This window comes from Lactuca serriola, chromosome 2 (assembly GCF_051521515.1).
Source record: "Lactuca serriola cultivar US96UC23 chromosome 2, Lser_US96UC23_V15, whole genome shotgun sequence".
In the NCBI taxonomy this organism is placed as follows: domain Eukaryota; kingdom Viridiplantae; phylum Streptophyta; class Magnoliopsida; order Asterales; family Asteraceae; genus Lactuca; species Lactuca serriola.
In genome coordinates, this window is record NC_136409.1 from 29,488,109 (window position 1) to 29,560,197 (window position 72,089).

The 72,089-nt window shown below is 38.4% G+C and overlaps 3 protein-coding genes, 1 long non-coding RNA gene and 1 pseudogene across 4 annotated transcripts; all 5 read left to right on the forward strand.

The window, feature by feature from the left end:
- Nucleotides 1-2,833: 2,833 nt before the first annotated feature.
- On the forward strand, nt 2,834-4,045 carry LOC145089122 (putative F-box protein At3g16210). Its single transcript, XM_079027608.1, has one exon. The coding sequence runs from the start codon at nt 2,861-2,863 to the stop codon at nt 4,043-4,045; it is 1,185 nt and encodes a 394-aa protein (XP_078883734.1). The 5' UTR covers nt 2,834-2,860.
- Nucleotides 4,046-5,426: 1,381 nt separating this feature from the next.
- Nucleotides 5,427-6,263, forward strand: LOC145089123 (uncharacterized). The gene has a single exon (XM_079027609.1). It carries the CDS (start codon nt 5,427-5,429, stop codon nt 6,261-6,263), a length of 837 nt encoding a protein of 278 aa, XP_078883735.1.
- Nucleotides 6,264-8,908: 2,645 nt separating this feature from the next.
- Nucleotides 8,909-9,652, forward strand: LOC145089125 (secreted RxLR effector protein 161 pseudogene; annotated as a pseudogene).
- A 13,320-nt stretch (nt 9,653-22,972) lies between these two features.
- Nucleotides 22,973-25,383, forward strand: LOC145086104 (uncharacterized). The gene is made up of 2 exons (XR_013700299.1): nt 22,973-24,146; nt 24,800-25,383. It is a non-coding gene; the product is annotated as an uncharacterized LOC145086104 (long non-coding RNA).
- Nucleotides 25,384-47,284: 21,901 nt separating this feature from the next.
- Nucleotides 47,285-52,699, forward strand: LOC145089126 (putative F-box/kelch-repeat protein At1g12870). Its single transcript, XM_079027610.1, has 6 exons — nt 47,285-47,585; nt 47,807-48,112; nt 48,708-48,769; nt 48,812-49,025; nt 49,125-49,271; nt 52,254-52,699. Exons 1-6 carry the CDS (start codon nt 47,285-47,287, stop codon nt 52,697-52,699), a joined length of 1,476 nt encoding a protein of 491 aa, XP_078883736.1.
- The last annotated feature ends 19,390 nt before the right edge of the window (nt 52,700-72,089 follow it).

The window sequence follows — 72,089 nt, forward strand, 5'->3', positions numbered from 1 at the left end:
AGAGGGGTTACACGGGGCGTACCCCTTTGGTACGCTTAGCGTACTCCAGCATGCATGAATCTGATCAGGGAACTCAACCCGGTACGTGGGGCGTACTAAAATTACGCGAGGCGTACTCACAGACATGCTTAATCCATTTTCTGGGTCTTAACCCGTTAAGACGTTAGCTCAACTCTTGGATCTGGACTTCCTAACACGTCTTACTCCATAAAGTTAACAACTTTAAGCCTTTGCATGACTGATAAGGTCACAACACATAAAAACTCTTACTTTCTTAACCCAAAATGCTCATAACTCATGCATGGGTAGATTCACACGATCAAGGCCTTATTTTTATGGTTCTCAACCACTAGAAACACTTAAAAGCGCAGTTTATTAAGCTCTGGAGTGCATCAAGTCATAAAGCCTCAAGCTTGGGACCAAAAACTCTAAAATGGACCCTAATATGCACAAAAGAAAAAGAGAGGGAAAACTTGGAGCTTTATACCTTCAAATGGTGCTCTAGCCCCAAGAAAGCTCAGATCCACAGCCAGTTCTTCAACTTCACTTCCTTCCATGCTTCTTCTTAAATCCCAAAAGCCCACAAGAACATAAACAACCTCATCATGGCCACTCACAAGCTCAAGAACGGATATTAGGGTTTGAGAGGTTTTATTAACTGAGGAAGGTGGCCAGAAATGAGACCCTCTCTTTCTTTATATAGGGACACTTCACTTAATTAGGGTTTCCTTATGTGCCTAGTACGCCCAGCGTACCCCCTGGTACGACCAGCGTACTAGGTGGCTCTTGCTTAAGAAACACGCGCATATGTATGCTAAGCGTACACATACGTACGCCTAGCGTACTTCGCTGCCAAAATCCTCACTTAGGGACTTATCTTAACAACTCTCCCAAACTTCCATAGCATCTTCAAAATGACTCGAATTCCAAAAATCCTCATACCTACGAAACGGTAATGAGATGCCCTACGTTTCTAGCAACTCGCCTCAACCCGAGACCTCCTAGCCCCCAACTCGCGGCCCATGAACCTTAATCATGGATAATTAGAAACCGAATGTTACATTCTCCTTCCTGTATCTTTAGATACATTACTTGGACAAAACATAGGAAGACATTCATCTAGAACACGCTCTTTCGTTTTGTAGTGGACGAGTTTAAGTTGGTAGACATCAGTTAAAGTAAAGTTTCATTTTATTTAGTTTGTATAATCCTTAAAAAATATTATACATATCAAAATTATTTAGTTAAGGCTAATACTCATATTTCACTTCAAGATGTGATGAGTGATGTTGTAATCACACCAAGAAGATATTTAGGTAGGCAATATTGTTTGTCAATTTAAGTCTCTATGAAATTCCTAGATTTTTCGAGATTTATTGACTTCTCTTGCATACTCCTAATTTCTCATGATGTGGATGGGGTGGATCATGAGTTTGGATGGTAAATTGATCATGCAAAAACCATGTGATGTATGAACCAAGTTACATCACTTTTTATCACAAGTATCACATCACTTTTGACTAAAACTTATCGATGCATTAGCTCAAGCACTTCCCTATGTTGAAAGACTAATGTAAAGTGTGTTTTAAAGTGAATATACTGAGGTGAAGGATTGAGCAAAACAAGATTCCAAAACACATGGACCTGGACAACCTATTGTGCCCCTTATGTGTGGAAGATGTTGACCTTATCGATCATGATTTTTTCTTCTGCCCAGTCGTTATATCATTATATAGTAAGATGATGAGGTGGTGGGATATCTAGTTTTGAGAGATTAATAACTCCGAAGAGTTTAGCTTGGAAGCTTGGAAATAGGGTGATGTTCAAGGGGAAGAAAAAGAACCCTTAGTGCCAAGCTAAAGAAAAGGATCGCATTGATAAGAGAAAAAGCAAATACGACTAATGCCAAATATCTTCAAAACAAGCTACCTTGAACATTAGTAAAATCATTATCCATAAGAGGTCGGACGGGCGGAGAAGGAAGCTTGACTTTCAACCTTTCAAGGAGGTTGTCTTGGTAAACCATCCTAAGTAGAATCTTGATGGTTGATTAGAATTAATGCTACAGATGTAAAACTAGACCGGATGTCATTGATTAATTGTCACCCTGTAATTATGTGTTTTTGATTGGTAAAGTTTTTAGATGTTTCTATAAAATTTGTTTTTTTTAAAGTAATTGAAAACTATTAATGGGTTGTCTGCTTATTTAACTCCATAAAATTTTTTGATAAAAATGTTTATTAGCTTAGTTATTGTATAGTTCTTTTTGCCGAATATGTCATGAATACTTTTGAAAAGTGAGAATTTCTAACTAATTCTAAGTGGCTTTCTACTGTCGGAAATGGCCTAAGTAATTTGTGAACAAATACCAAACATAATACACTTAGAATATTTAAAACTAATTTTTATCTTTATATGTAATGTAATGTTATTTATAAGAAACACATGATTTTTAATATATTATAAATAAATAATCTATTTAGAGAAAATTTCACAATTTACATAAAGAATTATGACCAATATATAAAAGTAAAATTATATACATATATAAACTTTCTTAAGCATAGAAACCGCCTCACGTCTTTACCATATAAAGACGAGCTTGAATACGAAAAACAATTACACCATTCATTTAACCATTTTACAAAAATAACGCCCACTTTCCAAGTAAACGGTGGTTTCGGAAGGAAAGAAATCTCAATTCCAGACAATTCATATAGTCATCACTCCCGCCACCTGGAAAACGTTGCCGCGCTCTATTATTCAAAAAAACGATATCTTTAAATCATCCATTCCTGCTTGTCTCTCCATTCATATAAACCCTAGCAACTCATCTCCCGAACCATCTCCCAAAATCAAAATGTCAGACAACATACCTTACGAAATTCAAGCAGAAATCATCAAAAGACTTCCTGTGAAGTCACTGGTTCAATTCAGATCCGTCTCCAAACAATGGAAGTCTTTAATCGATAGCCGCGAGTTTCTTGCTGCTTACAATATCTACCACAATCAGCCTCAGCGATTAATTGTATGGTATGAATATCCAGTAGACACCGAGGAAAAGTATGTTTCATTTGTTGATGATGAAACTTTCGCCAAACAAGGGTTCGCTGTGACTATTCCTGTGCTCGCTAAAGTACTTAACGACTCACGTGTGGTTGGTAGCTCTCAAGGATTGTTATGCTTGCATGGCTATTATCGAGTTCCACGTCATTCTCGTCACAATTCTGTAAGAGAGATGGCTGTTCTTTGGAATCCTTCGATTAGAAAGTCAGTTGGTGTAGCTGTGCCTGGTGTGTTACGTTGGGGTCTTGAAACCATTCTTGGATTCGGGGTTTGTCCTATCAGAAGCGACCCTATGATTGTGAAGATTACACAGGTTAATCTAAACTGGGAAATGAGAAGTAGAGCTAGCGTCCCTTGGGTGGTTGAAGTTTTCACATTGAGTAAAGGTAGTTGGAGAATTCTTTCTAGTAATCTGCCTAATAAATCGATTAAACTTACATGGTCTCAGGTAGCTATAGATAGGTTTATTTTTTGGTTTGCTTTTGACAAGATGGTTGCTGACGATGGTGGTTTTTCCACAAAAAATATGATAATGTCATTTGATATGACTACTGAAGAATTTAGAGTGGTAGATCTAACTGAGAATTTAGTAAACCAGTCTTACATGAATTTGTCCATCTCTAAGGTATGGGAGTCTCTAGCTGTTCTTGAATACGCTACAAACATGATGAATCAAGTTTGTAATGTATGGGTGAAGGATCATGGTGTTCAGAATTTGTTTAAAAAGCTATTTACAATTAGTGCACCATATGCATCAATAAGGGCATTGGGATTTACGAAAAGTGGTGAACCTATGATGGAAGTGAAAGATTATTACAAAGAAGTAGCTGCACTTGTTGTCTATGAACCCAGCTTGGGATACATCAATAATATTGGGATTAGTGGAAATTATGGTTCATTCTTCGTCGGCTCCTATATGGAAACACTACTTCTTCTTGATCAGGCAGATTGTAGTGTTTATTCTAACATTGACAACTGATCCTGGTGGCTAGATCGCTAGATGTGTAGTTTACAAGAGATGAATTATCGATCGTGGTAAGACAAGATGATATGAGATCTTAGAATTGAGGGGCCATTTTTGTAAGGAGAGAACTAAACCAATTTCATTATAACAATAGAATATCCATGTGAAAGTAGAACATATTTTGAATTCATTAAAGTAAGCAACTTGTTTTTAATATATAAACTTTGTAGCAAGTTTTGCGCAATCTTTCCTTTTAGTGGTAGGAATTCAATTATTGTTTGGTTGTCAAGGGCTTGAGTGGAGATCCAAAAATTCCCTTGACGGAGATCTCAATTTGCTGTTCATTTAACTGGAAGACAATCAAGTATTACAAATAGTATTGCTTCTCTCTATAGTGTTGGATGCATATTCTAGATCTACCTTCTATATATACATATGTTTTGCCTCTAGAGCTGCTGCTATTTTAATGACCCCTAATTATGTGGCACTTCAATAAGTATCTTTTATAGTATCTAGACTTATAGTTTAGATATGTTCTAGTGTGGTGGGATTTATTCATCAAAGCTTGTTGTGGCAGATGACAGCCCTAGCGTTTGGGTTCTCGGATTCAATTCAAACTCATTCATACATTGTCAGGTTGGGATGTATCATAATAATGCATTTTCACATATTCAAATGTATAGCTTTGTAAAATATTCAATAGAATAATCCGTGTGAAAGTAAAAACATGTTTTGTATATAGCTAGCCAAATTACCTCTATTCTCTTTACTTGAAAAAAATTCAAAGATGAACTTCTTCCGTGAACATATTAAAATCCTTTCTGAAACAATCTTTAATGCTTATAAGCTTGTCAATACAATTCACAAGTTTGTCAACTTGATCTACATGATTAGTGTTGATACCTTGCATTCTCATTTCATAAACTTTTTTTCATGTAATTTTCAAATATCCTAAGATAATCTTATGTCATGTTCTATTCAAATTTACCTTAAAAGATATAACTTCGAGTTAAACCAAACTAATTGGTTTCTCTGTTGATTAATGTTGATTTTAATGTTGATGAGTTATTATGGATGGGTAACAGTCGACAGTTATCCATGATACTAAGGTGGTGGACCAATTTTTCAGCATTTTATTTACTCTATTGTAAGAATAAATAGGCCTGTTACAGCAGCCTTTCAAGTAGCTCCATTTTAGTTTCTGCTCTGTTTTTTGTACATGTTTTTTTCCCTGTCAAGAAGTATTCAATAAAGCTTTGGTTGTGAAGCATTACAATAGTGACTCATCCTCTTTGTTATCACCAGTTTAGTTTTAAGGCTTTGAATCCATCACTTGGTATCAGAGCACAAGCCTGGTGTTTAATTGTACATGCCAAAAATCATTCGATCCTCAGAAATGTCTCTCGTAAGAAACACCTCAAACCCTCCCAAAGAAAACCCAGTTATATTTCAGTGCCCGGTTCTCACTTCTACGAATTATACGATATGGGCCATTAAGATGGAAGCCATAATGGATGCACAAGGGTTATGGGAATCCATCGAGCCGGCAACAGATGTGGTTGTAGATGAGAAGAAAAGCAAATTGGCTCGTGCGTTCATCTTCCAAGCAATACCGGAAGATATTTTGATGCAGGTGGCTAAAAAGAAAGCAGCTCGTGAAGTGTGGGAGTCACTGAAAACTCGGTTCGTTGGAGCAGAACGAGTTCAGAAGGCCAGGTTACACACGTTAAAGAGTGAGTTTGAGGCACTTCGGATGAAGGACGGTGAGTCTATGGACGAGTATGCGGGGAAGTTATCCGGGATGATCTCAAAGTATAATAGTGTCGGTTCAACACTGGATGATGAAGAATTGGTTCGAAAACTCTTTGATACAGTAACAGAGAAATACATTCATCTTATTGCTTCCATGGAGCAATATTCAGATTTAGAAGAAATGCCTTTTGAGGAAGCAATAGGTCGATTGAAAGCCTATGAAGACAGGTTGAAGCTTCGACAAGGAGGATCGACAAGTGAAAGTTCATTGTTGTTTACAAAGACGGAGGGTCAAACAGTGAGTAAACAGAAGAACAAGGAACTAGTGGTCGGGGTAGAGGCTGGAATGGTGATAGAGGCGGTAGAGGGAGCACACGAGGGGGTCGTGGGGCAGGTCGTGGTCGGGGTGATCAACATGACAGGAAATCGTCTCAAGAAGCTGGAAGATCTAATCGAAATACACGTGAAAAAAGTCATATAAGGTGCTTTGAGTGTCAACAATACAGACATTACGCATCGGAATGCCCGAACAAGAAGAAACAAGAACAAGAAGTGAATCTAACGAAGGGAATGGAGGATGAACCAACTCTCTTATTGTGTGTTGAAGGGGAGGACATACCATCAATGGTAATGTTGAATGAAGAAAAAGTGTTCCCTAAACTGCATGAAAGTCGAAACGATAGCAATCGTGACATGTGGTACTTCAACAACGGAGCAAGTAATCACATGACCGGGGAAAGAAACTTCTTTGCAGATTTAAACGAAAGCGTCACGGGTCAGGTTCGGTTCGGTGATGCCTCTACGGTTGAAATCAAAGGAAAAGGTACACTATTGTTCCAATGTAAAAATGGTGACCAGTTAGTAATATCGGATGTGTATTTTATCCCGACTTTGACTAGCAACATCCTTAGTCTGGGCCAGTTAACTGAAGTGGGTTATGATGCCTGGTTACATAATGAACACCTATGGGTCTATAATGAGCAAGGAAAGCTTGTGTTGAAGGTCCAAAGGTCGGTGAATAGGCTGTATAAAATCACACTACAGGTTGTAAAACCAACGTGTTTGGCAGCTTCCTTGGATGATGATGCATGGGTTTGGCATGCCCGCTTGGGACATGCTAACTTCCACACTTTAGAAATAATAGGAAAGAAAGGAATGGTGACCGGAATGCCTTGTGTCTCACACCCCAAACAGCTGTGCAATGGGTGTGTTGTGGCAAAACAAACAAGGCAAAGCTTCCCTAATGAAGCTCAGTAGAGAGCCTCCAAACCGTTGGAACTCGTGCACGCTGATCTTTGTGGGCCAATAACACCACAATCAATGGGAGGTAACAAATATTTTTTATTGATTGTTGATGATTGGTGTAGATATATGTGGGTTTATCTACTCAGATCAAAAGAAGAAGCGTTAGCAAATTTCAAGATCTTCAAATCTCAAGTTGAGATGGAAACCGGGCATAAAGTGAAGATACTAAGGACAGATCGGGGAGGCGAGTTCAACTCACAAGCCTTCATCAATTTCTGTCGGGAAGGAGGAATCCAAAGGCAAACCACAACGCCGTATACCCCGCAACAGAACGGTGTTGTGGAGCGGAGAAACAGAACAGTAGTCGAGATGACACGATCGTTGTTGAAAAGCATGAACATACCAGATCCAATGTGGGGGGAAGCAGTATGCCATGCAGTTTACTTGCTTAATAGAATTCCCACTAAGGCCGTGAGAGACTTTACTCCGTACGAAGGCTTGAAGAAAAGAAAACCAAATATGCAATATTTAAAAATATTTGGCTGTTTGGCTTTTGTAAAAAAGATGGGAGGTCATCTCACTAAACTTGAAGATAGAAGCATACCTATGGTTCATTTAGGTATAGAACCTGGGAGCAAGGCTTACAGACTATACAATCCTAAAGCTAAAAAGATTGTTGTGGCATGTGATGTCTTGTTTGATGAAGCAAAATCATGGGTTTGGGAGACTACACATGAAAGGTTGTCAGGAAGCACATGCATGGTACAACCCATATTCATGGGTAACATGGAAAATTCAAGGCCCACCAACGAAAATCATGGGGAGGGACCACATACCCCATTAACCCCAAATTATAATAATATTTTCTCTTCTTCTTTAAATTCACCAGGTACTGCAGATACAGAAGGCTCAAGCAGTGGGTTGACCAATCAAACTATACCATCTGATGCTTTCGATGACACCCCTGTACGGGGTACTCGCTCCATTCATGAAGTAAGCCAACGAGCCCTTGTGTTGACAGAAGCAGAGATGCGAGATTTGTATGAACAAGCCGGTTTGTTGTTGTTAAATGAAGAACCTGCTTCGTTTCTTGAAGCAACAAAGGAGACCCATTGGATGATAGCTATGCGTGCAGAGATAGATTCGATAGAGAAAAACCAGACGTGGACTTTAACCCGATTACTGCCCAATCGAAAGGTGATAGGGTTAAAGTGGGTGTTTAAGTTGAAGAGAGACGCATCGGGTACGATTACAAAACACAAGGAACGTCTTGTGGCCAAGGGTTATGTACAACAGAAGGGTGTAGACTTCGAAGATGCGTTTGCCCCGGTGGCTCGGTTGGAATCAATACGGTTGTTATTGGCTTTGGCAGCAAAAGAAGACTAGCTTGTACATCACTTAGATGTCAAGTCAGCCTTCTTAAATGGGGAACTCAATGAGGAGGTTTATGTAACTCAACCCTCCGGTTTCGAGGTGAAAGGAAAAGAGGAAATGGTCTATAGGTTGCACAAAGCTCTTTACGGGTTGCGACAAGCACCTTGGTCATGGAATGTGAAACTCGACAAGGCGTTAAAAGAATTGGGGTTCAAGAAATGTGCACATGAGCAAGCCGTGTACAAGTTGCAGTGTAAGAACTCAATCTTAATTATCGGTGTGTATGTTGATGATATGATTGTGACGGGGTCGAGTGAGAAACAAATTCAAGAATTCAAGGTTAGAATGAACACAATATTTGACATGAGTGACCTGGGGAAGTTGAATTACTATCTAGGGATAGAGGTGAATCAAGAGCAAGATAGTATCTCAATTAAGCAGGAAACTTATGCTGAAAAGATTTTGGAAGAAGCAGGAATGTCATAGTGCAACCCAGCAAAATGGCCAATGGATCCTAAATTGCAAATGACCAAGGATGAAGGTGGGAAGGCAGTCAACCCAACCAAGTACAGACGTATAATTGGAAGTCTCCGATATCTGATTAATACTCGTCCCGATCTCAGTTACTCGGTTGGGGTAGTAAGTAAATTCATGCAGTCACCGAAAGAAAGTCACTACGCAGCTGTAAAGCAGATTTTACGTTATCTCAGGGGTACAACTAGTTATGGTTTAAATTATCGAAAGGGTGGAAATGGGATGATTTGTGGATATAGTGACAGCAGCTACGGATTTGATATTGAGGACCGGAGAGGAACGACCGACATGGTGTTCTACTATTCAGAAAAACCGATCACATGGGCATCTCAAAAACAGCAAACAGTTGCATTAAGCTCATGTGAGGCTGAGTTTATGGCTGCGACAGCAGCAGCATGTCAAGCGTTGTGGCTAAGAAACATGGTTAGTTTTTTGACAGGAAAACAGGCTCAAAGGGTGAAACTTCTAGTCGACAATCAGTCAGCTATATCATTGATGAAAAATCCTGTGTTTCATGGGCGAAGCAAACACATCGACACTAAATTTCACTTCATACGGGAGTGTGTGGAGCGAGATCAAATTCATGTCGAACATGTTAGTGGCCATGTGCAGAAGGCGGATATCTTAACCAAAGCTTTACCTCGGATTAAGTTCACTAAGATGAGAAGGTTGATTGGGACTGAATATGTCAACATTAAAGGGGAGAATGTTGATTAATGTTGATTTTAATGTTGATGAGTTATTATGGATGGGTAACAGTCGACAGTTATCCATGATACTAGGGTGGTGGACCAATTTTTCAGCATTTTATTTACTCTATTGTAAGAATAAATAGGCCTGTTACAGCAGCCTTTCAAGTAGCTCCATTTTAGTTTCTGTTCTGTTTTTTGTTCATGTTTTTTTCCCTGTCAAGAAGTATTCAATAAAGCTTTGGTTGTGAAGCATTACAATAGTGACTCATCCTCTTTGTTATCACCAGTTTACTTGTAAGGCTTTGAATCCATCATTATCATTTTGCATATGCCAATGGTTGCTTAGATATATAAATACAATCTAGGTAGAACACGAGGATTGTCTATGTATATAAGTGTATGTAAATGTATTTAGGCTGCAAATAGTGAACAAAACTTGTTTCCTTGGGTTTGTGGATGTAATTTGAAAGTAGAGAGAAATATGGTTGGAGCGAAAACCGTTTTACTCCTAAACGGAAAAGCAACAACACTATTAAGAAAGCGATACATGTACATTATATAGAGAATTAATGGCGACATGGAATGACTTGCCACCTGTAACAACTTCATATAAAATGGGTGGTGATAAACATAAGGACTTACAAGTTCTATCTAATTTAAGAATGATGTTAATGTATTTCAATGTGATTAGTTGATTTGCCAAAACAATGTACTCCTATGGTAATGATACTAAAATGATCGATTACAATGATTATGGTGTTCTGTTGTGGAGATTATGAAGCGTCGTGTACATCCTAAAAAATTGATTGCATATTTGTAAAGTGCATCCATTGGGAAAATCCACATTAGACCCTTATGTCATTGTCATTAAAATTAATATCTTCAATTAATGTAAAGCATAAGTATGGAACCTAAGTTTCATTTAGGCAAGACTTAGGATATTTTCAAATCCCTGTTGTTCCAAAAGACAAGGAGAATACCACGTTTACATGTCCTTATGAGACATTTGCTTCCTGATGCATTTCATTTGGGTTATACAATTCACCGACCACTTTCCAAAGATGCATGAACCCAATCTTCTTATGACATGGTGGAGAAATATATGGTAGTCTTCATGGACGATTTCTCAGTTTTTTGTCACAGTTGTGATAATTCTTTATCTAGCATTAATCAAGGAAAAAGAAAGTGTGTTTGGAGTTTTGAAGAAATGGAAAAACACAATGATATGGAGAATCTACGAAGTTGAAGGAATAAGGCTTGCTCAAACAAGATCCTTATAGAAGATGATGTAAACCTGGTTGTACAACACCACAAAAGGCTAAACTCAAAAATACAATAGGTGGTCAAGAAAGTGATTCGGAAGCTAATGAATGTGGGATAATCTATTTCATTGCTGATACTCCTTGGGTGAGTCCAATTCACGTAGTTCCAAAGAAAAGAAGAATGACGATAGTCACCAACGATAATAACGAGCTAATTCCTACTAGGATGTTAACCGTTTGGCGAGTGTCCATCAATTAACTAAAGTTAAATGACGACACTTACAAGGACCACTTTCATGTACCTTTTACATATCAAATGCTTGAACAACTATCTGGTCATCTTTATTATTGTTTTTATATGGTTTTTAGGATACTTTCAATTCCCCATTGATCCAAGAGACGTAGAGAAGATCATGTTTACATGTCCTTATGGGACATTTTTTTACCGACACATGCGATTTGGGTTATGCAATGCACCAGCCAGTTTCCATAGACACATGACCGCAATCTTGCATGAAATGGTGGAGAAATTTATGGAAGTCTTCATGGACAATTTCTTGCTTTTTAGTCACACTTTTGATAATTGTTTAACTAACATTAATCTCATGCTTGCTAGGTACAAACGGACTAACTTGGTCCTTAATCGGGAGAAATGTCACTTTATGGTAAAAGAAGACATAGTTTTGGGACACAAAGTCTCTGAGTTGTGGATAGAAGTGGACCAGGTAAAAATTGACATAGTTTCCAAATTGCCACCTCCATCAAACAAGAAAGGGGTATGGAGTTTCTTAGGACAGACATGTTTTTTCTGCCAATTTATAAAGGACTTCTCAAAAATTACACTTCCTTTAACTCAACTGCTTTTAAAATATTCTAACTTTGATTTTTCTGATGATTGTTTAAAGGTTTTCAATGTATTAAACGAAAAGTTAACTACCACCATGATCATGATAGCCCCGAATTGGAACTTAACATTTGAATTTACTTTAGGAGGTGTCTTAGGACAAGAGCTGCAACCAATTTACTATGCAAGTAAAACACTCAACAAGGATCATGAGAATTACACTATGAATGAAAAAGAAATATTAGTTTTCGTATATGCCTTCGATAAATTCCATCCGTATTTGACATTATCTAAAACTGTTGTGTTTACTAACCATACTGGTTTGAAGTATTTGTTTAGAAAACATGATGCAAAAGAAGGTGAGATTGACGACATCTTTCCCGACAAGTACTTAATGGTGATAACCGGAGAAGAGACATGGTTTGCAGGTTTTGTAAACTTTCTAGCCAATGGTTATCTTCTTAAAGTCTTGACCAAGAAACAAAGAAGAAATTTTTCATTGATATGAAGTATAACTTTTGGAATGAGCCATGTCTATTCTAAGGTTCTGTCGACAACATTATCAAAAGATGCTTGTTTGGAAGAGATGCAAGGGTTATCTTGCAACATTGTCATAGTGGACCAAACAGTGGACATCATGGAGCAAAATATATAGCAAAGAAGGTGTTTGATGCAGTTTTGTTATTTGCCGAAGAATTTTACGGATGTAACATCATTTATCAAGGAATGTGACTCATGTCAACACTCTGGTAATATCTCTTCTCGTAAAGAAATGCCCCAAAATAGCATCCATGTTTGTGAAGCCTTTCACATATGGGACATTGACTACATGGGTCCATTTCTATCTTCAAAAGGTAATAAATCCATACTAGTAGTCGTCGACTATGTGTCGAAGTGTGCGGAAGCGCAAGATTTACCAACTAATGATGAATGTGTCGTTATATTTCTAAAAAAATATTTTATCATTTTGTTATGCCTAAAGCTTTAATTAGCGATAGAAGGAGTCAATTGTGTAATAAATTGGAAAGGTGTTACAAAAATATGGTTATCATTATAGGTTTGGAACACCTTATAAACCTCAAACAAGTGACCAAACCGAAATAACTAATAGTGCATTAAAAAGGGTTTTAGAAAGATCAGGAAAAAGCAATAAAAAGGAATGGTATGAAAAATAAGACAATACATTGTGGGAATTTCGAACCACTTTTAAAACCCTTATTCGCACTATACCATATAGCTTGGTCTTTGGTAAAAGTTGTCACTTACCTGTTGCAATTGAACACAAGGAATATTATTAGGCTCTTAAAGCTTGTAATTTTCAATTATTGGAATTGTGTATTAACCGTTTGATGCAGAGGAACGCCTTAGATGATTTAAGAAATGAATTATATTCTAACGCTTTCATCTATAAAGACAAAACAAAGAAATGGTATGATAGAAGGTTAAGAGGAAACAAGGAGACAATGGGGTATTTGATATGAGCTTCGTGTGTGAAAGTGTGATTCGCTCCCCGATTCACCATTTCATCCAATGTCTCATCACCTTTAATGAAAATCATAGAAAATGAGGAGACAAGGTCCCAAAATGGGATTTATTTCTCGTATGGTGCATTATCACGCCTATAGTGTTTTGTAACATTACTTATAACATTTCCCATTTCCTATCTCACACCGCTGCAAGAGCAAGAGAGGGATGTCCAATTTATGAGAAACACTTGGTAACAATTAGCTAGATCCTATGGGATTTTAAAGCAGCCATAGTCCTGCATGTATATGCTTATTCTGGTACAATAACTCACAATTAGTAACTTGGAAATAATCTAAATAGTAATCAATGTGGGCCATGGATATGCTATTCTGGTAGGTGAACTAGTTGAGCAGTTACGAGGTGTTGATGAAGAACCATGACCACGTTGGAACATTATGAGAATATACGGATGACCGGTATAGAGACATCCACATGTTATCGATTTACAATATGTTTGTACATTGAATTAGCGGTTATCCGAAAGGGTAAAGAACTTGGTTTGTATTTAGAAGATTTGTGGGGACATGATGCATGGGTCGAAGGCTCGTTGGAAGTTATTACGCAACACTTAGGATTAGCGCCGCCGTCACCATATGATGCCCATATGACATACGTTCGTAGCTGGAATGAATGTTTCCTAAGATATGACGATGTTGGACCTTTAGGGACTCATCACTCATCACTCAGAGGATGATAAGTGATTTTTGTTGGAAAATTAATTGATGAATTGAAACTAATCACTAAAGTTGAGGAGTTATAACCGAAAATTGATGTTCAATTTTCAGTTACAATTTAATTGTTTGTTAGTTATGGTTTGTAGGATAAATATAATCATTTATGACACACCAAGAAGGCAACCAAAAATCTCTTCTTCTCTATTTCATCTTCTTCATTTTCTTGTCATATCGAAGGTATAATCTAGACCTATTGAGGGTTAGGGTGGTCTTGAAGAGACACTTCTACTTGTTGTTTCCTGGGAAACAAACACTCAGTAGTGGGCGAATTTGTTTTAAGGACCATGTGTTAAACACATGCCTCTATTTTTCTATTTTCTTGTTTAATTTTGTACATTACCGTAATATTATTCCTACAATCTTAAAACAAATTCGTTTCTACGAAACGAACTAGAAATCGGAAACAATTTACTTCATTATTTTGATATTGTACTATTTTCATAAGGAAAACATGGATTTTTTTGTGATTTTGAAGCATCTTTGGTCATTAAGTCATTAAGACATGTATTTATTATTAAGTATCAAATTTTCCAGCTTTGGTACTGATTCTAGTAGGTACCTAATGGGTTAAGATGCTAGATTAAGTCAAAAACACAATTTATGTGCTGCTGTGAAAAGCTCTAATCTGTCCCAATATTTGAAAAAACATAACCTAAACATGGATGATCTTTTTTGGTTGAAACATATTCTCAAAGTTTGGTATATGAGTCTACTTTGTTTCATTAATTTTGGCTGAAAGCTGTAAACAACTCTAACTAGGGTGAAAAATACGATTTTCATTGATTGGTTAGATTTTAACAGCTATGATACATAGTTTTGTAAAATTCATAATAAATTGTAGACAAATCTAGTGCACTTGTGCAAGTAGTCCTTGGAAAGCTATGAGAAAGGGCTACTAGATTATGAGATTAGATTGCAACTTTGATAGGTTTTAATAGGGCTAAAGCAGTCTCGAACAAACTGCATGATTTTGAAAAAAAAATCTTTCTATAGTAAAAAGCAACTTTAGTTTTATATAAAACAACTTTGGAAATCAGAAAACAACATGGTATTTCTGAAAAGAAAAATTATAATTAAAAAAAAAAAAAAAAAAAAAAAAAAAAAAAAAAAAACAACTTCGAAAACTGAGAAAGCAGTTTGGTTCTACTTAAAATCATAACATTTTAAATAGTTTTGTTGAAAGTCAAGTTTTTAGAATTTCAGCTTTAGAAATCAAGTTTCATAATTGTTGAAATATAATTTTTTATTTTGTTGAGTTTTCTCCAAGCAAGAGGCAAACATATTTTTTGGAAATTATAATTCTAAAAATTTATATTTAGTGTATAAATGATTTCAGAAATGTCACCATCCAAAGTGGAATGATTTCCAAAGTAAACTCTATGGATACTAACTCCATTGAGTGATGGATTGATATGGGTGGTGCACACCATATGCTCAAAGAGGGAGTGACTCAAGAATTATAAGGTTATCCAATTTGAGGCAAAAATTTATTCTTGAAATTGTGATTCTAAACACTTAAATTTCGTGTTTAAAACATTCGAGAAATGGTATCACATAGAAAAGAGGCAACACTTAATTAGGGGTGTCGAACGGGTAAAATTTTCGGGTTTCGGGTAAAACGGGTATTTCCTTAAGAAATTAATACCCGATACCCGACCTATATTGTAATTCGGGTTTCGGGTATTCGGGTTTGAGGTCGGGTCGGGTAATTATCGGGTATACTCGAAAATTTCTTAAATTACACTTATTGATAATTTTTTTTTTTTTTATTTTTACATGTTGGTTGGTTTAATAAAGAATCGGGTAGGAAAATACTCCATACAATTAACAAGCACATATATAATAACAATACAAATCATTATAATATGTTATGTACTTTTTTAATTCAATTCCATGAGATAGTGAGAAATTGAGAATTGTGATGACGGTTTAGGACTTCAGCTTCAGCGTCGTATTCCCTTTGCAAGTTTGCATCGACTGTCGACTCGTCGTTCATAAGAAGGAAATGAAGGGTTTTGTTTTATTTGAAGTGTGCATACGTGACTGCATTGTATATTTGGTATTATTTAAAAAACGAATTCGGGTATACCCGAAAATAAATATTCATACCTAAAACCCGACCTATATTATTATCGGGTTAACCTATTACCCGAATGTTCATACCCGTTACCCGTTCTACCCGATCCATTCTACCCGAATTCGGAACGGGTCGGGTGGGTAGAATGGGTTTCAAGTTTTTTCGACATGCCTACACTTAATGATGTATTGTATGTTCTATTGATTTAGAAGAACTTGCTGTTTGGATAGTAGTTGAGCAAACATGGATTTTGTTTGGCGTTTGAGTGTAATAAGTATGTACTAATTTAAAATGGTATGTTTGTAGGCAAGTGTTATGTGGATGGTGGAATGTTTCCATGTAATAGCTAATAAGCCTAATTTTAGTGAATTGGATAACTTTTCTGCTTACTTGCTTAAATCCTCTAATATGTGGCATGATAGACATGGACATGTTAATTTAGACACAATAAGACGATTAATTAAAGTTGAACACATACCTCACTTTCATATAAATAAAAATATGGATGCAACACATGTGTTGAATCAAAGTTAATACACCAAGCATTCAATTCCATTGAAAGGAAAACTAAACCCTTTGGATTGATTAACACAAATGTGTGTGATGTGAAGTTGAATTCATGTAGAAGTCGAAATTAGTACTTTATCAATTTTATGACGATTGCACTACACTTTGTTGCATTAATTTAATTAAAAGGAAACATGAAAGGATAAACTACTTTAAAGTGTATAAAACTGGAGTTGACAATCAATTCAACGAAAAGATTAAAATACTAAAAAGTGCTTGTGGATGTGAATATATCACCATTTGAAGATTTTTTTGCAAATCTTGGTATAGGACATGAGATTATTTCCTCTTATTGACCACAATAAAAATGGTGTCACAGAAAGGAAAAATCGTATCCTAAAAAATATGCCGTGTTGATAAGTTATGTTTTCCCCGGTGAATGTGGGGGTAGTTATTGTAAGCTAACTACCTTTTATATAAGGTACACCAAAAGAAAGAAAATAAAACACAATACAAGTTATGGTCGGATATAAAACAATCTTACTTATACATTCACATGTGGGGGTGTCTTACAAAGGTTTTATACCTAACCCCAATGTTGTAAGGATAGGACACTAGATTGTTGGTTTGGTTATGCATAAAACAATAGTAGTTCTTATTGTTTTCCTTTATATGACTCTAAAATTTTGGAGATTCATAAAGGCATGCTAAAGGAATCAACAAATGAAAATGTGTTTTTTATGTTTTGATAAGTGCTCCAAAACAATTGGGCATAACATATTTTCTCATGAAGAAGAATTGGAGGAATAAATTTAGCCTCAACGGACTACAAGGGCACAATTTGAGAAATCATTTGGAAATGATTCTTATAATTATATGGTTGAAAAAGAGCCTCAAAATTTCAAAAAGAATTAATAGTGAAATATATTCATAAGAAATACCTTAATGGAGAGAGGGAATTAAAAGAGAAATGGATTTTGTCTTGCAAAATCCACATGGGAGCTAGTGGATATACATATAGGATGTAAACCACTAGCTTATAAATGGACATTCAACAGAAAAATGAAAGCACATAGATCCAAAGAATATGAGAATCGGTTAGAACATAATGGTCTACGATTTCAATAGAAATACGTGTTGATTCCTTTTTTGGAAATTTAGAATCAAATGATACTTCTATACTCCAAGAAGCTATTTCCATTAAATCCAATAATATTTGTTGGAATTCATAAAAAGAATATAAAGGTTTTGATGAATATTAAGAGATTCAACATGAAGTTGAAAGGAAAATGAATGGAAATATGAGTATTCTAAATTTGGAATGATATGATCGTTTCTTAGAAGATCATATTGGATTAATTTGTAAAAAATAATAATGGTTCTATCGGTTGAACTATTTAGCTTGAGAAATCACTACGGTTTAGTAGACTTCCAATGAGAAGGAAGAGCCGATGAAAATACATGTTTGGATTACAAATATAAAAATGTCTTAATTAATTTTCATTTGTATGCTCCTATAATTATATGTAGTTTAACTTCTCAAAATTTGGAAGCATATCATTCTGATATGAAACTAAAACTTCTAAATATAGATTTCGAAGTATAAATCTGTTGGATTAGTGTCTAAGTCCATAACTATTTTGGTATGTACTTGACCCGATGGTGCATGGTCCTTTTGGGTTGCCTTCACCAAAGCAACTTGATTGGAGAAATAAATAAAGAGAGAAAGGTTATTATGATTTATTAATATGTTATAAGAATAATATATTAAAGGAGAAGTCATATTTGTTTAATTAATATTGGTCAATAATTAATTAGGAATTAATTTTGTGATCAAGTGTAATTAATTAAACTAGAGGGGCTGATTTGTAATTATGTGATAGTTACAAAATAAGGTAAGGATTATCTTATATATATATATAGGGTGAACGAATTTAAGGAGATAATGCCTTAGAATTCGACTAGGATAAGGGTTTCTAAGACTTATCTTATGGTTACTTGGTGGGCAAGCAACTAGATAAGGATAAGGACTAAAACCCTATCTGAACACCTATATAAACACCCCTTGGCTCATGAATTCGTGTAAGACCTTCCCAAGGCTCCTTAGGGACGAATTCAATACCTCTCCTCTCTCTTTATACCTTCTCCATTTGCTCTTGGTGTTTGTAAACCATTAGAGGAGTGACACTTGTGACTCTAAGCATTCCAAAGTCAATTCAAGGAGGAATTGGGATTGTTATTACTACATAACAATCAAGGTATGATCTTAAACCCATTTATATGCTAATGTCGATTTCCATATGCTAGAATTAGGGTTTATAGTCTTGGATTCAAAGCATGTACAATAGAGAAACCTAGATCCAAGCATTAGGGTTTGTATGAGCACATAGGATGTCTTATGACCAAAACCCATCAAAATCTACATGGAACTGCCAAGTAGTTATCTTACCCGATGGAAAGTAACAAAGTGTATGAGTAGTAAAGTCATTATATGATTAAAGCAAGCCTTGGAACAACGGGCATCAAAACTTTGAATGTGTCATTCAACATCAATGGATGTGATGAAATAGATCCATATAAATGGAACATTAAAGTGCTATCCTATTTTATGACATGGTAGGATCCTTGAGAGAGGATGCCTAAAGACTTTTACATGTAGATGGTCAAAGCAAGTGTTTTGAATTTTGGTGGCAGTTGGGATACGTACCTTCCGTTAGCAGAATTTTCGTATAACAACAGTTACCACGCCAGCATAAACCGACCTCCCTTTGAGATAATTTATGGGGGGAAGTGTAGGACCCCAATCTGTTGGGGCGAGGTCGGTCAGAGATTCATGGGGAGTACTGAGGTAGTACTCAAGACTACGGAGAGGATTCAGCATGTCCGGAGCAGGCTCCAGACTGCTCAGAGTCGGCAGAAAAGCTATGCCGACAAATGTCGTTTAGACTTGGAGTTTCAGGTGGGAGACATGGTTCTCTTGAAGGTGTCACCTTGGAAAGTTGTCATTAGATTCAGGAAGCGGGGCAAGTTGGGCCCCGGATACATTGGACCACTTAGGGTTTTGGTCGGGTAGGACGGGTGGTGTATCGGCAGGATCTGTCAGCCGAGCTTAGTCAGATACACAATACCTTTCTTGTCTCTCAGCTGCGGAAGTGCTTGGTAGATGACTCCGCAGTGGTGCCTTTGGATGATATTTAGGTGGATGACAGCCTGAATTACATCGAGCGACCGGTAGCCATTCTCAATAGGATGAAGAAGGAATTGAGGAACAAGAGGGTAGAGTTTTTGAAGGTGTAGTGGCAGCACCGCAAGGGATCAGAGTGGACATGGGAGCTGGAGGACGAGACGATGGAACACTACCCCGAGCTATTCCTAGGCGCAACGGACTTCGAGGACGAAGTCTAAGATAAGTGGGGGAGATTTATAACACCCGGTTCCTAGTATGTATTTAAACTTATAAAATATTTGTTTTTGTACAGGAACTCAACGAGTTGGATGCCCCAAACTCATCGAGTAAGGAAGGACAATTGGATGTGGTTGGACGAGTCTACTCGACGAGGTTGTAGCCCCAACTCGACGAGTAGATCTGCGTGAGTGAAACCTTAATTTTTAGGGTTTGGCCCCTATTTAATCCCTTTAACCCTCATTCCTGGTCTCTCCTTTAACTCCTATTATCCTAAACCCTACCTAAGAAAACTCGAATCCATTATAGAGAGTTTTGAGCCATTTTATGTGTTCTTTGTGAAGTTGAAGAAGAAGACCCTTGAAGAAAGAATACATACCTAAAAGAGAAAAGTAGATCTAGAAGTTAAGCTCCATTTCTGGTTCAATAGAGGTAAAAGCTCCTAACTTGTTCATTGTCTGTTTAGATCTCTTCATCTCCATTTTTGCTATGTTTTGGTCCAAGTAGCTTGGTCCTTTGGAAATGGACGTCCCAAGTGATTTATCTTTCAGATCTGGGATCTAGAAGATGTTTCATGGCATAAAGGTGCCAACTTTATGGCCATGGAAGCCCCGTGTAAGCTTTGAAGTGTCATTTTGGCCTTTTAAGTCCCAAAAGGCCATGCTTGGAAGGAAATCTGAGACTTTACGTGTTCATTCGGTGTCTAAGGCCTAGATCTCAGTTTTCATGCTTTGGTTTGGAGTATTATGGCTTTTAGGCTAAGATCTAAGTCTTAAGGAACTAGGTTTTGAGCTAAACCCATTAAGAAGGACTATTAATGGCTAAAGTTGGAAACTTTACCCTTAAAAGGGCATTTCTAGTATGTAGATGAAGTATGGAGTTTGGATTTGAAGGATAGGAGCTTAATCTATTAAGATGGTTCAACAGACCGAAGAACTCGTCGAGTCCATAGAGGAACTCAACGAGTTGGATCGAAATGTCCTGATTCTGCAAAGAGGGAAAACTCAACGAGTTCAGGGATGACTCGACGAGTAGAATGGGGAAGTCTCGATATCATGGATACAAAGAATTAGACGAGTTGTGAAAGAACTCGACGAGTTGGATCGTGAGTCCAGAGTTTTTGGATTTATGGAACTCGGCAAGTTAGTCGGTCAACTCGGCGAGTTGAGTCAACTCGGAACATTGACTTTGACCTGATGTTGACTTTGGACAAGGTGTTGACGTTGACCTTGACTTTAACCAATGTTGACCCTAATGGGATTATGATTATGAAAAGGGTAACTGAAGGAAAGGTTTATGTGTAGGCGGTTGGGTGGATTGATTTATGAGCAGGAGACAGTTCATCTACTACGCAACTTTGAGGTGAGTTACCTTCAAGTAGAGGTGGGTCTAAGGCACCAATGTCGGCTCACCAGTAGGTGATAATGTTTGAGACGATTGTCTTTATGATAATTGTCTGGTTTCCACTATCCGGTATGCTCTATGTGCTAGGATGCTATGATATATGTGTTAGTAGTAGGAGGGGTGGAATAGTCCCCGGATACCGGTCGAAAGATACCGAAGGGGTAGACAGTACTCATTCATGCCTAGGAGTATGTTTATGATATGTTATTATGTGGTAGTGGTAGGGGTGAAGAAACTAAATATTTTTTTGTTCGCAGGTCAAATCCATAAAAACCTAAATATTTTTTTGTTCATTGTGTATTTACGTTAAGTGTAAATAAGGTACGCAGGGCGTACCTTGTGAGCCTTGGACACGGGGATAACCCTCCTGGTATGTTGGGCATATCTATAGTACACTGAGTGTACTCGAGCATGAGAAAAACCCTAAAGTTTAGGGTTTGGACCCTATTTAAACACTTTTTAACTCCACCCCAATACCTCTTTTATAACCAGCCTCCTTCGTCCCAAAGCAACTTCTATAAAACCCTAACCCTTTTTTAGAGGAAATTGAGTCTTGTGTGTGTTTTGGTGTGTGTTGGGTGCATCATGAAAAACAAGAGATCATTAAAGGAGGATTAGTTTTCTTGGAGCTTTAATGTTCATCACTCTCTTCACCTTTGCAAGCTTCAGGAGGTAAAAAGCTTCAAACTTTATGAGTCCTTAGCTTAGATCTAGACTTGGGATTATGTTTGGTATGCTTTTGGTCTTTTTGTATGTTTCTTGTAAGTAGAAGTTACTCTAGTACTTGTGTTGGTCATTTCCTGGTATTTCTAGAGTTGTATAATCATAAAGATGGCATCTTGATGGGTTAATCTCAACCATGCATGAGTTGATGGTCTTAATATGAAGTTAGATGTTCGAAATGCATGTTGGGACTCTTTGATCCATGAAAAGGCATCAAGTTGATGACTTTATCATTTAAGACGTTTCCCAAGAACCAGATCTTTGATTTGGATGTTTGGACTTAAGGCATTAAGTGCTTAATGGAGTTTTTGGCAATCAGGGGCATACTTTACGCGTATATAGGCGTACACTCAGTGTATCGTGTTGTAGTCCCGTTTCCTTTGCTTTGAAAACTTCTACACTGGGAATAAAAAGGTGGTACATCAGGCATACTCACCAGATGGCCTTTTGGGCCTTAGATCTTTTGGTCTATTCTTGGGGCTTAGGTCTTTTGGGCCATTCTTTGGCCTTAGTTCTTTTGGGCCATTAGTAGGCCTTCGGTCATAGATTGTTGGGCATATAGTAGGAAGGATAAAAGGGACTTTTACCCTTTGTGATAGGAATTATCATTTGGACTTTCATTTGTTACCCTAAATAGTGATTAAGGTTGGTTTGAATATGTTCGGTGTGAGGAGCCGTGGTAGCAGCAACCAGAGAGTGTGATTTGTGCATCTTCAGATTTGGGTGAGTTTCCTCACTGTATTTGTGGATCTAAGGCACCAATGTCAGCCCATTAGATTATGTTATATAATGGTAGTGATCTTCGTTACACTTATTGATATGTTTGTATGTGCTTGTTGTCTTTGTGACTCTTTCTAGTATGAATGTATGTTTAGCTGTAGGGGTGAAATAGATCCGTACCGGTTGAAATATATCGCAGGAATCGGAAGGGACTTAGAGAGTCAGACTGTACTCAGGGGTGAAATGGACCTATTGTATGTTATGTATGATGTGTATGTATGATGTATGGTATGTGGTGGAGCTTGCTGCAAATTAGTGAGAACCACATTGTTTTCTCGAAGAAATCTGGCCAGCTTTCGGCACTCAGAGGTCATATGACCTGATATATTACAGAATTGACAAAACGTGGTGGATTTGGGCAGTCGATTACTACTAGTATTGGAGGACCAGTTGGGGCGATTTGTGGGTCCACGTTGCTGCTGAGTAGAGGAGCGATTTTTGAAGCTGCCACGTTGGTAGTTGGAGTTGTCTGATCTTCCATGGGAACAATTAGATTGGCGAGCAGTGTAATCAACAGTGGTGACTACCGGAGTAGTAGAGATTGTGTGCTCTTTTAGGGCTTGCTCAAAGTCTTGTAATTTATCAAATAGTTCGGAATAAGAAAGTGGGTTTTCTCTGATTTTAATGGCAGCTACGATGGTGTCGTATTCAGTTCCTAGTTGGGAGAGGATGTGAACCAGTAAGTCTTCCTCTGAAACAGGGCTTTGTGCGAGAGCTAAGTCATCAGCAATTGACCTCATATCTTGAAGAAACTCAACAATTGATCGATCCTCCTTTGGATTTTTAACAAGTTTCGATTTTAGGGATATAACCCTAGATCGAGAGGCGCTGGCAAAACTGGTAGTGAGGCGTTCCCAGACTTCTTTGGATGTGGTAGCAGATGAGATTAAAGGCTGAATTGAGTCTGAACAGCAGCCAAGAATGGCACTGATGATAGTCTGATCTTGACGATACCAGATGAGATACTCTGGATTCATTTTTTACGCGGAGCTGTCTTTGTCATTCAAGTGTTTGCTTGGAGGTGGCTGGTCACCAGTGATGAATGAATCGAGATGTAGTCCGATTAAAGTAGCTTCAACCTGTCATCGCCAGACAGGAAAATTGTTGGTGGTGAGTTTGATTGGAAAGTGAGTAGCAGCAGTGACTTGAATAATTGTTTTGGCTATCGTGTGTGTGAGACCGAGAGACAAGAAAAAGATGAGGCGGAAGTGTGGGATCAACTCGTGAGAGCAATTATGGGCTCTGATACCATATCAAGGTATACTGAATATGTATTTCAATTTCTGATAATTGAAATCAATGTTACAGAGATGGCTTTATAGCCAGAATACAACAATTAACTAGGAGCTAAAACAGGAGATAGAATCGGTAAACTATTGACTAGTTATTTACATATAAAATAAATACTATAAATTAAATGTAATTTATCCATGTGCCTTAATAGTTCTTTGGAATCCTTCTATTAGAAAATCCGTTGGTGTAGTTGTTCCTCGTGTGTCAGGGTGATACTGTTCTTTGTTTTGGGGTTTGTCCTATCACCAATGACCCTATGATTGCCAAGATTACAAATGTTAGCATGGAAATGAGAAGTAGTTCTAGAGTCCATTGGGCAGTTGAAGTTTATACATTAAGCACAGGTAGTTGGAGAATTCCTACAAGCAAACTGCCTGATAACCCGGTTACTATTAGATGGAATCCGGTTGTTATAGATAAGTTTATTTATTGGTTTGCTTTTTATGGGATTGAGGAATTTGTTAAATATGGGGTAGATGCAAATAAGCTTATTTTGTCATTTTATATGACTACTCAATAATTTACTTTGATAGACTTACCCAACTGTTTTGCACATCAATCTTCCATAGAATTTTCCATTTCTAAGGTAAAGGGGTCTCTTGTGTTGCTTGAATACAGTACAAACAATGAGAAACAAGATTGTGTCATATGGGTGATGAATAATGGTGTTGGGAACTTGTTTTCAAAGTTGTTTGCCATTAACGCACCATATGTATCTATAAAGATTTTGCGATTTATGAAGAATGGTGGTCCCATGATGGAAACACAAGATGAATTTGGAGAACCAGCTGCATTAGTATTCTATGATCTTTGTTCAAAAGACTTCAATCATACTGCTATTTATGCAAAAGGTGGTTCATTTTTTGTTGACTCATACATGGAAACCCTGCTTTTGCTTGATCACCTAGATTCTAGTGCTTTTTCTATCACTAACTGAAGACAAGCCGGTGGCTGCATTGAAAAATCTGCAGCAAATATGCCATCCGTTTATGAGCATGCAGCCAAGAAAGATAATACATAAAGTATTCTATTTCAGGAGTAAGAATCCAAGCTTCTAAAGTAGTAGCTAGTAACCGTTTTCTTTTTTGGTACCATTTTCTCAGTGTGTTAATGTTGAAGTTAAATTCCAGGTTGTAATTCATATGGATTACCATGCATCGATATGACAATTCAACAATAAATGCAACTTAATATATTATATATGATCTTACAGTTCATAAGTTTATATACAACTTCATAGTTTGTACCTGTTTGTCAGTTTCTTCCATAGATCCACCATCCTTTTGTTAACATACCTTAGGCTATCCATTATGCCCACCTCTAACTAATATAGTGGTGGGTGCTACATCTTCACCACTAACCACCACCAAACATATGGGATACCTATCACTAAAGAGATCACTCCACTTGATTTTTTTTAAATATATTTAAATGAAAAATACATAAAAATTGTTTTTTTTTTAATACTAGTTTTTCATTAATTTATAACACCAAATTACATTAATTAAAATAAAAAAAATAAAAATAACATTAAAAATAAAAGTTATAGTAATTAAAATGAAAAAATAAAAATAACATTAAAAATTAAAAACCTAAAAATACCAAACTTTTGATTTGTGTTTTAAGCAAGATTATTCCATTTTAGTAAATTCTTCAACCTTTGCCAAGCTTTGACATGTCCAAAATGTTCATGATTTGTGTTTTCATATTGCTCCATGGCCAAATTAACCGGATCGATATATGTTTCGTGTACGTTCTTTATAAGAAAGTTATAAATTTCATTTAACTCAGAACATTTGACCCACAGATCGTGGCACTTCGAGCATATTTCTTCAACATTTCGAATTGCACAACTCATTAAACCATGGAAGACACTTTCAACATTTCTCCAAAAAGAACCTGACGTTTGAGCAACGCCTTCTTCCGAAACCGTCATCAATGTTTGTGCTAATTTCTCTTCTTCTTCTGACCATTTCTTATTTTTAGGATGCATGGTTTTTAAAAGAACAAACAAAAAAAAGGTATGATGACTAAAGGGAGAAGAAATGTGTGAAAATTAAGAAGATGAGTTGTAATATTAGTAGGTAAATATTGAAGGAAAAAAAAAATTGAAAGTAGTTGTTATAGGAGGTCAAACGAGGTTTAAAGGAAGAAATGAATTGATTGGGTGTTTGAAATCATTGTTCGGAGCACGAAGGGCCACAACCACGAGCCACCGGGATGGTGTGCAGAGTTGTGGTTCATGGCCACCTAGACCACGACCTAGTTTGTGGCCACCATACTGGAAGGTCTTATGCTAATCTTGTAGATGATTGAGTGTTGTGATGGTTTTCTCCATTGGGTTTGCTGTAATTTTCTGATACAAAATCTTTCATATATACATATTTTTGCTCTTAGCGTTGTTGCTAACTTGTTATGTTGATTATAGTAGACGTAAGACATGTGTACTACATCGGTTTATTAAAATTAAAAGTTTAATATAATATTCTAAGCATTACATATTCTTTAAACTAATACTTTTATATAAATAAAAATGATATAATGAATAAAATAACTAATTCAATATATTCTAGCTAGGAGATTTGAAATAGGAAAGAAAGAAAATGGTTGTTGAGCATTTATTCTGGAATTTAATAGAATGATTCACCTTACATATATAAATCGTTAGTAAAATGTGGATTTTATGTTTAAGAAAACAGAAAATACAAGAAAATGACAAGTAGAAAATAATAATTTAAAAAAATTTTAGAAAATGACACGTGTCAAATTCAATAAGAACATGACATTTGGCAAAAATGATTTTCATTAATTAGGTTAGATATATTTGACTTTTTGCTATAATGCCTCTAGCTTTTTATAGACTGTGTGCCTAAAATAATAAATAGAGAAAATGACACAAACGACCTACGAAGTTTTTAGGTTTAATCTTTTTAATCCCTAAAATATTTTGGTTGCTTTATGGGGGTATAAAGTGAGTCATGACCTAGTCCCTTTCACCTCTAACCACCGGTACAGATAGCCACATGTAAAATCTTAACACAAGTTAACAATAACATGACATTTACTAATTACATGGCAACCTTCTTGGAAAGATAAATTATTTCTTGAAATTTGTTCATTTGTTCTTCAACATAACATTCACATATCATCATATTTCCTATTCATCCATTCTCATTGTCGATCTACATATATATTTATTCTTAATAATCGATTTATCTCAAATATTTTATTATCATCACTGATTTCAGTTGTTGGTTTAATCTATTTAGTGACGACGAATTTTAGGGTTTTTCTTCGTCATCCTATTCTTCACTCTACCATGTTTGATCCGAAAATAGTGTAGTTGTTCTTGGTGTTGTAAAGGTGGATTTAAAATTGAAGGAGTTGCGAGTTTTGTTGGTTTTCGGTAAGATGAAGATGTATCGAAACTGGAAATTTCGGTTGGATAACGATTCAAAATTAAGTGTCATTTTTATGGGTTTCATCAAGTAACTAATTTTCATAATGATTGTTTCAAATGACAGTTTATGTTTAGGTCATGGCTTTGAATCTGGGTAAATTATCAAATTTGTGTTGTCAATGGGTTTGAATGATATATGGGTTTATAGATATCGACAAGTTGGGGTATGTAGCCTGCACCTTTTTCGAGCTTCCATTTTATTTTGCAAATTTTTTCTACTTCCATCCATGATGAACGCAATGTGTTATGGGATTGGACCATATGAAATCACTCTGAAACAAGAATCGTGCTTTGAATCTAGGTAAATGATCAAATTTGGGTTGTCAATGGGTTTGAATGATATATAGGTTTACAGATATCGAAAAAGTTGGTGTATGTGGCATGCACCTTTTTCGACCTTCCATTTTATTTTTCAAATCCTCGATGTCCACGCATGATGAATGTGATGTTGTATGGTTTGAATTATGTAGTGAGGTTTCGAAGTACATTTAGGCTTGGGTAGTGTCGAATGTCGAGGTCATGTATTTCGAATGTACGTATTACACAACGCATTTTAGAGGTCGAAGCTTTAATGTTCAACTCTTATGTTTTTTTGTACGTGTCTGTATCTCCCTATAAATAGGGAAAGTATAGGAGTCGAGAGTACTTTTTAAGAGTTTGAGTGCTTGTACTCTTTAGTGTTACTGTACTCTTTCAGACATAATCAAAGTGCCAAACAGGTTCTATGTACATCTTTGATCTTAACGCCTTCAGTTCTTGATTTCATTCATAATACCTAATTCAAACAAACTTCATTTGGTATCAGAGCACGATACTGTGCCACCCCCAAACCGGAATTTTGGAAACGTTTGCGGGTGGATGACGTCATGTACAGTATCACAACAATTGAAAAATAGTAATCAAAGCAACAAAAATCATTGTATTGATAACATAGTATTTACATTGTATTCAAAACATCAATTGTTTAACATTAATACTACAACAAAAGATAAGACGACATACTTCTATACTTCGTCTTCGAAATGCCCGAGAGAGTACACGTCTACTAACTTTCCTGAGAAAACAAGTGTTTTGAAAATGTGTGTCAACATTTAAGTTGGTGAGTTCATAAGTATTTTGTTGGAAAAGTGTGTTCTTTGTTATTGAAAACGTTAATGTGTTCTTCCAGAAAATCCAGTATTTTCTTAGTAAATAAGTCATAGTCTTAGTACTTTTATACCAAAAAGTATAAGTTTCGTTTGTTTATAGTCTGTGATTGGAGGTTGTGATTCAAGTAATTGGTCTGAACCGTACTATTACCTCCTATGATTTCTTAGTGTATCCAAATTATATATAATTAAAATCGAACGAATAGTCGATTAGGTGATTCTGCCCTAAACCCACAACCAAACAAGGAATAGGAAGAAAGACAGAATTCACACATTCCACTGCCTCTCGGATCTTCATTGTATATAACCCTAACATAAACATAAAGTAATCATAGACTTTAGCAAAAAGAATACTCGATATGTGTTTTTCCATAAATCCTGTTCGTAACATATTAGTAAATAATATAAAGTATTTCTTTTCGTGTAACTGTGTGTAAGTCTAGAAATTTTATACTTGCAAATAATGTAATATTGTTTTATTATTTAAATAAAACCCTTGAAAGTATATTTGCCCTAAAATCCGAATGTAAAGTTAATATTCAAATAAAATTATTTGAAAATATATTAAACGTAAATATGTCGTTTTCTCCTTGTGAGTTCTTGTAACTATACTAACCCGGTTGTCCTAATCGCGTTGTTCTTCAGGCATCGAAATGTTAATGATATTTGTCACCCCAAGCCTGCCGGCCTGACTCTCGCTAACATTCGAGGTGTGGGATTGTCAGTCCAAAATAGATTTATACACAAATATCTCGCTCTCCCTGAAATACTCCAAAATACGACCCAATTTTTTTTTCGTTTTAACAATATTAAAAAACATCATATACCGAATGTTATCTCATAAAAACCATACGCCAATATCTCAAGCCATAAATAAGTATCATGATAAAAACCATATAAAACTATATCAAATCACATCTAAGGAAAAACTGAATAAACTCCCAGGAAGAAAAACTAAAGTTGTGGTGTGTGCGATGCCATTATCCCGAGCTCTTCACTTTATTTGCGGAAGTACCTGAAACCAAAACTGAAAATCGTAAGCACGAAACTTAGTCAGCTCCCCCAAACTACCACATACCATACAAACATATAACAACTACTGGGGCTTGCCCACTACATCGGACCGGAGTCCCGAAAATGCATCGAACTGAAGTCCGGAACTAACCAGGGTCTTGCCCTCTACATCGGACCGAAGTCCGGAACTATCTGGGGCCTTACCCCTGCATCGGACCGAGGTCCGGAAACTTCATCGGACCGAAGTCCGGAACTAACTGACTGAACATAGCATATCATAACATAGCAAGTAGCATAAACACTGATACTGCATACTGCATCGGACCAGGGTCCGGAACACATAACACAAAACATGCTTGAATCACAAAGACATCAAGCAATCTAACTACTTCATTGGACCGAGGTCCGAAACTACTGCTAACTAAACGATCCGGCATTGTGGCCGTAGACCCGTTCCTACTGAAAGGGAACTCGCCTCGTGATACTGACTGCTGAACTCCTAAATGAGAAATCCCTGACTGCTGTTCTGGCTGCTTCCCAGCTATCATGGGAAATAAAATACTAAATCAGAATAGGAATTCTCCTATGGGTAAAATGACCATTTTACCCCTGCTATGGCATGGCTCACAACATGGCCCAAAACCCTCAATTCCTTCTAAGTCCATCCATGGCCCCACTATAGGCCCACTAATGGCCCAATTTTCTAAATTAGGCCTATCTCCTCATTTGGGCCCTACTTAAGCCCATAATGAACTTGGCCCAAAATCTAACTTTTGGAGGTCCAATAACAAGATAGGCTTTCCAAGCAAACTATTGGCCCATTAATGGCCCAATTTGCTACATTGGGCCCAAAACCCTTTATTGATCCTTACTCAAGCCCAATACTAAATCCTTGGTCCTTAGCAACTAAATTCTGATGGGCTATTAAGGCCCAAGGACCCTAAGCCTGAAACTCAGCCCACACCGAGGCCCAAAAGACTCGAAGCCCAAACTGGCAGCGTAGGCGGGGCGTACACCAAGGTACGCTTAGCATACTGGCTATTGGCTTGTACGCGGTGCGTACCTCTTTGTACGCCCAGCGTATAACCCTGTTAAGCCAAAATCTCATTAAGTTCTTAATAATCCGATCCAGAAGCTAAAAATCCAGATCCTAAACTTGTTCCATGTCTTAAGCCATAAAGTTGCTTACTTGATGGCTTACAAGTCTCATAAAGGCTCAAACTTCCATAAATAACATTGTACTTCCATGTAGCTAACTAGATCTCATGCATGGTTCCATATAAGCCACAAAGATTGAAACTTTATTTCTAGGAAGATGTTTCTGAGCCTTAAGGATGGCAACCCAAGCTCCAAAACCGACTTACAAGATCAAGACTCAACCATTGGACCTAAAAAGGTCCAAACTTACATAACCTAGATCTAGAAGGAAAGAGGAAGAATGTTCAGAACTTTATACCTTCCTTTGATGACCAAGAGGGTGCTAAGTCCAAATCTTTGAGCTCAAGCTTCTTCTCCAACTTCTTCCCTTCCTTCTTCACTAATTCCTTTCCTTGAAACACTCACAAAAGCTTCTTCACACACAAAGAGAGGATGAGAACGAATTAGGGTTTTCTTGAGAGTAAGGAGGCTGATGGGGAAACAGGGAAGGAGGCTATAATGGGGTTTATATAGCCTTAAACCCCTAAAATTAGGGTTTTTCCTCCGACCGCGTATGTTGGGCGTACCATATGGTACGTTGCGCGTACGCTTCTCATCCCCATGTTTCATTTAGGCGCTACGCCCCGCGTACGGCTTATTGGCAACCTATGCCTCGGCCCAAAGCAAAGAGGCCCAATCTATAAAATACAATTCTATTATAGCCCAAAATAAAACATGAGAATTTAAATAAATTTATACCTCGGAAGATGATCGTTACAAATCTCCCCCACTTGAATCAGACTTCTTCCTCGAAGTCCGCTGCTACTGAATCTGAAAACAATTCCGGATAATGCTCCTGCATCTCCTCCTTTGATTCCCACGTCCACTCTGAACCCTTCCGGTGCTGCCACTGCACCTTCACTAGCTGAACTACCATGTTCCTCAAGGTCATTGTCTTCCGGTCAAAAATCGCGACCGGTCTCTCAATATAATTCAGGCTGCTGTCAACCTGAATGTCCTTTAAGGGTACAACCACTGACTCGTCCACTACACACTTCCGTAACTAAGAAACATGGAAGGTGTTGTGGATCTAACTGAGCTCTGCTGGAAGATCCAACCGATAAGTGACCCGACCCACCTGGGCCAAAACCCTAAAAGGACCGATGAACCTGGGGCCCAACTTTCCCCTCTTCCGAAACCTGATGACACCTTTCCAGGGTGATACCTTCAGGAGGACCATGTCGCCTACCTGAAACTCCAAGTCTGATCGCCTCCTGTCGGCGTAACTCTTCTGCCAACTCTACGCAGTCTGCAGTCTACTACGAACCTGTTGGATCAACTCTGTCGTCTTGAGCACCACTTTGGTGCTCCCAATGACACGCTGACGGACCTCGCCCCAACAAATCAAGGTCCTGCACTTCCTCCCATAGAGCATCTCGAAGGGAGGGCAGTCAATACTCGCATGATAACTGTTGTTATATGAAAATTCCACTAACGGAAGATACGTATCCCAACTGCCACCGAAATCTAGGACACATGCCCAGAGCATGTCCTCAAGAGTCTGAATCGTCCTCTCGCTCGGCCCGTCCGTCTGATGGTGGAAAGTGGTGCTGAAATGGAGACGAGTACCCATCTCGTCATGAAACCGCTTCTAGAATCTGGAAGTAAAACGAATATCTCGGTCTGACACCACTGAAACAGGCACCCCATGACGTGCCATAACCTCTCGCACATAAATATCGGCTAGCTTCTCAGCCGATATGCTCTCCTGGATCGGTATAAAATGAGTACTCTTCGTCAACCGATCCACTATAACCCAAATCGAATCCACTCCACGTGCGGTCCTGGGGAGCTTAGTGATAAAATCCATAGTGATATCCTCCCATTTCCACACTAGAATGTCTAACGTCTGCATCTTGCCGTGAGGCCTCTGGTGCTCCGCCTTAACCTTCCTGCAGGTCAGACACCTCTCCACATACCAGGCGACATCCCGCTTCATGCAAGGACACTAATAGTCGGGTCGAAGATCTCTATACGTCTTCATTGCCCCTAGGTGGATGGAAAATCGAGACATATGATCCTCGTCCATCAACACTTGTCGTACTCTGCCCCAGTACAGTACCCAAACTCTCCCATGAAGGGTCAACAATCCTCGACTGTCATAGTCGAAGGAAGCTACTCGACCCATAATCCTCTCACACTTTTGCCTCTCCTCCTTGAGGCCCTCAACCTCAGCCTCTCTGATTTGCTCCAATCATGGAGTAATTACTGTCATCCTCAAATATATGTCCCTGATCGGGGCTGCTTCCCCCTTGTGGCTCAGGGCGTTGGCCACTACGTTGGCCTTCCGTGGGTGATAAAGGATCTCACAATCATAATCCTTTAACACATCTAACCATCGCCTCTGCCTCATGTTCAGATTCGGCTGATCCATGAGGTACCTCAAGCTCTTGTGATCCATGTAAATGGTACAACGGACCCCATAGAGGTAATGTCTCCAAATCTTGAGGGAAAACACCACTACCCCCAACTCTAAATCATGCGTAGGATAGTTATCCTCGTGAGGCTTCAACTGTCTCGAAGCGTAAGCTATCACACGGCCTCGCTGCATCAACACTGCTCCCATACCTGTGATCGAAGCTTCACAGTAGACTACAAAATCCTCTACTCCCTCTGGCAGGGTAAGGATCGGTGCCTCGCACAATCTCTGCCTGAGGGTCCCAAATGTTGCCTACTGCTCAGACCCCCAGCGAAACACCACCGACTTATTAGTCAATTGGGTGAGCGGTACTGCTATCTTGGAGAAATCTTGGATGAATCTGCTATAGTACCCTACTAAACCTAGGAAGCTCCAAATCTCAGATGGAGATCTTGGGACCTCCCACTGCATCACGACCTCTATCTTGGCCGGATCTACCAAAATACCCTTCTGGTTGACAAGGTATCCAAGGAACTGCACCTCACGCAACCAGAACTCGCACTTGGAGAACTTTGCGAAAAGTCTCTCCCTCCTCAAAATCTCTAGCACCTCTCTCAGGTGTTCCTCGTGCTGCTCCTGAGTCTTGGAATAAACCAAGATGTCATCAATGAATACTATCACTGACTGATCCAACAACGGCCTACATAGGTGGTTCATGAGATCCATGAACGCGGCTAGAGCGTTGGTGACCCCAAACGGCATCACCACGAACTCATAATGATCATACCGGGTCCTAAAAGCAATCTTCTGCACATCCTCATCTCTGACTCGCATCTGATGATACACAGAGCGTAAATCGATCTTGGAAAACCAAGACGCTCCCTGCAACTGATCGAACAAATCATCTATCCTCAGGAGTGGGTAACGGTTCTTCACCATTACCTTATTCAACTCCCGATAATCTATACACATATGGTGTGACCCGTACTTCTTCTTCACAAACAAAATCGGTGCTCCCCAGGGCGAACTGCTCGGCCTGATAAAACCCTTGTTTAGCAGCTCATTCAGCTACGTAGACAACTCCTGCATCTCTGGGGGATCCAACCGATATGGTCCTTAGCTATCGGAGCCGCACCAGGGATCAGGTCAATCCTGAACTCGACCTGTCTCTCGGGAGGTATTCCAGGAAAATCCTCTGGAAATACATCCGGGTAGTCTCGCACTACCGGAACATCATCAATTGTCGTCTTTCCCTTCTCCCGGGCGTCTAAAACATAGGCAATATAACTGGCACAACCCTACTGGAAATAGCGCCTCGCTCTCGCTGCTGAACACAAAACTGGTCCGCGCTGTGGCCTCTTGCCCTGAATCACTAACTCTCCCCCACTGGGAGTGTGAACCCTCACTAACTGTAGCTCACAATCTATCACTGCCCCATTGGGGCTCAGCCAATCCATGCCTACTATGACCTTATTCCTTCACAGGGGAATAGGGACCAAGTCCACCAGAAACTGCTCATCGAATAACTGTAGAGAACATCCTCTGTGTACTCTCGCCACCCTAACGATCCTGCCAACTGCTATCTCAACCTCAAGTGGACAATATAACTCCCGTGGAGCTCTATTAAACCTCTTGCTAAGCGCAAGAGAGACGAATGATCGGGTAGCCTCCGAATCAAACAATATTGTGGCTGAAATGTCGTTCACTGAGAACGACCCTATACAAAACATATAACCATAAGAAACAATCAAAAATAAATGCAAAGATAAGGGAAAAATACATACCAGTCAGCACGTCAGGAGTCGCTCGCGCCTCCTGTGCTGTCAGCTGAAAAGCCCTACTCTTCGCCACCAGCGTCTCAACTCGGCCCTGACGACCATCTGTAATCCTCAAAGTAGCAGGAGAAGGTGCTGACACCTTCCCTGCAGCAACTAAACTCGGACACTGGGACTTTTTATGTCCCCTCTGATTGCACTGGAAGCAAATCAGATCTGAGGCCGCAACGACGGTAGTAGTGGTTGTACAATCTCTGCTCATATGCCCAGTCCGACCGCACTTGTAGCAGCCGGAACTCCCTGCCTTGCATGCCCCGTCGTGCAATCTCCCACACTTGCCACACCGACCGTGGCTCTGCTGACTCCTGGATCTGTGATCTGAAACCTTGGGCTTTTTGCCTGAACTCCCTGTTCCCGAAGCCGCCTCCGGCTTCCTCTTCATCTCCATCTCAAGGTCAATCTCTCTCTCCCGAGCCCTAGCAATCATGTCATCCAGCATTTTACAGCTGGACTGGCTCATAAACTGATGGATATCACTCCGCAGCATCTCATGATAACGAGCCTTCTTCATTTCCTCATCAGTTGCAAACTGAGGAATGAGAAGTGCCCTCTCCCTAAACTTGGCAGTAATCTCCGCCACTATCTCTGTAGTTTGGGTGAGGTCCTGAATCTCCCTAGCTAACTGATGTACCTCAATAACCGGTGCGAACTCAGCTCTGAACCTGGCAGTAAAGTCAGCCCAGGTCATAGCATCCAAAGCTGCATCATCTCCAATGACATGTCCGACCTCCTCCCACCAATCTCGTGCCCTATCCTTCAGAAGACAGGACGCCAATCTGACCTTGTCCCCCTCGGGACACCTGCTCGTGCGGAAGGCGTTGGCCATATCCGCCAACCCTCTAGTACTCGCTATGGGGTCCCGTACCCCATGATAATTTGGAGCTCCACATGCCCGGAACTCCTTGAATGTAAGCGTGCGTGACCCCATCATGGCCGCCACCTCAGCACGGAAAGTGCCCAACCTCTCATCCATCAGCTCTAGGATACCCTCCTTGATCGAACCGAAAATCACAAGAGTCTGCTCAAGTATGATACGAGTAATCTCTAAAGAGAGAAACTCCCTGGTCTGCTCATCTAGATGCTTGGCTCCCAAGCCTGATCCTGATCCCTCTCTGGCACCTGAACTGTTGGCTGCTGGCCTAGGTCGCAAAACCACCATTCTGAAAACATATCATGGCAAACGTCAGTACACTGAAATATCTCAAGGGATCGTTGCTACTACAAGCTTCCCGGTCTCATCTCAGCCTTCCTCGATTCGAGTACGGATCCTCTGCTTTCAGTAGTACGGGCCCATACTACCTTCCACATCTATCCGTACTTTCCTCAAGAACTGCCTTGACTCCACCAAGTCACTCTACTGCTACTGACTTCTGCTACTCACATCCTAGCCTTGCCCTAGGGAAACCTTTGACTCCACCCAAACCAGTCCTCAGCTGTTGAAGGCCTCCTTGTAATGCCAATTAGCCACCACCTGAATACCATCACATGCAATGAGGCTCGGATAATGCTTCGAGTAAAAGACTCATCCTTACAACGGTTAGACTTAAACGAGAGTTGCGCAATAGGGTCAAATCCGGCACTCTGAGATTATTCAACCCTGACCACATGTGAGGTGATGTATTCACCTAATGGCTAACTCCCATCACTCAAAGTCCCACAAAGCACAAAGCAAGTAGCATTCGGATAAAGGAAACATACTCATGCAAACTATTCTCATAACAAGAAACTGTACTAGCATACAATGCTAAGCTCAAACTATCAGGCATAACCTACACATACTATCCTACTACTGTCTACTCACTACTAGCATGCAATTCTCATCAAGCTGAAACACATAAGGCACGCACATAAGGCATCCTCCTAGATCCTTAGTCCTATACTAGCATGCTGTTCTACTGAAACTAAAACTGAACTGATCTGGAACTGAAACTGAAACTGATAATTTCTTTCTAAGTTCTTTTTCAGAAATCCTTTTCGAAAATGTTTTTCCTTTGAAAATCTTTTACCGTTTCCTTAGTTTGAGTTCAGACACACCCGAAAGTGTATCCGAATCCCTCAAACCAAGGCTCAGATACCAACTTGAAACACCCAAAAATACAACCCAAATTTTTTTTCGTTTTAACAATATTAAAAAAAATCATATACTGAATGTTATCTCATAAAAACCATACGTCAATATCTGAAGCCATAAAGAAGTATCATGATAAAAACTATATCAAATCACATATAAGGAAAAACTGAATAAACTCCCAGGAATAAAAGCTGAAGCTGTGGTGTGTGCGATGTCATCATCCCGAGCTCTTCACTTTATTTGCGGAAGTACCTGAAACCAAAACTGAAAACCGTAAGCACGAAGCTTAGTGAGCTCCCCCAAACTACCACATACCATACAAATATATAACAACTACTGGGCCTTGCCCACTGCATCAGACCGGAGTTCAGAAACTGCATCGGACCGAAGTCCGGAACTAACTGCATCGGGCCGAAGTCCGGAACTATCTAGGGCCTTGCCCCTGCATCAGACCGAAGTCCGGAACTAACTGGCTGAACATAGCATATCATAACATAGCAAATAGCATAAACACTGATACTGCATACTGCATCGGGCCAGGGTCCGGAACACATAACACAAAACATGCTTGAATCACAAAGACATCAAGTAATCTAACTACTGCATCGGACCGAGGTCCGGAACTACTTCTAACTAAACGAGCTAACATTGTGGCCGTAGACCCGTTTCTACTGAAAGGGAACTCACCTCGTGATGCTGATTGCTGAACTCCTGAATGAGAAATCCCTGACTGCTGTTCTGGCTGCTTCCCAGCTATCATGGGAAATAAAATACTAAATCAGAATAGGGATTCTCCTAGAGGTAAAATGACCATTTTACCCCTGCTATGGCATGAGTCATAACATGGCCCAAAACCCTCAATTCCTTCTAAATCCATCCATGGCCCCACTATAGGCCCACTAATGGCCCAATTTTCTAAATTGGGCCTATCTCCTCATTTGGGCCCTACTTAAGCCCACAATGAACTTGGCCCAAAATCTAACTTCTGGAGATCCAATAACAAAATAGGCTTTCCAAGCTTGTTATTGGCCCATTAAAGGCCCAATTTGCTATATTGGGCCCAAAACCCTTTATTGGGCCTTACTCAAGCCCAATACTAAATCCCTGTTCCTTAGCAACTGAATTATGATGGGCTATTAAGGCCCAAGGACCCAAAGCCTGAAACTTAGCCCATACCGAGGCCCAAAACACTCGAAGCCCAAACTGGCAGCGTATGCAGGGCGTACACCAAGGTGCGCTGAGCGTACTGGCTGTTGGCTTGTACGCGGTGCGTACCTCCTTGTACGCCCAGCGTATAGCCATGTAAAGCCAAAATCTCATTAAGTGCTTAATATTCCGATCCAGAAGCTAAAAATCCAGATCCTAAGCTTGTTCCATGTCTTAAACATATAGTTGCTTACTTGATGGCTTACAAGTCTCATAAAGGCTCAAACTTCCATAAATAACATTCTACTTCCATGTAGCTAACTAGATCTCATGCATGGTTCCATATAAGCCACAAAGATTGAAACTTTATTGCTAGGAAGATGTTTCTGAGCCTTAAGGATGGCAACCCAAGCTCCAAAACCGACTTACAAGATCAAGACTCAACCTTTTGACCTAGAAAGGTCCAAACTTCCATAACCTAGATCTAGAAGGAAAGAGGAAGAAATTTCAGAACTTTATACCTTCCTTTGATGACTAAGAGGGTGCTAAGTCCAGATCTCTGAGCTCAAGGTTCTTCTCCAACTTCTTCCCTTCCTTATTCACTACTTCCTTTCCTTGAAACACTCACAAAAGCTTCTTCACACACAAAGAGAGGATAAGAACGAATTAGGGTTTTCTTGAGAGTAAGGAGGCTGATGGGGAAACAGGGAAGGAGGCTATAATGGGGTTTATATAGCCTTAAACCCCTAAAATTAGGGTTTTTTCCTCCGACCGCGTATGCTAGACATACTATATGGTACGTTGCGCGTACGCTTCTCATCCCCACATTTCAATTAGGCGCTATGCCCCGCATACAATGGATTACGCCCTGCGTACGGCTTATGGCAGCCTATGCCTCGGCCCAAAGCAAAGAGGCCCAATCCATAAAATACAATTCTATTGTAGCCCAAAATAAAGCTTGAGAATTTAAATAAATTTATACCTCGGAAGACGATCGTTACACTCCCTACAAGAGATTATGGTTACAAGGCAAGACTTTTACCAGTACTTAGATAAGTACACGAAGACGTCTCACAAATTGCATCAACATTTTTACGAGTAACAACTGAAAATCCTTTTAGTTTATAGCATGTAACTTTGTAAAAATAGTTCATTTATTCCATAAACTATAGCTATTATAGTTTATAAGTTTGTTTCCGTGTTGTAACCTGAACTTTGTAAATCGGTATCTTTGTTCCATAAACTATACCTATTATAGTTTATAAGTTTATTTCCATGTTGTGACCTGAACTTTTTAAAATAGTATATTTGTTCCATAAACTATACATATTATAGTTTATAAGTTTTTTTTCGTGTTGTGACCAGAACTTGGTAAAATAGTATGTATATATATATATATATATATATATATATATATATATATATTGTTCCATAAACTATACCTATGATAGTTTATAGGTTTGTTTTCGTGTTGTATGAAAATTGTTGCATCTTAACATGTTCCGTAAACTATATTTATATAGTTTATCATAGGACTCAAGTTATACTTAATAACTATATATATATATATATATATATATATATATATATATATATATATATATATATATATAGTTGAATAAAACGAAATCTCTTGTATTTGTTTATCGTATCGTTATGTTTTACCAAAACTTTGCCCGTATCAATATATGAATTTGATAGTAAAATATTTGCATAAAAATAGAAAGATAAACATATTTGGATGTTTGTGTTTTAACGTAAATTTTCTTGTATATTACTTGTATTCCTCCTCCCCCCCCCTAAAAACATAGAAAATACTTGTAAAAATGTAAGGGTATGAACTCACTTGATAAGGTGGTGATTCGGACAGCACTTCAGTTCAAGAAATGATTTTCCTTGACGAAATCGTGAGTTTTCTGTTGAAAATCAGGCTTACGCAGGCCGACTTTCAAACCGAAAAACTCTTTTCTCGGGGACTTCCGGGTGCTCCGGGCTTTCTTCTAGTGTTAGGGAGGTTCCCTAAGAATGGGCGGGGGGGGGGGGGGGGGGGGTAGAGTGGTTTAAGAGGGTGTTTAGGGTGAAAGGTGTAGAATAGCAAAACAAACCGGGAGATCTCGCACCCTTTTATAGGTGGTCGAAGCCTCGTAGTACGCAGGGCGTAGTCTCACAGTACGTGGGGCGTATAAGACACCCGTCGGACTCTCGGTAGGGGGTACGTGGCTCGCTTCAGACGTGTCTTCTTATGCGAAGGAGGAGCGAATATGTGTCTAGATCCGGTTGAGTCTACGTGGTCAATCCGAGGCCATGCAACGCGAACGCTGGGCGTAACGCTCTACGCGGGGCGTACCCCTTCATACCAACTTCAGAATTTCGACCTTGAACTTCAAAAATTCACGACTTTCACATACAAGCTCCGTTTTCGATGTTCTTTATATCCACGCGTAGGTGAGACCGTACTCTACGACTTTCGTTTAGACTCAGTTGGCTAATTTTGAATTTAGTTTTAATGTTATATATTTAATAGACCAGGACACGAAAAGTCCGTTAAAAATTCATAACTTCTTCATACGAAGTCAGATTTGGACGTACTTTTTATGCACACTCTCGGTTTAAAGTATGTTACAACTTTCGTTTAGGTTGCTAAGGCTAAGAAACATTCGATTGTAAACTCACTTTTTACGTCACACAACGTTGTGTCGGTTCTATCGCGAAACTTCGATAGGTCATAACTTCTTCGTTATAACTCGGATTTCGGTGTTTTTTATATTTCCGAAATCCTTGTCACATCCACTACCACTTTATTTATACAAATCAACTTTATCTAACATTTATTTTTGACACTTATTTTCATCTTAATTATTTTTTATCTTTATTACCTCAAAACGAGTTACAATGGTTGGCCTAGACTATTTGTGAATTTACGGGTACATGGTTGTAGTTTGGACATTGGATGATCTAGAATTTTTCCAATTGTGACAATACAATCATTCAATTCAAGTTTTCTCATTTTTTTTCAAAAGTTATGAGTTGTTCTTTCTGATTCAAAAGATTTTTGCACTTTTGATTAAGAAAACTAGTTTTATTTGAGTGATTTGTTACCTTTCTGCAAATCGTTTGATTGTTTGAGTGTTTTCTGAACAATTTCAGAAAGATTTATCCGATAGGTCTTCTTTGTCTAAAGATTTTCATCAGTTTAGTCTACAACAATGGCGAATTTAACATGAACACAATGTCTAGTTTTTATCATCTACTTGGATCTTCAACTAAGATTCCAATGCTTTTTTCCAGAGTACTACGAACAATGGGCAAATCGCATGGAGGATTACCTCAATGGAATAGACAAAGATCTATGTCACTGTGTTACGAGTGGGAATTATCGTACAGGAAGGCTAGAACAAATGAGTCAAAGTTGAGTTAACAATAAGAATGATACCTAGTATGGTTCTATTAACTAAGCTTACTACTTTACTATTTTGTTCACGTGTTTGGAGATCTCCTCAAACAATATCGATTAGTGTCCCACAAAATATTGGCTGAAATGTAATAAAAACAAAATTATTTTGAGGGAGATGAAAAGATGTAGACATAAAATTAGGATACTTGATGTGGATGCAATCAACAAAGCGATAATACCAATAACCAATATTCATGCCTCTAGTTTTGCTTGTTAAGTGATTAATAAACAAATTAATATCTTCACACACAAAATATAATTCAACATTTGAAAGTCACAAACTGATGAAATAACATACACTTACCAGAGAGAGAACTTTGAAAAAACTTACATTTGTAGCCTGTTTGGATATTCATAGACGAAGTTAGAAAAACCTTAACATGATTTTCACTTAGGCATTATGTCAAATAATTGGGATGTAAATTGGAAGTGGAAAGAAACAATAAATTACCAACACTGCATCTCCAAGCTCAAGATCATTTTGCTTACCATTTGTCAATGGATTGTTTCTCATCAAACCCTAAGTTAATCACCAAAACAAAGAGCATAAACCCACATAAATTCGTAATAAGAAACTCCCCAATAAATAATACATATCTAAAATCATATGCATAAAAATCTAGAAATGGACAAATATAAACACACATTATACCTAAAAATATTATTTCAATGAAGTAACCATAACAATATAGAATGATTCAGAAGAGCCGTTGAATTTTAGTTCAAAAGGGTACAAAAATCAAAGTTGGATATACTAATGTAGAGCTCATGGAAACTTGTATTCCTATTTAGTTTATTATGGAATATGCAACTAAGGAGCATACATCAAACCAATGAAAACATATTACTCCCTCTGTCCCAAAGTAATTGTCCACTTTTGACTTTTAAAGTCTTTTTTTATAACTTTGACCTAAAATATTTGTATTTGTGTTATATATTACTTAATGAAACATATAACAATGAAAACAAATTAAAATACAATCCATTCATATATTTTGCATCAAGTATTATCAATCAAAAAGAAAAATATTTATGGTCAAAGTTGAAGAATAAACACTTTAAAAGTCAAATGTGGACAATTAATTTGGGACAGAGGTAGTAATATTTAGAGAAAGAGTGCTTCTAATCATCATTTATTGAGAAGACGACTATATGGCAATAAGGAAATGCCATGGCCAATTGTTGGCATTTTATGAGATTGAAAGCCAAATTAGATGAATGAATGAATGATAAGTCTGTGGGAAGAACCTAAAAACTTTTGTGGGATATGATATGATGAAATCTATGTTTTTGGAGATGTATGCGTGACAAACAATGAATGGGAGGATTGCTTGATTGAATCTCTATCCTCGTGCTTATCATATGAGGTATTATTATGTGTCTCTATCTAATGAAGAAGTACCTTTAAAGCTTGACGGCGAGGAGAAAAAAATTGGACTAGACACTTGAGAAATAACTGGAGGGAAGCTCAGAAACACCAGTCAAAGCTACATTTTACTACATAACCTGTTGAAATGAAGACAAACATAGTTAAAGCAACATTTAACTACAGAACCTGTTGAATTGGAGACAAACATTCAAGAGATGAAGGAAAATGTCAAGTTAGAAAATGAGATTCATGAGTCATAAATAGAGGTTTTAGTTACATGATGCAATCGTTTCAAGGTGATTCGTGTATGTAATGTTGAGGTATAAGAGGGATGATGATTAAAACAGAAAGAAGGGGAAATTAAACCCTAACGTAATATATTGTGTAACTAAACTAAACCCAACCTAATATATGACTAAAGAAAAGAAAATCAAGAGATTTACCTGAATCGGAAGTTAATGAAAACTACTTTTAGATTTTATGGAGGTTGCTGGAATAAAAAGCAACAATGGTGAGTTGTTTGGTCATTTGTTTGAACGGAGATGGTGATCTTAGGTAAACAGGGCGTAGGAACTTACTCTAGAGTGATAAACCAGATTTGGGAGGGAAGGAAACTTATAGCAATTTCGTGAAACTGGAATTGGTTTGTACTAATTTCGCCAGAGATCGGTGATCGTAAAACAAAAACATGCATACCCCAAATATAATTTTCGTTGGCGATCACTCGCTAAACGCATACCACATGGAAAAAATCGACAATTTCTCTGTCTGTCAATGAACCCTCATTGAAATGCCTTCATTTTCGACCGATTACCAAGGGATTGGGGTGCATCGATAAACAGTTGCAAGATTCGTAGTCGATCCCTCGATAAATCCCGGCTAATATGAAATAATTTGAATAAATAAAGTAAATATCTAAAATATCTCAGATCTTTTGTAAATCCCTAGCTATAAGCCTGAAACTTTGCTACAGAATTTATCCATCGCTAAATGTTGGGAAACAGTAATAACAAAGTGATACATACCAATGATATTGTTTTGTTAATAAATAAATAATACAATCATAAATAGCCTTAGGGATGGGCATGGGTCGGTTTGGTTCGGTTTTTGGCTAAAATCAAACCAAACCATAGAAAGTTGGTTTTTCGAATTTTAAACGCATATAGGTTCGGTTTTTGCATGGGTCGGTTTTTCGGTTTTCCGGGTTGGGTTTATGGGTTTTCGGTTTTAAACCGTGGGTTTATGAGCTCATGTTTTTTTCTAGTTTTTGGGTTCAAACCTAGTGAAAATACGTTGCGATAAATACTATTGTATCTACTTTAAATATAATAAAATAAAGAGTACGAATTCTAGTATTATAAAAGCATAAAAATGTTCAAAAGATCAAAGTTTAACATCATTAACAGTTTGTTGAAATTAAACATAAAGTATTAAAGAGATAAAGTCTAAAGTCTAAAACTAAAAGTTTAAATCATAATATAAATAATTTATATGTGGGTCGGTTCGGTTTTTATGGGCGTTTTTATGGGCGGTTTTATACGTCAAAACCGAACCAAACCGTTATTTTTCGGTTTTTGTAAAATTTAAACCTAAACCGTCGATTATTGCTTTGGTTTCGGTTTTTCGGTTTCAGTTATGTTGGTTTTTCAGTTTTCGGTTCGGTTTTTGCTCATCCTTAAATAGCCTAAGTTAACTTGTGAACATATACCAAACATAATACACACGTAATATTTTTAAATAATTTTATCCTCTCTAATAAATGAATTTTATTTCCAATTGTCACACTCTCATTCAATTTGCCAAATATCATTTTGTAGTTATTTTGAATTAATTTACTTTTCACATGTCATTTTATTAGTTTTTTTATTTTATTAAATTCCACATAACAGTTTAATATAATAATTGCAATGTAGTATTAAATGGATATCAATTTCATTAATGAATATACTTTTTAATTTCAAAATTCTTAAAATTAAAGCTTATTAATTTCTTTTATTTATTTTAATTATTTGTTTAAATTTAAAAATAAAAAACATTTCTATTATAATAACTCATTATTTTATTATTTTCTTATAATTTTAAAGTTCTCAAATATTTTGACCTTTATATATATATATATATATATATATATATATATATATATATATATATATATATATATATATATATATATATATATATATATATACTAGCCGTTTACCCGCGCAAAGCGGCGGACGACAAATAGTTTGTTTCGACAATTAATTTCTTTTCGATGGAGAATGATTATTTTCAATTCAATCATTAGTTTGTTTTAGGAAACATGTCATATTAAAAATAAAGAAAATTCATGAAATGACCAAATTATAGGGTGTTGAGTATTTATTTGGATGAAAAAAGATCTGGTCAAAACCTTGGAAGAGAAGATTTATAGGAGTTTGTTTAAATTTTAATATTATTTTATTAGTGATTAGTCGTACAATTAGCTTAATGATTTGGACGTCTTAAAAAAGTATTTTTATTTTATTCAATCTATTTTTAGAAATAGTAGAATTTGTTTTATAAGATATATATATATATATATATATATATATATATATATATATATATATATATATATATATATATATATATATATAAATTACATGGGCCTCACAACTAGTATTTATAATACTACTGTTATTTTGAAACATATGATTTTTAATAAGAAATTAAATTGCATCCTACCTTTTATTCCTACAATTATTCTTATCCACTAAAATTATGACAAATCACCATTCAATTTAATTGTATTTGATATATTCCTAATATAGTCTTAATGGTTTAGTTTAAAAAATATGGAAAGATAAAACTTGTCATAATTTTATTGGGTAGGAATATTTGTAGGCATAAAAAGTAAGAATCAATTTAATTTCTTATTTTAATATATTATACATAAATAATCTATTTTTAGAACATTACACAATCTACATAAAGAGTTAATGATGAATATAAATATGATTCGAAAAACAATCACATGCACTTCACGATCATTATCATATAAATATGATGAGAAAAACAATCACATGAATATGTTAATATATTAACATAGAAACCACTTCACGATCGTTACCATATAAATCATTGTTTTGAAAACCGGACCGGACCGGCTGGTTCAACCGGTTTAACCGGGAACCGGTAAGTCTACCGGTTCACTTAAGTCTAAAAACCATTTGTAAACAAACCGATAACGAACCAGCGGTTCAACCAAAAACCGGACTGATCAAACCGGACAAAAGCAGAAACCCAATAAAATATTATAAATTTTATACTAAAAAGAAGTTAAAGGGACCCTCTCTGTAATATGGGAGATCCGTTCCTTGGTCTTTAAAAACCCACTCACTCCATTCGTTTTATACACCTTTCCAAAGCCTCCATTTTAGTTTTTTGGGCGATGTGGGATAGACTTGAACAGTGACTTTGAGGATTCTTTTCTACATTCAATAAAATATTTTTTTTTTCTTTTGGCATTACCTTTTTTACAAGAGTTTAAGGAGTAAGTTTATAAATGATTTTAAGGAGTAAGCTTATAAATTATTTGAAGTTGAAATCGGAATGTGCCGTTTCATTTTAAATGTTCAAAAATCATGATATATATATATATATATATATATATATATATATATATATATATATATATATATATATATATATATATATCGTCCGGTTCATCCGGTTTTTAGGACCGGTTCGACCGGTCAAACCAGTTGAACCATCGAACCGGTAAGACGAGCGGTTCAATGTCCGGTCCGGTTTTCAAAACATTGATATAAATATGATGCGAAAAACAATCACATGCACCATTCATTTAAACATTTTACAAAAATAACGCCCACTTTCCAAGTAAACGGTTTCGGATGGAAAGAAATCTCAATTCCAGACAATTCATATAATCATCACTCCCGCCACCTGGAAAACGTTGCCGCGCTCCATTATTCAAAAACTGATATCTTTAAATCATCAATTACTGCTTGTCTCTCCATTCATATAAACCCTAGCAACTCAACTCCCTAACCATGTCCCAAAATCAAAATGTCAGACAACATACCTTACGAAATTCAAGCAGAAATCATCAAAAGACTTCCTGTGAAGTCACTGGTTCAATTCAGATCCGTCTCCAAACAATGGAAGTCTTTAATCGACAGCCGTGAGTTTCTTGCTGCTTACAATATCTACCACAATCATCCTCAGCGTTTAATCGTATGGTATGAATATCCAGTAGACACCGAGGAAAAGTATGTTTCATTTGTTGATGATGAAACTTTCACCAAAAAAAGGTTCGTTGTGACTCTTCCTGTGCTCGCTAAAGTACTTAACGACTCACGTGTGGTTGGTAGCTCTCAAGGATTGTTATGCTTGCATGGCTATTATCGAGTTCCACGTCATTCTCGTCACAATTCTGTAAGAGAGATGCTGTTCTTTGCACGGCCGGTCCTGAAAAATGAAATATTGTTAAAGGTCCAGGACGAACTAGCAAAAAAGGGCCCTTATCTTTATTATAACTTTATATTTTTAAATAAAAATATATAATGAAAAAAATTGGGCCATGTACAGCTGCCCACTTTGCCCCCCCCCCCCCCTCTAAGCCCACCATGGTTCTTTGGAATCCTTCGATTAGAAAGTCTGTTGGTGTAGCTGTGCCAGGTGTGTTACGTTGGGATCTTGAAACCATTCTTGGATTCGGGGTTTGTCCTATCAGAAGTGACCCTATGATTGTGAAGATTACACAGGTTAATGTAAACTGGGAAATGAGAAGTAGGGTTAGCGTCCCTTGGGTGGTTGAAGTTTTCTCATTGAGTCAAGGTAGTTGGAGAATTCTTTCTAGTAATCTGCCTAATAAATCGATTAAACTTAGGCCCTGTTTGATATACATCTAACCGAGTCAAGTCAGCCATTTTGGCTAACTCGGTCAGCTAAAAGTGTTTTATTAGCAAAATTTCGGTGGATGACTCGGTCAGCAAGGTCTGAGTGAGAAAGAGATGGAAGGATGGCTGACTCAGAAAGGAATAAAGGTTTTCCAGCACTACCCTTAAAAACTTGGTGCACAGCAAATCAAAAGAAGGCAGTAGGAATCGAACCTATCACCTTAGGTTTACAAAGTCATATCTTCTCCACTATGCTAGAAGATTTTTTGGTTATATTTGCTGAAATACTTTATATAATGTGTAACGTTGGTTATTATTATTAGTACTATTATTATTAGTAGTATTATTAGTATTATTATTATTACTAGTATTATTATTATTATTATTATTATTATTATTATTATCCTTATTATTATTATTATTATTAGTATTATTATTATTATTATTATTATTATTATTATTATTATTATTATTATTATTATTATATCGCATAAAAACAAATAGCACATCAGGGTAAAATAGTCATTTTGCATCGGTCAGCACGTTCAGTCAGATATAAAATCAAACAGTATAATTTCTTACTCAGACAGACATTTCTCAGTCAGCAATTTCTCAATCAGCAACTATCAAACGGGGCCTTACATGGTCTCAGGTAGTTATAGACAGGTTTATTTTTTGGTTTGCTTTTGACAAGATGGTTGCTGATGATGGTGGTTTTTCCACAAAAAATATGATAATGTCATTTGATATGACTACTGAAGAATTTAGAGTGGTAGATCTACCTGAGAATTTAGTAAACCAGTCTTACGTGAATTTGTCAATCTCTAAGGTATGGGAATCTCTAGCTGTTCTTGAATACGCTACAAACATGATGAATCAAGTTTGTAATGTATGGGTGAAGGATCATGGTGTTCAGAATTTATTTAAAAAGCTATTTACCATTAATGCACCATATGCGTCAATAAGGGCACTGGGATTTACGAAAAGTGGTTAACCTATGATGGAAGTGAAAGATTATTACAAAGAAGCAGCTGCACTTGTTATCTATGAACCCAACTTGGGATACATCAATAATATTGGGATTAGTGGAAATTATGGTTCATTCTTCGTTGGCTATTACATGGAAACCCTACTTCTGCTTGATCAGGCAGATTGTAGTGTTTATTCTAACATTCACAACTAACCCTGGCGACCAGAGATTGCAAGATGTGTAGCTTACAAGAGATGAATTATCGTGCTTTGGAAGGTAAAACAAAATGATATGAGATCTTATAATTTAGGGACCAATATTTTTGTAAGCAGGGGAACTAAACCACTTTCATTATAACAATAGAATAATCCATGTGAAAGGAAGACATATTTTGAATTCATTATAGTAAGCAACATGTTTTTAATATATAAACTTTGTAGCACGTTTTGCCCAATCTTTCCTTTTAGTGGTAGGAATTCAATTGTTGTTTGGTTCTCAAGTGCTTGAGTAGAGATCGAAAAATTCCCTTGACAGAGATCTCAATTGGTTGTTCATGTTAGAATCCTAAGTCTTGGGGTCCAAGCAATCTAATTTATGGAAACTTTAGTTTATTTAGTTTATTGTAAGTTGGTCATAAGTTTCCTAGTCTAATACAAGTTAGTTTGTTAGGCTGTATATACATGTCCATAATCGAGTTATGATTATAAGAATAGATTGTAAAAATATTGGTTTTGAGTGATTTTCCAATTAATCAAAGAGTGAAATCCGGTTATTTTTGCTTTTCATTCTTGTTTTCTAAACTTTAATTGGTATCAGAGCCAAGGAACCGAAGGCTATGAGATTGATTTTGTTACATGTTGACAATCGAGATCAACATGTCAAATGTTGAAGAGGATGCAGAGCCTCCTCCAATGAGAGCGAAGGAGATTGGGTCAACCACCGTAGCATATCCCATGCTGAACTCAACAAATTACATGGTCTGGTCACTAAGGATGAAAGTGGTATTGATAATTCACAAGGTCTAGACCATAATTGATCCAGGAACAAAAGAAAACAAAGAAAAAAATTACCTGGCAATTCGTGTTACACCCAAAAATTTTACGCCAAATTTAAACTTTTTCAATCATAAATAAAACCAAATAGTATTTGTTTACAAAATGTTTTCAAATCATTATTCATCAGAGTGTCCCAATAGCTAGGTCAAAAGGATGAGGAGCGGTACGGTCATGTCTTCGCCTTGCCATGATCTCCTGAAGTACCTGAAACAATAAACTGAAAATTGTAAGCCCGAAAGCTTAGTGAGTTACCCCCAAAATACCAATACCATGCTGATAATACCATATCAGTAACAGACAATCAATAACATGCATATTGGGCCATTAGCCTGACTGGACCGCCCTGCAGGGCCTTTAGTCTATCTAATCCTATCCCGAGCCTTCGGCATGACTGGACCACCACGTGGGCCTACAGTCTTCCCGGACCGCTCATAGGGTATGTTGGCCTTCAGCATAAAGCAGGACCGCCTCAACCCAACCAACAAGCAAATAACCATGTGAGCATAACTATTATATACTGGCATATACAAACATCAAACATATTTATCTCACTGATCATCAATCATAGAAATCTCTCGTAACTAGAGTACCGACCTAGCAGGTCACTAACATACCAATCCCTACGATCATAAGAGCATAATATATTGTCTATCCTGATTCCGATCTAACAGATCATAACCACATGTAGCACATCATAACAGTAACAACTTGAGGGCCGACCTTGGTGCAGTAGACCCTATTGATATAGTGAGGATAACTCACCTTGCAGATGTCAACTCAGTAGATGAACTCCAACTCGGATCACTGACAAAAACTCCACCACCTATTACCATAATATAATTATACCCATAAGTTCCCAACCTTTCAAGGTACCCCAAAATCCAACTAATCAAACCCTGGTCAAAATCAAAGTCATCAGTCAAGGTCAACAGTCCATGTTGACCCTAACTCGCCGAGTATCCTCAGCTACTCGCCGAGTTCCTTGAAGTAATTTCCCACTCGCCAAGTCACAGAGTGACTCGTCGAGTTCCTTTGGTTTACGGTTGAACTCTAAGGCCACTCGTTGAGTTTCCTTCTTGCAACTCGACGGTTACACACGCATACATAAATTGGGAAACCTCAACCGACTCGCCAAGTGGTTCATACAACTCGTCGGGTTCTATGGCAATCTTCATCGGACTCGTCAAGTTGTTCATCCAACTCGTCGGGTCCATGCCTATCTTCATATGAATCGCCGAGTCGACCTTGCGACTCACCGAGTTCCTTCAATCCTTATGCCATACAGACTCTTTTAAGCCATGTAGTGGCTCCAAATTACAGATCCAAGCTTTTAAGGCATGCATCTCACATAAAGTTGCAAACTTTACGTGCATGCATGGATAAAAAGGTTCTTAATGTCAAATCCAAGCTCACAATGGGGGGTTTCATACTCAAGGAGGCTTCATACATGACCAAGCTTAGAGCTTTATGACTCTAGAACCCAAGAAGGGTCCAGATCTAAAGTTACAACTTCAGATCTAGCTCATATCCCACACTATCATCTCAATCAAACCATAAAAACCCTAAATCTCAACCAAGTGAGGTCTAGAAGGAAAATGAAGTAAATGTGACGACTTGATACCTCCAAATGATGCTAACTGAGGTAGATTTCTGATTCCCACATCTTCCTTGCTCCTAGTCTCTTGCCCTCCAAGTTCTTCCTTTCCAAAAGCCTCCTTTCTAAAGCTTAAGACACACAAGGATGAAGCACCACACGAATTAGGGTTTTTCTGAGCTCTCAACGACTCTAAAGAGGCCAAAGGAGGCTTATGATTCCTTAAATATGGTGCAAAACCCTGGGATCTAGGGTTTCTTCTGCCAGCTCCTACTCGTCGAGTTCTTCATGGACTCGGCGAGTAGGCCACTAAACACACGATCTCACCCCGCTGCTACTCGACGAGTTGGGAAACTAACTCGTCGAGTATATCTTAAAACCAAATAAACTTTCATTTAAATCAATACCTGAGAATCGGGGTGTTACAATTCGATTGATCTACCAAGTGATACCAAAATCGCTGATTATGCAACTGAGAGATGTTGAATTAGCTAAAACCATCTGAATTCGATCAAAGCAAGGCACGCCGACACCGATCAGGTGAAAGAAGCCCGACTTCAAACCCTAAATTTCGATTTCTACAGGCTGAAGATGATCGAGACGGAATTAATCGACAATTTTGCCGGAAAATTGTCTGGAATTTTGTCACAATTGGCAACACTTGGTGAGACGATTGAAGAATCAAAGATGGTGAAGAAATTCCTCAAGTCGTTGCTAAGAAAATACATCCACATCGTGCCCTCCCTTGACCAGGTCCTTGATCTAAAGACAGTGGGCTTCGAGGATGTGGTTGGGCGGTCGAAAGCTTACGAGGAGACAGTAAATGAGTCTGATAATGCAGGAGAAGAACCGAAGGTTTTGTGGTCATCGAGCACTGCAAACAATGGTTCAGGTGGTGGCGATAGCTTATCTGGTGGAGCGAAGGAAAGATCGACAAAGGGAAAAAGGGTTGTCGACTGGTAATCATGGATCAAGAGGGTTTAATGGGTTTGACGGGTCAAGTGGGCCTAAATCATCTAATCGCGTATCACAAAGGGGTAAGCCCAATCACCACAAATCCAATTTTGATTTAACTCAACCCAATTCCACTATTTGCAAAAATTATAATTGTTGTTGTGACAAAAAACGGAAAAATAGAGAAAAAGACCTATCTGAGGTGATTTCTTTTCAGTGTGACAAAGCGGGTCACTTTGCCTCTAAATATCCGGAATGACTCCAAAAATTACAACAATGTGATTTTTCAGAATGTGATGACAACGACGAGCCCGTATTTTAAAATATAGATCGGGGTTGAAGAATTCTCTAGAAGAACATAGAGAGTCGGGGTGATAAAAGATGGTGGCAGAGTAAAGTTTGGAAACAACTTCACAGGGGAAATTAAAGGCTACATGATTATTATGAATGGCAAATTCTCCATTCGGAAGGTAGGGTATGTAGAAGGCCTACAACATAACCTAATAAGTGTTTCACAATTGGTTGTAGGTGCTAGACTGAAAGTGTCATTTGATGACGAGGGTTCTGAAATCATTGAGAAGAAAACAAAAGCAGTGCTTCTAAAATCCAAAAGAAAGGGGGAGATGTATCATTTGAACTTAAAACCGATCACAGGGAAGCCTTCCATTTGGCTTCTTATGAAAGCATCTTCGGATGATAGTTGGTTATGACACCGAACGCTCTCCCATCTAAAAAATCACCTTCTTGTAACTGGAAGTCAATCAAGTATTACAAATAGTATTGCTTCTCTCTATGGTGTTAGATGCATATTCTAGATCGACCTTCTATATACATATGCTTTGCCTCTAGATTCGTTTATGTGTTAATGATCCCTTATGTGGCTCTAGAATTAATGATTTTTATAGAAGCTAGACCTATAGTTTAGATATATTCTAGTGCGGCCAACATTTATTCTTTAAAGCTTTTTGTGGCACATGCAATGTGACAACCCTGAAAGTTTGGGTACTCAGACTCAAATCAAACTGATTCATACATTGTCGGTGTAGCACTCGGTTCCTGGTATGTAATTTATTTTTGTTGTATTTTGCATTTTTGGCCTGGGACTCGGCAAGATGAAAGCCCAACTCGTCGAGTAGGAGTGGGTTTGCACACAGGACTTAAGTGGCGGACTCGTCGAGTCGGTGGCCAGACTCGACGAGTAGGCTCTGACTAGATAAAACTTTAATATGAGGGTTTGCACCCTATTTAATAATCTCTTTCAGCCACCATTCATCCCTATTGCTCCCAAAGACTCTCCATAGAAAACCCTACGTGTTTTGGTGCAAGAACTAAGGCTTTTGAGTGATTTTTGTGGGTTTTGACCTCAAGGAAGAATGAAGAGCATAGAAGGATCAAGAGGAGACTGAAGGATTCGAGTTTGGTTCATCATTTGCAGTCTTTGAAAGGTATAAAGTTTGTACCTTGCTTGCTTGCTTGTTAGATCCCTTTATGGGGAAGATTTAGAGCTTTTAAGCCATATGAGGTGACCAACCATGATTTGAAAACATGGTTGGGGGTCAAGAATTCGGATCTAGCACTTGGGAAGAGTCACAAGGCAGATTTGGGTTGCTTTTGCACCTAAGGCCTCATGCAACAAAAGAGCCATTTTAGAGCCTTTTTGGCTCAAAAGTCCCATGCATTCACGTAAAGTTCGTAACTTTACGTGCTAGATCGAGCTTAGGGTCTTGGATCTATCATTTGGACAAGTATTGTACATCAGAAGTCGGGGATTTAGGGTGTGGACGTTATTGACTCGGCGAGTCCGTTCTTGGGACTCGACGAGTCCAAGGCTTTGAGTCCCATATATGTTGAGGGTCAAAAGAACTCAGTTAGGTGTTAGAAGGTTTGTAGCAGGACAGAAGGAGTGACCCAACGCATTGCACTTAGTTTTAGACTTGGAATTCATGGGACTCAACGAGTGCTAGAACACTCTCGGCGAGTCCAAGGCAATCTTCTTATGTTTGAAGATGAACTCGAAGAGTTGTTCATACAGCTCGGCGAGTCAAGGTCAGGACTTGTTCATCAGATGAAGGTGAACTCGACGAGTTGTTCATACAACTCGGCGAGTCGGATGAAGGTTCATTGATGTTTGTAAAGAAGGGGAACTCGTTGAGTCGTTGCCAAACTCGACAAGTCGAGTCATGGATAAGGAAGAGTAAAGGGTAGGGACTCGACGAGTTAACGGCCCAACTCGGCGAGTCAGGTCAACTGGAAGTTGACTTTGACTTGGACTTGGTTGGGGGTAAAATAGTCATTTTACCCTAAGAGTAGATATCAGATTTTGACTGAGTGTTTTGTGGGGATTATAGCCGGAGGATTTCCGGAGCAGCAGCAGACAGAGGTTTCCCGCGCAGATTATCAGCAGCTACTCGTACGAGGTGAGTTACCTTCCAGTAGGGGTGGGTCTAAGGCCACAATACGGCCAACCAAAGAGGAATATTTAGGAGATGATTGTCTTTGTGATCATTATCTTTTTCTGGTTATGTGCCTTGGTTATGAGATTTATCTGTGTGATATGTTATGTGTATAGTAGGGATCAGTGTCCCTGACAGTGGTCCTTAGGACCAAACGGTAGGTCAGTACCCAGATATGTCTGATTGTATGTTTACATCTTCATGTTGTATGCTAGTGGTAGGGGTGGAATAGTCCCCAGTTACTGGTTGAAAGATACCGATGATGGTTACCGGTTGAAAAGTACCGATGATGATTACCTGTTGAAAGATACCGATGGAAGTTACCGGTTAGAAGATACCGACGATGATTACCGGTTGAAAGATACCAATGATGATTACCGGTTGAAAGATACCGATGATATTGTATGGTATGTGGTATGATGGGGGGGACTCACTAAGCTTTGTGCTTATGGTTTCTGTTTTGGTTTCAAGTATCTCTTCATCTAAAGGGAAGGAGCCGGCGATGTAGCATCTCATCACTCACACACACATGATTCCGCATCATATTTTCTGGGATTGCACTCTGATTTTCATTATTTTGATGCCATGGTTTGGGACACAATATTATGATTTTGTAATGTGTTGCTTTATTGACGATGTTATGGTAAAATGTTTTAAAAATTATTAATTCAAAAATGAAATTTTTGGGCTTGAATTTTGGGATGTTACAAGTTGGTATTAGAGCCCTGGTTTGAGGGATTCGGACACACCCTCGGGGGTGTCTGGACTCAAACCGAGGGACTAAAATATTTTTACAAGGAAAATGGTTTTCTAAAATCTAAATGGAGGGATTTTAAGAAAGACGAAGTGTGTGATGCATGCGACCAGCCGGGCTCAAGTAAGTTTTCCCCAAGATACCCATACTTTCTATGTTATGTTATATGGTTTTGATTCGGAAAACTACATGCGAGAATAGGACTAAGGATCTAGGAGGATGCCTTATATGCCTATTGTATGAGCTGTATGCTAGGACTGTTTAGTTAGCAATAGGATGGCCTGTGCAGGTTATGCCTGATTTGGTTACCCAATGCACGAATGCTGCTTGCTTTTTGCTATGGGGGTTCTGGCCATCTTCAACTAGCTAAGGAACGGATATGTAACAGTATCCGCAAGCTAGTTAGGAGGAGGTGGTGGGGACTCCTAGTGTAGCTGATGGCGGAGGGTAGGTCGTAGAGTGCTCTAGGGAAGCCTAGGATGAGGTCAGTAGAAAGGTCATCGGTAAAAGGGACTTGGTGAAATAGAAGCAATCCTTGAGGAAAGTACAGGTATATGTGGAAGGTAGTATGGGCCCGTACTACTGGAAGCAGAGGATCCGTACTCGAATCAAGGAGGGCCTAGATGGAACCTGGAACCTTGGAAAGTGTGTGAGATCTCTAAAAAGTCTATGTGACCCTGACATTTGTATGTTTATTTTCGAGAATGGTGGTCACACGACATGGAGTGGGAGGTTCAGGATCTGGGTCAGGATCAGGCTCAGGTGCAGGATCCGAGCATGTAGATGATGGGTTACGCGAGTTCATCGCGTCTGAGATCATGAGAGGTATCCTTGATGCGACGCCGGTTATCTTCGGGTCGATCAAGGAAGGGATCATTGAGCTGATGGAGGATCGCCTCAGGGTGTTCAGGAGTGACTTAGCGGCCAGCCAGTCGGGATCACGCACACTATCCTTTAAGGACTTCAGAGGGAGTGGTGCGTCGGATTTCCATGGGGTGAAAGACCCCATTACTGCTAGGAGATGGATCGTAGACATCGATTCTGTGCAGCTGACGAGCTTCTGCGTGGAAGGGTCGACGGTCTGTTTCGCTGCAGGGTGTTTGAGAGACAGGGCCAGAGATTGGTAGGTGTCGGTTGGTGACTCTCTGGGAGCCTCGGCTGTTGAGGCTATGACCTGGCCAGAATTTGTGACCAGATTCAGGGCGGAGTTTGCGCCAGCTGTGGAGCTTCAGCAGCTGGCTAGGAAGTTCTTGGACATGACACAGACCATGGAGACTTTGGCGGAGATCACCTCCAAGTTTCGGGAGAGGGCATTGCTGGTGCCCCAGTATGGGTGATGAGGACATGAAGAGGACCTGCTACCATGACATGCTACGAGCTAACATCCAGGAGCATGTCAGCTTCTCAGCTTGCCCTACCCTAGATTCCATGATTGCCAGGGCTCGGCAGAGGGAGATTGATCTGGAGAACATCCGGAAGTGGAAGGCAGCGGAGGGGCTGACGGCGGGGGCTGACGGCGAAGAAGCCCAAGGGATCCGATGGTAGGCCGAAAGGCCAGTCAGGGCGGGACCACTGTGGGAAATGTGTTCGGTCACACGAGGGGGCTTGTCGCACTGGGCCGGGTTCAGGCTGCTATAAGTGTGGAAAGGTTGGGCATTTTGGCAGAGATTGTATTGCCCATACTCCTGCGATTTAGATATCAGACCTGATTTGCTTTCATTGCAATAAGAAGGGCCATAAAAAGGCCAATTTCCCTAGATTGACAGCAGCAGTGGCGCCGGCAGTGGCGCCGACTCCAGCGACAGCACGGGTTGTGGATGGTTGGAAGGCCAAGTTGGAGGCTCCAGTGGTTCGAAGCTGAGCATTTCAGCTGACAGCCGAGGAGGCACGCGCTGCACCCGATGTGGTGACGGGTATGATTTCCTATTTTATGCTTTTATGATATGTTGCTGTGATTTTGATATATTATGTGCCTTGCTTAGGATCGTTCCATGTGAACGGTATCCCTGTTCAGGTGTTGTTTGATTCGGGTGCCACTTGATCATTTATCTCTCTTGCGCTTAGCAAGAAGTTTCCAGTTTCTTCGAGCATGTTAGATTGCCTTCTAGAAGTCGAGCTTGCGGACGACCGGTCGGTACGAGCGTCAGAGGTCTACCGGGATTGTGTTTTGAGGATGTTCGAGGAACGTTACCTGGTGGACTTGGTTCCCATACCTTTGTGGAGGAACAAGGTTATTATTGTTACGGATTGGTTGAGCCCCAATGGGGCAGTGATTGACTACGCGCAACAGTCAATACATATTAAGACCCCTAGTGGGGGAGAGCTGGTGGTTCAGGGCGAAAGGCCACAGCAAGGACCAGCTTTATGTTCGGCAGCGAGGGCTAGGCGCTACCTCTAGCAGGGTTGCGCAGGTTATGTCGCCTATGTTATGGATACCCAGGAGGCGGGTAGGGCGACGGTGGGCGATGTGTCTGTAATGTAGGAGTTTGAGGACGTATTCCCTAAGGAGTTGCCCGGGGTACCTTCGGAGAGACAGGTGGAATTTAGAATAGACCTGGTCCCTGGTGCGGCTCCGATAGCCAAGGCACCGTATCGGTTGGCTCCTCCTGAGATGCAAGAGTTGTCTACACAGCTGTAGGAGCTGTTAGACAAGGGATTCATTAGACCGAGCAGTTCACCCTTGGGAGCCCCGATTCTGTTTGTGAAGAAGAAGGACGGGTCGCATTGGATGTGCATAGATTATCGGGAGCTGAATAAGGTGATGGTGAAGAACCGTTACCCACTCCTAAGGATCAATGATCTCTTTGACCAGCTGCAGGGAGCATCTTGGTTCTCCAAGATTGATTTGCATTCAGGGTATCACCAGATGAGGGTCAGAGAGGAGGATGTGCAGAAGACTGCCTTTCAGACCCGTTATGTTCACTATGAGTTTGTGGTGATGCCTTTCGGGCTCACCAATTCTGCTTCCGTGTTCATGGATCTCATGCACCGTGTGTGCAGGCCGATGTTGGATCAGTCTGTGATAGTTTTCATCGATGACATCTTGGTCTATTCCAAGACGCAGGAGGAGCACAAGGAGAATCTGCGAGAGGTTCTAGAGATTTTGAGAAGGGAGAACTTGTATGCTAAGTCCTCCAAGTATGAGTTCTGGTTGAGCGAGGTGCAGTTTCTTAGGCACCTTGTCAACCAGAACAGGATTTCGGTAGATCCAGCCAAAGTGGAGGTTGTGATGAGATGGGAGGCTCCGAGGTCTCCATCTGAGATTCGGAGTTTCCTAGGATTAACCGGCTACTATCGGATATTCATCCAGGATTTCTCCAAGATAGTCGTACCCCTGACCAAGCTAACGAGGAAGGCTGTGGACTTTCGTTGGGGGCCTGAGTAGTAGGCTGCATTCGAGACATTGAGACAGAGATTGTGCGAGGCGCCAATTTTAGCCCTGCTAGAGGGCATGGAGGATTTCGTCGTGTACTGTAATGTGTCCATCTCGGGTTTGGGCATAGTATTGATGCAGAGAGGGCATGCCATTGCTTACGCTTCGAGGCAGCTGAAGCCTCATGAAGTGAACTACCTGACACATGATTTGGAGCTGGGGGCTATTGTGTTCGCCTATTTGGCGTCATTACCTCTATGGAGTTCGTTGTACGATTTACACGGACCACAAGAGCCTGAGGTATCTCATGGACCAGCCAAATCTTAATATGAGGAAGCGTCGGTGGCTTGATGTGGTAAAGGATTATGACTGTGACATCTTCTACCACCCGGGAAAGGCCATTGTGGTGGCTGACCCGCTTAGCCGCAAGGCAGCGCCGATCAGGGATATCTATCTGAGGATGACAGTGGTGACTCCACTTTTGGAGCAGATTCGGGAGGCCCGGTAGGAGGCCATGAAGGAGGAACATCAGAAGAGCGAGCGGATTGTGGGACAGGTTTCCTCCTTCGACTATGACAGTCGAGGATTATTGACACTACACTGTAGGGTGTGGGTGCCATACCACGGGGGTGTATGCTAGGTTCTGATGGAGGAGGCGCATAAATCTCAATTCTCCATTCATCCCGGGGCGACGAAGATGTATAGGGATCTTCGCCTGTACTATTGGTGGCCCTACATGAAGCGGGATGTAGCATGGTACGTGAGCAGTGCTTGACCTGCAGGAAGGTCAAGGCTGAGCACCAGAGGCCACATGGCAATATGCAGTCGTTGGATATTCCGTTGTGGAAATGGGAGGACATTACGATGGATTTTATCACAAAGCTACCCATGACCGCGCGAGGGGTGGATTCGATTTGGGTCATCGTCGATCGATTAACCAAGAGCGCTCATTTTATTCCGATTCAAGAGAGCATCTCGGCCGAGAAGCTGGACGACATCTATATCAGGGAGGTGGTGGCGCGGCACGGGGTGCCAGTGTCGGTGATTTCAGACAGAGATGTTCGGTTCACTTCCAGGTTTTGGAAGAAGTTTCATGACGAGTTGGGTACTAGTATGCATTTTAGCACCGCCTTCCACCCGCAGACAGATGGTCTGAGTGAGAAAACCATCCAGACTTTGGAGGACATGTTGCGGGCGTGTGTCTTAGACTTCAAAGGTAGTTGGGATACTTACCTTCCATTGGTTGAATTCTCGTACAACAATAGTTATCACGTGAGTATCAATCTGTTGGGTTTTGAGCATTCTAACACTCCTAAGTGTACATGCAACCCTAAATACCTTGGATTTATGTTTTCTCTATTATACATGCAAATAATAACTTCCAAGGTATTATCCTAATCTAGCATACAAATCAATGAATGTAACAAGATAGAATACATACCTCTTTGATGTAGAAAGTCTTCATGAAGCTTGAGTGCCTAGTGCCCCAAGTGTGACACTTCAAATGGTTCACACAAGACCAAATACACTTGGAATAACTTGATATAATTCTACACTTCATGAAATCGGCTAGCCCTCTCTAGAATGATCCTAGTCGCCGATTTTGTCAAGAATAAGATGTTTATATAGTGTTACAATTAGTGTAAACCCTAATTGTCATGACTTTCCATTTCCTTGGATCCATGGGTTCAAATACACCATGGAGCATCCATGGACCATCCTATGGGTTTTAGCCCAACTTGATTATCCATGGAGCATTAGCCCACTATACAAGTATGGATGATTTACACCATCAACCCATATATTTAATTAGTCTTCTATTGATCACTTAATTAATCCTAGATTAATTCTTGATCAATACTAATTAAATAATCTTATTATTCTTATTATTAATATACTAGAACTTATAATATATTAATAACCATAAGTGTCTTATTTCTCTCATTTAGTCTATCCAAGTGCATGATGCCATGCAACCCAAATGGACCATCTCGGGTCGGGTCAAGTCTTACCAATTATAGTTATGGACTTAGACATTAATCCAACAGTCTCCCACTTGGATAAGTCTAAAACTATTATTGCGTATGACTTCAGGAACCGACTGGCAATCGTAGCTCTCAAAAGCTTCTGTCGAACTCTGACCTTGTAGATGAACTCTGACCTTTGTCAATGACTTGTCCATTAGATAAGGGATCATATATTCCTCCATTCTAGATATCATATGGACTGAGACATGGATTATAATCATTCTCTCTGTCCATTTGTTGTTTCCAGATTTCCGATTTATGACGACTGACTAATTGAACAAATCAAATTAGTCCTGGCCCGGCCGAGCACTTCCATTTGTCATCATCAAATCATTGAGGGGCCTACAGATATCGCTTTTATCCCGAAGGTAAAAGGAATGGATAAACTTCGACTCATATGGCTTGTTCTACTACTTGTTGAATCATACACAAAGGCACGTTTTATAACATCGAGTTACCAATGCGTTTTCATGCAATCAATGTACTATAAACGCATAGTAACAACTCATATCTCTAGGTTTGAAGAATATAAGATATTATCGTCTCATGATCACTCGTGATAAAATCCATGAAGTGATTCCAATGAGCACGGGTTGAATCCAATACTCAAAACTTATGAGCACTCATGAGTGTTGTAGCCCTTTGTCCAATACCTTAGAACTCTACAAGCCAACCCACGACAGTCTTAATTCATATCTACTTCCAACATATGACCGACTGTGGATGGTTTGAATAACTTAGTCATTCCGGAAGAATAACCTAGTTTATTCGGGAAGTCAAAACATGCAAAGTGAAACACAATAATAATTGAATCTAATATGGTATCAAAACCTATGAACATAAATAAAACACCTTTTATTTATCACCATATGATTACACATTATTCATTGTATACTATTTTAGCTATCAACTTTATTCTTGAATTTAAAACAATAGTTGTCCCATGCTCCAAGCATGTACACTATGTTTTCTAAACACTAGTCATGCCACACACCAAGTATGCATACTATGTTTGTCTATGATCTTTACTTTGTGAACTAGATCAATTGAACATAACTTCAATGATTCTCTTTTCGCACTCCCAAATCCTTACTGCAAATGCAAGAATTCCAAATTCATGCCATTTACTGAAATCTGTTAGATTCTAAACTTATATGCATTGATCCTCTTATAATGATTATGCACAAAGTCATAAAGACTTGACAACAAACATTACAGAGCATTCCAAAGGAGATCAACTCCTTTGGAAACATCCTTCTTGCATTAAGTTTCCTTAATCTTACACAGATTGAAAAAATTTCTAACTTTGAAACATTTCCAGATTCCATTTTGACTATCACTTCTGAACAAGAGTTGCCTCCTTCCAGATTATGTCAATATGGTCCTTCCAGAATTATCACTATACTTCCAACTATCCTTGAGCAACCAATCTTTGGTAAACCTTAGATTGTCCTCGACAGTTGTTTAATCCTTTTAGTCATATCCAGTTCTAAACCTTTTCCCTTCTTAATGCACCAGGCATCTGGAAAATTTTAGAATGGATGAATATAGCACATGTAATCGATCCTATATCCGAAGCATATGGGACACGATTCATGATGTCTCACATAAAGACTAAACCAGTCTTTTGCTATAACATTTCCATTTCAATTTGCCAAGTTCTCATAATTCAGATTATGAAAAGGGATGTCGTAATCATAATCGAATTTAAGAACGCAAATAATGGACCCATATACAGAATTTCCTTATGTTGAGCCATTGCAACATGAAATTCATATATATATCCATGACTAAATGATTAAAGCCTCATGATCTAAGCTTATAGATTTGAGATGAAGTATAGTTTCCTCTCCCTTAATTATAGCAAAACAACTTTTCCCAATTGAAACCTTTTGTTTTCTATAATTAACATTGCTAGCTTGCAATACTTATCATAATTATCATGCTCCCACTAACATGATGATTATTAGCATGACACTTATGCTCCCACTAGCTTTGACATGTACTCAGAAATCAGCTGGACTTCTAGAAATCAATACTTCATTGACTTTCTTACCAAAGTTCAGATTTCTGATGCTAGATTGTTTTGATAAAACTTTATCAAAATCATACACCTTCCCTTAGATAGCACACTTGTGTATCTAAAAAATTATGAAGAGGAATTCCGAAATCATAATAGTCAGACCTTTTTGCCAATTCTCACAAGTCCAGGTTAGTGTGCCGGTAAACCACACACGCTCCACTAACGACTTTGAGAATGCAAACATCACAGTTGCTATCTAGCTAAAATCTACTTAGTGAAAGTGTTTCCTCACCATCATTTTCATGAATCGGAGAGAAACCTTATAACACTTAGATTTAATGGTGTATCTGTTCTTATCCATGTGAATTATCAAAACCATAGTCACAAGACAAGGATAATGACAAATCCAAACTCATATGGACTGAACTCAATCTTAATTTCTTGCCACCTGGCAGCTCGAGGGCCTGCCATTGCTTCCAAGTTGTTTGTGCAACAAATTGAGAACTCTAAGAACTCATATGCAAATCCAAATTTAACTGGAATGGGCACAGAATATGTCAACACGATAGGTTATAAACCTCAAGTCGTGTGCTAGTGAAGAACTTCATGTTCTATTCTTGATTAGTTCTTGAGACTTTCAAGACCTTTAAGACTCCCACTGTCCTCTTGACCTATAAGAATCCCTTGTCAAATATCCAAGAGATAGTGTGGATTCTAATCAAGACAAACACTTCACACAATTGACCTAAGTTGGTCTTTGTTTTATCCAAAACATCACAACTTACCAATTTCAAATGTACAAGAGTAGAAAACTTTTACTCTTACATTTGACAAGTGTTTTAAACCTTCTTTAAGACATGTCACTCAAGTTACAATCTTGGAGTATAACTCTAAAAATTGTTTTGGAACGAAGTATGACTCATCTTCTTGATTTAACCATTTCAAAAATTCAAGATCCCTCTTCTTAGTCATAAGAATGCACTAAGATTTCCTTAGAGAACTAATTGTGCTATGGTTTCTTAATCATTAAGATGATCACAAAAACTGATACTAAAGTACTCTCCCATCTTTTCAGATTTGAGAAACTTTTATCCTTCTGCCTAATTCGATTCTTCTTATTCGCTCTGTCATACATTGGAACCTTTTTCCAATGTCTCAGAATTACACTTAAGCTTGTAAGTATAATCATATTTACTAAGCTTTAGTAAACTATGACGAATAGTTTTATCAATCTTTTGTGGTGGACTTGACAAGTGCATAAGAATGTGTACTCAATCCCTTAGTCCTTCTCATTACTCACACATCCATGTGAAAAGTAATTCGTCTTAATTTTCAATACTTGAAAGTTCTCATTCATCATGCTATACAACTTGCATGATTCCGAGTTCCGGTCCAATTGAAACTTGGGTGATGAGAATCTTTCCTTATTTGGTAAATTTTGACATTACCACAAATGAAAGAATCAATTTCATATTTCCACTCTTGCTATTAATGGAATCATATAAGCAACAACTTTTTCCTCAAATGCCATTGTAAGGATATTTTAAAATAAATAAAATCAAAAAATTTTCTTTTATTCTAAAACTTTGCGGAAAAACTTATCCTTACAATTCATATGAAAACTTGTTGTTATCTATTCCTAAGCAATATCTCATAACTCCTAAGAAGTAGCTCAAGAATCCGATCTACAAACTACGCAATAGAAATCCATCTACGCGATCAGATTCAACATATTCTTTCTTTAAGTTTCTTCACTTTTCCTTGATTCTTAAAACATCACCATGTGACCCAGTCACATCATGTATCAAGAATCTCAGAATAGAAACTTAACAGAGTTAGATAGTGGACTTTACCTGAAGTAGAGTCAAATTATTGACTTTAACATCCTTAGGTAAATTTGGCAGCTTCGCAACCAATTCCCCTTTCTTTGGCAATATAAACATATGGACCCTTTGATAATGGTACACGAGACTATCACAGACTTAACTTTTCTCTTTACCATTTGGTCAACCGAGTTGACTATGGCTGATCCCTTTCCACTGGGAAGAGAATGCTTTTCTGGATTTCCTATGTCACTATTGTCAATGTCCATCAAGTTTTATGGAAGTTGATCTTAACAAATAGATAAGATCATTAACGGTCTTGTCATAGTCTGTTTCATAGGTGTCCCAAAGGAACTCACTATGTGACTTAGAAAGTGATTGAACCACCAACTTTCTCAAGACTTTGACACCCAACTCTCCCGGCTTGTCAATATGTGACTACATCTCCAAGACGTGACCACACCTAGACCTTGCCTTGCCAATTGGGCTTGAGTGACCTTAAACTTTTCAAGAACTTGTGGGTTAGGGAGAATAATTGGAGAAGGTGAATTAAGTATGATTTCCATGGGACATCATCTTCATTTAGGAAAGCTTGTTTCAAGAGATTTGGGAAGATCATAAATGTCTAAACCAGACATCTTTTGGGAGATATTCAAGATAGTTGATTTTAAAGTCCTTAATATGACACCCAATATGAAATATTAAGGCTAGGACCCAACAAACTATTTTATAACTTAGAAGAGGTATGCCGTAATCCAAGCTATAAAATATTTGAAGGTAGGTGAATGACGATTCACCAATTTCCACCAAGATAAACGAAATGTATTATTAGGTTTTAATTTGTTTTTTTTTTTGAAACTCCTATATCTTTGAGATTCATTGAACTGTTCAATGGCATGTTTCAATCTCGAGTGTGCCCTTCAGGTTTTGTGACTGGGATGCCGATGATCACAAAACAAAGTGTGAAGTAACCATGCAAATTACTTGGTACCCTTAAGTGTTTACCCCTCAATCGATGTGCCGGTTAACCACACACGCTCCATCGATACTATGATAAACATTAAGTTACCCTTTGCCTACCTTCTTAAATACGAGTTAGTGTGCCGGTTAACCACACACGCTCCACTAACCGACTTAAACAAAGTGCAAAGTGTAATTTCATGGATTAGCACCTTATTCACATTTTCCTAAGTAACTAAGATTGGGAATTATTAAGAGTTAAGTTACTTAGTATTTATCATTAATACTTTTAATGAAGCAAGAATTATAGTCCTGTCAAACCCGTTCGGCTAACGACCCTCCACCGGTCAAGCAAGCGGTGGGTGAGAGTGGACACCCATTAAGTTGCCATTTTATAGGCAACAACCTTATACCCACCTTATAGACCGGCTTCGTGAATGATGCGTACTAGCGGTAAGACTGACTTTACTCTTATACATACATACATATATATATATATATATATATATATATATATATATATTTAACTTTTAAAATTCTAAGGGCTAACTTGGAATTAAAGTATTCATAAGAGAAAACTTTACAAATTCCAAAACTTGAGGGCAAGTTTTGAAACTATTCAAAACTAATTAATTCCATAACTTATGTGTTTAAAGTAGTTTTAATCCTAAAACTCTTCAAGTTCCATAACTTGAGGACAAGTTATGGAAGACTTTAAACTAATAAAAGAATTAACTTTTCTTTATTTTATAACTTATGGAATTAATTAGGGTTACATATTTTATTACTTAATGAAGTAACTCTTGAACCTCCATAACTTAAGGACAAGACTCTTCATCTTTTGTAACCATTGCCAACTTTTATGAGTTTTATGAAACTTAAATGTGACTTTTCATATAACTTGAGGACAAGTTACAAAAACACATTTTAGAATCAACTCTTAGATTAATTTGGATTGAAAACACATAATCAATTCACTTTTCTATTAATCTAAGCAACTCATAAGAACAAGATAACTCAAATCAAACTTTTTCATGTAATTAGCCTAATCACTAAACTAATTCAAAACATGAATCTATTGACAATTATCTTTGAAATTGGATTAGCATGAACATTACCACATCAAAAACAAGTTTATAAGTTCAAAAACAGCTTTGGGTAATGTTCCTAGTCCATTTCTAGCCAAAAACCTCGAAAATATGATGTCTGGGACTCCTACTCGGCGAGTGCATGAACCTACTCGGCGAGTAGGATGATTTTACTCATGGACTCGGCGATTTCATCAGTGGACTCGGCGAGTCCAGTGCCCAGAAAGCCAGAAAATCGAGTTTTTCAGCAATTTGCATCAAGTATAATAGAAAACAAGCCTAAGCTCTGATACCACTGTTGGGTTTTGAGCATTCTAACACTCCTAAGTGTACATGCAACCCTAAATACCTTGGATCTATGTTTTCTCTATTATACATGCAAATAATAACTTCCAAGGTATTATCCTAATCTAGCATACAAAACAATGAATATAACAAGATAGAATACATACCTCTTTGATGTAGAAAGTCTTCATGAAGTTTGAGTGCCTAGTGCCCCAAGTGTGACACCTCAAATGGTTCACACAACACCAAATACACTTGGAATAACTTGATAGAATTCTACACTTCATGAAATCGGCTAGCCCTCTCTAGAATGATCCTAGTCGCCGATTTTGTCAAGAATAAGATGTTTATATAGTGTTACAATTAGTGTAAACCCTAATTGTCATGACTTTCCATTTCCTTGGATCCATGGGTTCAAATACACCATGGAGCATCCATGGACCATCCTATGGGTTTTAGCCCAACTTGATTATCCATAGAGCATTAACCCACTATACAAGTATGGATGATTTACACCATCAACCCATATATTTAATTAGTCTTCTTTTGATCACTTAATTAATCCTAGATTAATTCTTGATCAATACTAATTAAATAATCTTATTATTCTTATTATTAATATACTAGAACTTATAATATATTAATAACCATAAGTGTATTATTTAGCTCATTTAGTCTATCCAAGTGCATGATGCCATGCAACCCAAATGGACCATGCCGGGTCGGGTCAGGTCTTACCAATTATAGTTATGGACTTAGACATTAATCCAACACAATCGTCCTCCCTTTGAGATGTTGTACGGGAGGAAGTGCAGAACCCCAATATGTTGGGGCGAGGTTGGCCAGAGGGTAATGGGGAGTACTGAAGTAGTGCTCAAGACGACATAGAGGATTCAGCAGGTCCGGTGCAGGCTTCAAACTGCTCAGAGCCGGCAGAAAAGTTATGTCGATAAGCGCTGATCAGACCTTGAGTTCCAGGTCGGGAATATGGTTCTCTGGAAGGTGTCGCCGTGGAAGGGCGTCATCCGATTCAGGAAACGGGGCAAGTTGGGCCCCAGGCACATTGGAACATTCAAGGACTTAGCCAGAGTGGGCAAGGTGGCGTATAGGTCTGATCTGCCAGCCGAACTCAACCAGATCCACAGCACTTTCCATGTCTCCCAGCTACGGAAGTTCCTAGTGGACGACTCGGAAATGGTACCCTTAGAGGATATTCAGGTCGATGACAACCTGAATTATATTGAGTGGCCAGTGGCGATCCTCGACCGGAAGTCGAAGGATCTGAGGAACAAGAGGGTGGAGCTAGTGAAGGTGCAATGGCAGCACCAGAAGGGTTCGGAGTGGACTTGGGAACCGGTGGATGAGATGATGAAGCATTACCCAAAACTTTTCCAGGAACGAGTAGTAGACTTCGAGGACAAAGTCTAAAATAAGCTGGTATGTAATTTATTTTTATTGTATTTTTCATTTTTGGCCTGGGACTCGGCGAGTTGAAAGCCCAATTTGTCGAGTATGAGTGGGTCTGGACACGGGACTTAAGTGGCTAACTCGTCAAGTCGGCAGCCAGACTCAACGAGTAGGCTCTGATCGGACAAAACCCTAATCTGACGGTTTGCACCCTATTTAATCATCTCTTTGAGCGACCACTCGTCCCTATTGCTCCCAAAGACACTCCATAGCAAACCCTAAGTGTTTTGGTGCAAGAACTAAGGCTTTTGAGTGATTTTTGTGGGTTTTGACCTCAACAAAGAAGGAAGAGCATAGAAGGGTCAATAGGAGACTGAAGGATTCGGGTTTGGTTCATCATTTGCAGTCTTTGAAAGGTATAAAGTTTTTACCTTGCTTGCTTGTTTGTTAGATCCTTTTTTGGGGAAGATTTAGGGCTTTTAAGCCATATGAGGTGACCAACCATGATTTGCAAACATGTTTGGGGGGTCAAGACTTCATATCTAGCACTTGGGAAGAGTCACAAGGAAGATTTGGGTTGCTTTTGCACCCAAGGAAGGCCCCATGCAACAAAACAGCCATTTTAGAGCCTTTTTGCCACAAAAGTCCCTTGAATGCACGTAAAGTTAGTAACTTTACGTGCTAGATCGAGCTTAGGGTCTTGGATCTATCATTTGGACAAGTGTTGTACATCAGAAATCGAGGATTTAGGGTGTGGATGTTATCGACTCGGCGAGTCTGTTCTTGGAACTCGACGAATCCAAGGCTTTGAGTCCCATATCTGTTGAGGGTCAAAAGAACTCAGTTGGGTGTTAGAAGGGTTATAGCAGGACAGAAGGAGTGACCCAGTGCATTGGAGACCTAGAGTTCATGGGACTCGACAAGTGCTAGAACAGACTTGGTGAGTCCAAGGCAATCTTCTTATGTTTGAAGATGAACTTGACAAGTTGTTCATACAACTCGGTGAGTCAAGGTCAGGACTTGTTCATACAACTAGGGGTAAAATAGTCATTTTATTGTCATAACTAGAAATTTTGGTGCCTTGTAACTACAACACTTATAACAACTATGAATCAATAACATGAAAGCATGCATGATGCTTATTCTATAACAACAAAACTTCACCAAATACTTCATTCTAGCCCTACAAATGGTCAGCAAAGAATTGGAAACCTTTGAAATTCCAATTTGAGTTCACTTTGGACTAGGATTTCCTTATTGGGCCTAATGGACTAATAAACTTCCAAATTATCCATCTTGAATCTAGAACTCTCTAATGGGCCCTAAATGGACCCATATACATGAAACATAATATTTTGAGCCTTAATGGGTCACAACCAAATTAATTTAGCCCTATTAGGTCATAAAAATTACACTTTGATTTATTTGGGCCCAAACATCATCTAAGTGAGTCATAATATGGGCTAAACACTCAAGACCCGATTCTTTCTCTTTCCCTGTCCATTCTCAGTCCAAGCCCACTAAGAAGGAAGAGTTGACTTTGTGTGTGCCAACTCATTTTTATTTAGTGGACTTCCATGCATACTCTCATACTTCCATGCACCTATCTCATCAACCTTCTCTCTTCTCTCCTCTCTTCTTCTCTCGGCCGAACACAACACACACACACTCAAAAAAATTCATTCCATTCACTCAAAACTCTCTAAAAGAAACTCTCTACATTCCTCTCCAAATTTTCGAGATCTAGTAAGCTTTCAAAGAGATCATTCCACAAAAACATCATCTAAGGTAAGTTGATGTTAAATCCATGATCTAGCTACTTCATCTCATCCAAAAATTTCTTCTAAATCCATTCAATCTTGTGATCTTGCACCTTAGCAGCATCTAAGTTCGAGGTCCTCCAAGATGACTTGCTAGGATCGAAATTTCTTCTTCTATTCTTCTTCAAAACCGAAACTACTCAAGGTGAGCTTCATACCCCTCTTTTTTCAGTTTTCATATGTTTTATGGGGGAGAATACATGAAAATGTGTAGATCTATGTGTATATGTATGCTATGTGTGATTTCATGGATGTATGTGTGTGATTTTATGTGTTTTTGTGATGAAAATGCAACCAAAAGGGGCATTAACTCGAGATCTATGACATGAGAAAGGAAAAAAAAACATAATCTAAGTTATTTTACACTAATCTAGTCAAGAAAAATAGCTTATAAGGTTATGAGGAACATATTCTAACATAAAACCCATTTTTGGGCTTAAATTGTCAAAAATACAAAACTTGGGTTAAAAACTATAAATTCACGGTTTCTTGAGGGTCAAAAGAGTCAAAAGAGTTTCTATAATCAATTTTCTGAATATTAGAATTTTCAAAGGACTTGAAATGCAAAATTTTAGCTTAATGGGCTAAATTTGGGCTTTTCGGCCCAATAAGCCCATAATTGCGAAATTTTGAAGTTTTAAGGGGCTGAATTGTAACATTCTACAAAAATGGGGATAAGAAGTAAAGTAGAACTATTTCAAAGGTCATAAATGCTTTTCAATTTAAAAAAGGATCAAAAATGTAAACTTTTTATATTTTGGGCCAAAACTATAAAAGTTGCGAAATAAGGGGCTTCTAACCGAGAAATTCCATTGTGGAAGGGCTAAAGTTGTTTACAAAATAAATTTTGGGTTAAAAATGTCTTTTCAACAAGTTTATGATACAAAAGTGTCAAGAAAAATGTTTTAAGGACTAAAAATGAAATTCTTTTATGTAAAGGACTAAAAGTGTTATTTTTATAAAAGAAAGGTAGTGAAAAGGTAAAAATCATACTTTTAAACAAATTAATTCATTCGTTAAGACAATACAAAAATCAGTAATCACGAATACATTTCAACATCGGAAAACATCGGGTTTTCCGGTGAATTCAATACTACTCGTTTGAAATTTTTATATCTATAATACAAAATTTATATATATATATATATATATATATATATATATATATATATGTATATATATATATATACATATATATATATATATGTATATATATATATATATATATATATATATATATATATATATATATATATATATGTTTTTAAAATCATTCATGCATCAACTTATGGATCTTCACACTTTGATAAACAAATGTCTTTTCAGAAAATATTGGATTTTCTGGGTTTTACAAAATACACAAATCATTTTATCACAACATTGCTT

Bases quoted from the DNA above. Each gene is read 5' to 3' on its own strand.
- LOC145089122 (XM_079027608.1), top strand. From the start codon at position 2,861: ATGTCAGACAACATACCTTACGAAATTCAAGCAGAAATCATCAAAAGA.
- LOC145089123 (XM_079027609.1), top strand. From the start codon at position 5,427: ATGTCTCTCGTAAGAAACACCTCAAACCCTCCCAAAGAAAACCCAGTT.
- LOC145089126 (XM_079027610.1), top strand. From the start codon at position 47,285: ATGTCAGACAACATACCTTACGAAATTCAAGCAGAAATCATCAAAAGA. The intron at 48,770-48,811 runs GTAGTTATAGAC...GCTTTTGACAAG, and splicing joins GGGGCCTTACATGGTCTCAG to ATGGTTGCTGATGATGGTGG. The intron at 49,272-52,253 runs GTAGTGTTTATT...ATTCGATCAAAG, and splicing joins TCTGCTTGATCAGGCAGATT to CAAGGCACGCCGACACCGAT.